General features: G+C 44.2%; 1 protein-coding gene across 2 annotated transcripts; it reads right to left on the reverse strand.

Annotated features, from left to right (window-relative positions):
- Window positions 1-5,614: 5,614 nt before the first annotated feature.
- Window positions 5,615-43,373, reverse strand: LOC141083628 (E3 ubiquitin-protein ligase Mdm2-like). 2 transcript variants are annotated; one of them, XM_073567986.1, is made up of 8 exons: window positions 43,174-43,373; window positions 39,827-39,905; window positions 29,733-29,807; window positions 29,221-29,354; window positions 26,534-26,583; window positions 11,529-11,581; window positions 10,849-11,004; window positions 5,615-6,368 (listed from the first exon to the last, which is right to left on the reverse strand). In XM_073567986.1, exons 1-8 carry the CDS (start codon window positions 43,233-43,235, stop codon window positions 5,847-5,849), a joined length of 1,131 nt encoding a protein of 376 aa, XP_073424087.1. In that variant the 5' UTR covers window positions 43,236-43,373; the 3' UTR covers window positions 5,615-5,846. The 2 variants fall into 2 exon arrangements, with proteins under 2 accessions (XP_073424087.1, XP_073424088.1); XM_073567987.1 differs by lacking the exon at window positions 39,827-39,905 and having other exon boundaries at window positions 43,174-43,221.
- Window positions 43,374-72,089: the final 28,716 nt, after the last annotated feature.

Consider the following 72,089-nt stretch of genomic DNA (forward strand, 5'->3'; position numbering starts at 1 on the left):
GATCTCCGGTATGGACGTTAGGGTAAATCCCTCAGCGTTCTGATTCTCACCCCAGGCTTCTATTAAAGGGATCATTGGTATGCAAGTCAGTGCAAATCCACTCAGCGCTGGTTCTGATGCCAGGCCTCTCTTAAAGGGATCCCCGGTATGGAAGTTAGGGCCATTCCACTCAGAGCTCTGGTTCTGACCCCAGGCTGATGGGATGATGTGAGATATTAGGGGTAGTAGTCCGGTGGCTCTGACGGGATGATGTGGGATATTAGTGGTAGTAGTCCGGTGGCTATGGCTGACGGGATGATGTGGGATATTAGGGGTAGTAGTCCGGTAGCTCTGGCTGATGAGATGATGTGGGATTTTAGGGGTAGTAGTCCGGTGGCTCTGGCTGACGGGATGATGTGGGGTATTAGGGGTAGTAGTCCGGCGGCTGTGACGGGATGATGTGGGATATTAGTGGTAGTTGTCCGGTGCCTCTGGTTGACGGGATGATGTAGGATATTAGGGGTAGTAGTCCGGTGGCTTTGACTGGATGATGTGGGATATTAGTAGTCCGGTGGCTCTGGCTGACGGGATGATGTGGGATATTATAGTGAATGTGGCTATGCAGAGTGGAAGGGGCTATACACTCAGCTTTACATCTATATATATATATATATATATATGTGTGTGTATCACCAATCAATCACAAAGCAGCTTTCATTTCACCAGAACTGTTTAAAAAAAGCTGTGCTGTGATTGGTTGCTATGAGCAACAGTTTTCCTTGCAACCAATCATTAAGCAAAGAAGCTGAGCTGTGATTGGTTTCTATGAGCAATAGTTTTCTCACTCCACGACAACACCTCAGCAGACACTGCCATGGTGGGAGAAATCTAATATCCCTGGGAACATAAGCTCCCAGCCACTGCCTGCCCCCAGAAAGGAGCAGAGAGCACATGACAGAAAAGAATCCCCCCTCCCTGCCCATATCCCCATCACACATCCTCCATCCCATAGGCACATCTTCCCTCTTAAATTGATACCCGCTATGGAAGTTAGGATGTGGGATATTAGGGGTAGTAGTCCGGTGGCTCTGGCTGACGGGTTGATGTGGGATATTAGGGGTAATAGTCTGGTGGCTCTGACTGACGGGTTGATGTGGGATATTAGGGGTAGTAGTCTGGTGGCTCTAGCTGACGGGATGATGTGGGATATTAGGGGTAGTAGTCAGAGATAGATAGATATATATATATTCATTATAATTTGGAACTAACCGTAGTTAGTTACTATTCCCGGGCAGCGCCGGGCTCTTCAGCTAGTAATATATATATATATATATATATATATATGTGTATATATGTAAAATAGTCACAGACTTTTGTTCTATTTTGTTCTATATTACGTATAGATGAGACAATGTTTACATTTGACTTGTGAAACGTGATTTACTGCACATTTCCAGCCTGGGAACTACATATTTTGCCTGGATAAAGATGTAAAAGTTAATTTCTCTTGATCTGACAGTATTCTGCAGTTTTTCTCTTCAGCTTCTTGGAGTGTTAGGATTCGCCCATGGGCTGTGGAAATTAATACTCCATGTGCATATTTAGTAGAGGAATGTTTTATTATTCAGATAGTTGGAACCTGACATTAATTTAATTTAGTATTTAATTCCACTCGGGGACCCATATTGCACAGAAGAGAATGGAGAAAGTGACCTACAATTTTTTTCAAAGCTACCAAAGAAGTAAATAGACAAGGGCTACAAGTAAAAATCAGAATTGACAAAACACTGTCAACAGGGGTTGTGGACAAGGTTCTTCATGCTTTTTACCTAGTAAAGATCATTGTGATTTTTCTCACCTAGACAACTCTGTACAATATTTTTTGGTGCAAGGGCCGCATTGCCATACTGAACCAATTCCAGGGGTCACAAAAAATTGAAAGGGGTACTTAACGGGAATACATCACCAGAACCATTATTGGCACATTATAAATAGTCCAAGAAATGGCACTCTCATATAAACCAAATACATTTTTATTATTTATTCGGGTTTATATGAGAGTGCCGTTTCTTGGACTATTTAGCATATATTTTCTTATGAGTACCTCTATCATCAGAGTGCCGACCTTCTTTTTTCAATTGGTACATTATTACATCACCACAACCAAGTATTCTGTATTTGAGGAGGATTTGGAGAGATTCTGCTCAGTTTCTACTCCAAAAACTAAGTTTGAACATACGCTAACTCACAATGAGTTTTTGGAGCAGAAACTTGCCAAATCCTTATAGTATCAAAACTCTAAGTTTTGAGGAATTTTAAGTTTTAAAATAGCCATGAAGCATATCTTGGATAGCAACATGTGTACAAGATAAGAACCACTGTCGGCACAGAGTCAGAACCAAGATCAGTACATGAATTCAGAGCCAGAACCAGCATCAGTACATGAATAAATCACCAAGCATAGTATAGCAATCAATTGCAAAGTCAGGTCAGCCACATACACAATTGTATTCCATGAACCTACAACTGACAGTAAGTCTTTAACAATAGTAAGGAGATACTGGGAGTTCTTATTACCTGCTATCATGAGACTGTGACCATACACAAACCACAGTACTGATGAAACAAGTTAGTATCACAAATAAAAATTTACACCCAGGTACCATATAGATGACATCTTCTCTGACTGAAGTTGTTACCATGCATTTTGTCTACACGTAGTACAGAGACAATGATGATAGTTCATACCCAATGCTCGTCACTCAAGACTTCCCTCTTTTTCGTCTTCAGCAGCACTTCCTTAAATGATACCCTTAAAAATAAAAGTATTATTATACTGCATCATAAATAAAACTATCTCCCATGTTAAGCCCCAGAATAAATAATTGCTGTGCTTCCTTCCCCTAAAAACACTGTCCTTCTCCATAATATCTCCCTTCCACACACAATGCCAATCTGCAAAATATCTCCCCACACGGCCCCTTTCCAAAATATCCCACCCAGTGATGAGGCATGACCTGCACTCCTCTACCTCTGTCCTGGCACTCAAGTGCTCAAATGTATTGGCATCTTTCAGAATACAAGAAAAAGGGAACCGGCGTCTATCAGACAGCTCTGTGGACCACATACAGTGGGGAAAAAAGTATTTAGTCAGCCACCAATTGTGCAAGTTCTCCCACTTAAAAAGATGAGAGGCCTGTAATTGACATCATAGGTAGACCACAACTATGAGAGTCAAAATGAGAAAACCAATCCAGAAAATCACCTTGTTTGATTTGGCAAGATTTATTTTGCAAATTATGTGTCATGATACCAGTGCTGGTGGACCTGCACTTCTGGGGTTAATGTTTTGATCTCAGTGCAGACTCTTACCTGCACACCTGGGGGCTTATTATGGTGGCCTTTCATTGGTTCTGGGAAAGCTTCTTATAGCCTCAGGACGCTCCCCTCCCCCGTCAGTTATACTTTCGTCCTTGGCATTGTGTGGTGACCCCTGAGTGTGTTTGTGCTGTGTTCTGGTTGCTTGATTCCCTGTGTACGACTCGGTCTGTTCTCTGGATATTGCTTGTTGGATTCTGCTTGGTACCTTCTATGTCTGTTTGGTTTTGACCCCTGCTTGGCCCCAACTATACGTTCTGTCTCATCCCTGGTACTTTACTGCTATCTCTATGTATGACCTCCGTTTTGCCTGACTCTGAGCATTCCTGTAGTTGTGTCCTGCCGATCTCTGGAAGCAGGACGCTAAGCCCCGCCCCTTGCAGTCACATGACCGTAGGTCCTTCACTGCTTGCTAAACTTCAGCGTCCCCAGGTCCTGTTTGTCTGTAGTTTCTGGCCGTACCTGACCCCGGGCCCCCCTACAGTGCGGGTGAGTCCCTGCTCAGCGGAGGCTGCACGCCGGCGCTGACAGGACCCTGACATTATGGTAGAAAATAAGTATTTGGTCACCTAAAAAACATGCACGATTTCTTGTTCTCACAGACCTGCAACTTTTTCTTTAAGAGGCTCCTCTGTCCTCCACTCATTAGAATGGCACCTGATTGAACTTGTTATCAGTATAAAAGACACCTGTCCACAACCTCAAACAGTCACACTCCAAACTCCACTATGAAGACCAAAGAGCTGTCAAAGGACACCAGAAACAAAATTGTAGCCCTGCACCAGGCTGGGAAGACTGAATCTGCAGTAGGCAAGCAGCTTGGTGTGATTAAATCAACTGTGGGAGCAATAATAAGAAATTGGAAGACATACAAGACCACTAATAATCTCCCTCGATCTGGGGCTCCACGCAAGATCTCACCGCACGGGGTCAAAATGATCACAAGAACGGTGAGCAGAAATCCCAGAACCACACAGAGGGACCTAGTGAATGACCTGCATAGAGCTGGGACCACTGTAACACAGGCTACCATCAGTAACACACTACGCCGCCAGGGACTCAGATCCTGCAGTGCCAGAATTGTCCCCCTGCTTAAGCCAGTACATGTCCGGAACCCGTCTGACGTCTGCTAGAGAGCATTTGGATTATCCAGAAGAGTATTGGGAGAATGTCATATGGTCTGATGAAACCAAAGTAGAACTGTTTGGTAGAAACAAAACTCGTCATGTTTGGAGGAGACAGAATGCTGAGTTGCATCCAAAGAACACCATACCTACTGTGAAGCATGGGGGTGACAACATCATGCTTTGGGGCAGTTTCTCTGCAAAGGGACCAGGATGACTTATCCATGTACATGAAAGAATTAATGGGGCCATGTATTGTGAGATTTTGAGTACAAATCTTCCTCCATCAGCAAAGACATTGAAGATGAAACATGGATGGGTCTTTCAGCATGATAATGATTCTAAGCACATCGCCAGGGCAACAAAGGAGTGGGTTCGTAAGAAGCATATGAAGGTCCTGGAGTGGCCTAGCCAGTCTCCAGATCTCAACCCCATAGAAAACCTTTGGAGGGATTTGAAAGTCCTTGTTGCTCAGCGACAGCCTGAAAACATCACTGCTCTAGAGGAGATCTGCATGGAGGAATGGGCCAACATACTGTGTACCAACCTTGTGAAGACTAGTTTGACCTCTGTCATTGCCAACAAAGATATATAACAAAATATTGATGAACTTTTATTAATGACCAAATACTTATTTTCCACCATAATTTGCAAAATAAATCTTACCAAATCAGACAATGTGATTTTCTGGATTTGTTTTCTCATTTTGACTCTCATAGTTGTGGCCTACCTATGATGTCAATTACAGGCCTCTCATCTTTTTAAGTGGGAGAACTTGCACAATTGGTGGCTGACTAAATACTTTTTTTCTCCACTGTATCTCCCGATGGCCGTATGTTGTTCAGGCCTGCAATAAACAAATAGTATTTCTTTCATTAACTATATCTCAACCAATGTGACAGGAACTCACCATTTACACTGATTCTCTAACCCAAGTTGAAAGCAACAGGTCACTGGTAGGGTGTGTCAAGGACCAATATGACAGATTGTAGACTCGGGCTGAATGCACCTAGAACTTTCTATAGTAGTTTTGGGATGTTCTTACTATCTGACTAGTACACAAACCTAAAAACTGACTTCAAGGCTGGTGTAATTGACTCCTAATATCTAAAATGATTTGTCCATTCATTAAGTCAGATACTAATAGTTATAAAGAACTTTTTTTATTTTCAGCCCTATAAAAATATTAAACTTTTAACAAGGACAAGTGCTTGGATAAACTGGTGTAGGACGCAGTTTCAATAACCCATTTTCTATTTTTTCAAGTCAAAAGTTAACTTATATCCAGTCTCTTTATCAATATTTACATATACTTAGAGTTCAAATGTTTTCCACTCGTTGCATTTTCATGACGTATCTATTGAACTAGCTGAAAGAGGTCATCACGACCATCTGAATTGGCTGCCTACATACGGGGCAAGGCTTGTTCCTCTTCTTGAGCTTTTTCGCACATGTAAAACAAGCCATGAGATGCCCTGTTCTACCATGGACAATACATCCACTCTTCGGCCTAGTCTGGCAAATTACACAGGGTTCAACACTCGAAAGTGGAAGACTTTCTTCTGAATTTTCCGCCTGATCTAGTTCATCTTCTCCGTACTCCTCCTGACTATCAGATGTGATGTTAGATGTGGAAGGCTGAGAAAAGTTCTCTGTTTCCTTGGTTTCCGACTTATCGATCTCCTCGTCCTCTATTTTTGTGTTGGCCGAATCTAGCGCCTCAGTGAGTTTTTGTTTTTTGCCATCTGGGTCATCAATGTCTCCATCTTTAAGGGACTCCTCCATTATTTTTCTTTTTATGGGGCAATTCTCCTCCTCAGTTTGGTCTGGAAGACATCTTGGAATCGGAGGATTCATCTCATCATATTGTGGACATTTCCAGTAATCCTGTAATATTTTTTTTTTTTAGGAAAACATGTATTAAAAGAATTCCGCAAAACAGCAATGGAATAAAAAAAAAACAAACTTACTTATTTTAAATGACATTTCGGAAAAGTCATCCTTACAGCTTCAGACATTTTTAATTTTTATTTCTATAACGCCAACATATTCCGCAGCTGTTTTTTGGTATGTACCTATTCAGACTAGGATGTGCTGTCAGTTTTTTCTGTCATTTGTATGTTAGCTTTCTGACTGATCACTCTGCCCTTCATCAAGCTGTGATTTTAATTACATCCAATCACTTTTTGGTTCCTATCGTCCTATATATACAGGCTTTATCTTATTAGCCAGTAGTTCACATGAGGCAGTTAGAATAGGGACCCGTTCAATGAGATCACCTTGACGTTGGTGAATGGGCTCACATCTTTTGGCCAAATTTTGTGCTAAGTATCTCATATGTTTTTTCTAAATTCCAAAAGCCATTATGCTATTCACATTTCATATATTTCATATTTGATATGCCTTAATACAATTGAGTGCAACAATTTCCTTATTTTGATATGTAAGCTGTTTTTTGGTATGCACCTATTCAGACTAGGATGTGCCGTCAGTTTTTTCTGTCAAATCTGTTGGTGATGTCATGAGAAGTGGTGTATAATTGGGTGTGATCATCATAAAGATGATGCTGGAAACCAAATCTACCGATGGTTTGTCCAATATGGGCGGTGCATAGAGCGAAGAGGAGGGGGCCTGGGACTGAACCGTGATAGTAATGGGAAGATTAGAAGCATAAATGCCAGCAAATTATACCGTGAAGGAGCGGACAGAGTGGTAAGAAGAGAGCCAGGTTAGAATGGTGTCCTTGAGGCCGATGGAGAGGAGCATAGTGAGGAGGAGCTGGTGATCCATTGTCAAATACTTCAGAGAGATCCAGGAGAATCAGCAGGAAGTAGTGACCATTAGATTCAGGTATTAGTAGATCATTAGAGACTGAATGCTACAACATTGCTGTATGCAGCACAAGCGATCAGACGATCACAGCTTCAAGTCTCCTAAGGGGACTAATAAATACTATAAACACTAAAATAAAAATAAAAAAAAACAAACCCAAAAGTTCAAATCACCCCCGTTTCACTCTAATAATCCCTTAATGACCAGAGGTTTTTTTGGTTTTGAATTTATTTTTTTGCTCCCCTTCTTCCCAGAGCCATAACTTTTTTATTTTTCGGCATGCTTCAATAGTCTCCATGGGAGATTAAAAGTTGCAGTAACAGATCGCCTGTATGTAGCAGAATTGCTGACTTTCTATGAGCGCCGACCACCCACCTTGCTATGAGCGCCACCCACATCAAAGGGAGGGTGTCCGACATTGGCGTACTATTACGCCTGATGTCGGAAAAGGGTTAACGATATTGAAAAAAAAATCTAAATTACATATGTGGTATCTCCACAGCCTGATCTATCAAAATCTATAAACAATTAACCCTATCTTTCAACACACTGTAAATAAATTAAAAGAATCAAGAACGCCAAAACTACATTTTTTTGGTCGCAGTAATTCCACAAACAGTGCTGTAACGTGAGATCAAAATGTCCCATCTATCCAAAAACTGTATTGTAATCGTTGTCTCTCACCGCAAAAAATAGACCATCGCAGCTCCAAAAATGATACAGGTCTCGGAAAATGGTGACACAACTCCAAAAATGTTCTTTTGCAGTCTTCTGTTTTTTTTCACCACTAAAATAATATAATATCTGGACATGTTTGGTATCGCTATAATCGTACGGATGAGCAGAATCGTGTTCCAAGGACATTTTGACCACAAAAAACATTATTTGAGCATTCCGAAGACACTCGGTTAGTACCTGAGCATCGTTGGATAACATCTTATCTGAGCACTTTCGCTCATCACTATTTGGCAGTCTTTGTTTAATTATGCAAACCAAAATCCTTTCTTCCCAAGTGAACACCACATCATGCCTTTCCCTAGTTACTGACCTATGGATGATGTGATAGTGCGAGATTATATTAACATGGCACTACAGCCTCCATGTTGCCTGCATATGACCAAGGCTTTGACACAGAAAGAGCCATGGACAAAACGAGTAATAGGTCTACATTGGAAACAGAATTTTAGATTTGTGTGTGCAAAAGAATATTTAGGTTCCAGAAACTGTACAGGATTTAAGAAACATGGCTGCTTTCCTTCAGTCATGGTGCCATACATGTCCATAGGTTGTGTTCGGTATTGCCGCACTTCCATATTGTTCCTGTGGCGCTGAGTCACTAGTCATGGAGAAGCCGTGAGACAGGGTAGTCAGAAGGTCCGAGGTCAGATACCAGGAGGGCAGGTAGTATGGAGGGGCAAGTCAAAGGTGTGGTAACGGTAACAGTCCGGGTTCAAATGCCAGGAGGGTACGTCAAGACAAGGGAGTAAGACAAAGGGGTTGTCAGAGAACAAGTCGGGGGTCAGGTACCTGAAGTCAGAAAGCGTCAAAAGCAGAAGGGATAATCCATAGGAATTAGTCACGACAAATCCTTGGTCCGGCGACAAAATCAGAGAAACAGGCACAATGCTAAGCACACACCTGAAACCAAGCTGAGCTACAGCTGACACTGAACTGCTCACAGCGAGCCACCTAAATGGCCAGCAAATCACTAAGGATGAGAGGCACCTGGGGAAACGCCCGCACGCTAGACCAGACTGAGCAGCAGGGCTGTCAGTCAAAGTGCTGACACCCCGGCACGCCCCAGCATCAGACTGGATGACTGAACTGTCACTCACAATACTGACAGTCCTGCACACTCTAAATCCCATAGGCTGGCTGAGCTGTCACTCACAGCATCCCTAGGCCACAATGATGAAACACTTTCCTATTTTGTTTCTAATGAAAGCAGCCATGTTTTTCCTATCTAAAGCAAATTATTTAACGATATCTGATCCAAATATCTGTCCGAATCATCTATGTTACCAATCGCCATCTTTCCTGGTTCCCAGAGTCCGCTTTCAATCATGACCTGAAAATAGACTAGTCGGCTCACACAGGAGTTTGTGTGTGCAGGGGATGTCAGTTCCTCAATGTAAGACTATGGAGCCTTTTTCTGAGTTTGGCAGCCGTGAGACATGCAGGCGTGGGGACATAAACATATTTTTCGAGCACGCAAAAGTCACTAGGTTAGAACCCGAGTGTGCTCGGATAACACCTTATCCCAGCACGTTCACTCATTACTGATGCTTTCATTAGATATTCTTCAACAAATAACATAACTAGTGCTGCAGCTATACCATTTTCCAACCAAGAAGATGTTCCTTATTACTGTACAAGTATCAAAATATTCCAAATGCGTTGAATTGCAAAAAAAATTGCAAGTCCACAATGTTGTTGTTTTTTACCATGTGACCTGACGATATGTTTCTCCAGGTCATTACAATTATGCTGATATCAAACATGTACGGTTTTTCTTTTTATGTAAGTGGCGAAGAGAAAAATTTATTAAAAAAAACAAACATTTTTTGCTTGTGTCTGCATTTTCCGAGACCTCTTAACGCTTTCATTTTTCAGGATATGGGGCTGTTTAAGGGCTTATTGATACCATTTTGGGGTAGATAGAATGTGTTGATTTGCCTCTTATTGCACTTTATTTCAATGTTGCGGTGGTAAAAAAAAAAAAAACAAAAAAAAAACCCTGCAATTCTGGAAAGTTTAATTTTTCTCATTACTCCATTTACACTTTGACAGATTGGACTTTTACGAATTCAGCAAATCCAAATACGTGCAATTTTTTTTAAAAATTTTAACCAATGAAAAGGAATGATTTGAACTTTTGTATTTCTTTCATATTTTTAAAAACTTTTTTCACTTTTTACTGTATTTGTTAGTTCTCTTGGGGGACTTGAACCTGTGATTAGCTGATGATTTGTGCTATACATAGTAGTGCATCAGCACTTCTATGGACCGTGAAAACCACAGTCTCACATGAAGACATGCCGGATTTCACAGGACAATCGTAATGACAGGTAGACTCCCGGCTCTAACGGCAGCCAATCGGCGCCCCGGAATCTTGTCACGGGCGTGTGTTAAATGTTGCTATCAGAGATTGATAGCGGCATTTAACAAGTTAATAGCCACAGGCGGAGCTAAACTTTGCCAATGACTGCTAGAGGCAGATGATGGTTGAATAATTCAGCCATCATCTGCTGGGAAAGATGCGGACTCGGCGTGTGAGCCCGCATCCAAGTCATAGACACAACCTATGATGTAACTGTACATCTTAGATTGTGAAGGGCTTAAGGCTCGAAATACACAACTGGCTTTGAGCCTGTTAGCTTGCACTCACAAAGCAAAGAAATCTGAGTTTTCCTCGGCCATCTGAAATTACAGCTCTTTTTTTGTGAGTGTTGGGAAACAACAACGACAACAAGCACGTACCTAGTACGGTCCAGGCATGAGACATGCTTTTACAAACAATCTGTAACAGTCTTACTTCATCATTGAAATCTTCATCTGTGAGACCTTCTTCATCTCCAATGGGGCTGTAATCGTCAGAATCTTCTGAGTCAACCTCAAACTCAACACTAAACTGATCCGAATCTGCATCCAGCCAATCGGAGTCATCAGGTATTGAGAGGGTCTCTTGGTCCTAAAGGAAATAAGAAAAAAACTTAGAAATATGCCATTAATAATTTCCATACTAGTGTTAATTGAGTGTCAAATATGTTCGAGTCTCCGCTGAGATCTCATCTCCTGAGATCATGGTGCTGAGATCTCCATCTGCGCATGAGCCGCCCCCCCGGCAGCCATTTTCCCGGAGTCCACAGCACAGTAAACCATGTAAGTGCGGGGAGCTCTGGGCTTTCACAAAATGTCGGCAGAGCCCCCGCACCACTGATCACCAGCAGTGGCGCACATCGGAACACCCCCTCATCCCAGCCTACAGCAATGCTCCTCTCTTGCCTCCTCCAGCAGCGACCCTGGGACCCCGCTTCACCGAAGCGACTACTCCCCGGTAAGCAATAAGATGCATGGATTATGAGAAGCATCACCATTTTATTAAAATTTTTTTTTTTTTTCCTATTTGTCTCCTCAAAATTTGGGGTGAGTCTTATAATCCGGTGCGTCTTATAATCCGCAAAATACGGTAATTCGTTATTGTAGCAGATGTACCTGTTTAGAGCTCTCAGTTTGGGAAAAACTACTTGCTTCTTTCAGGCAGCAACCTGCAAGAAGAAACATTATTAATGGTGCAGAAATATCACATTCCAAAAGCAAAGGTAACCCCTTCAACCCCAAGCAAGTTTCCATTTTATCCTCCCCTTCTTCCAAGAGCCGTAACTTTTTTTTATTTTTCTATCCACTTAGCCGTATGAGGCCTTATTTTTTTGCGGGAGGAGTTGTACTTTTGAGTTACATCAATAATTTTACCATACTGGAAAATGGGAAGAAAAAAAATTCAAGTGTGTTAAAATTCTACAAAAGGCTGCAACTCCACAAATGTTTTTGGGGGTTTTCATTTACCATGTTCGCTATATGGTAAAACCGACCCTGCAATATGATTCCCCAGGTCGGTACGAGTACACAGATACCAAACATGTATAGTTTATTTTTTATTTACGTGGTGAAAAAAAACCAAAAAACCCCGAAAATTTGTAAAAATAAGTCTGTTTTTGTCGCCATTTCCAAGTTCCGTAACATTTTAATTAGGGCTGGGTGAGGGCTCATTTTTTTGCCACTTGAGCTGATGTTTTTACAGATACTATTTTGGGGTAGATATGATGTTTTGATCACATGTTATTGCAATGTTATGATGGCCCCCAAAAAATACCCATGTTTTGTTTTTTTCGAATAATTTATTTTATATTTTGATTGGACATTTCTGAACACAGAGATAACAAATATCTATATTTTTTAAAAATTGTTTCAACTTTAAAAGGACAAAAGGGGGTGATTGAACTTGTGTTTTTTTATTTTTTCATATTTTTAAAAACTTTTTATTTTTTTGGTTTACTGTGTATATATATATAGCTGAAATCACGATCTCCCGTGAATGGTGACCATGCGCCGGTGTTCACAGGAGGATCATAATGACAGGCATGAGGGTCATCAGCAGTGGCTGTTAAAGGCACATGATGGCTGATTAAAGCAACCATCATGTGCGTGGAAAGATGCAGGCTCAGAGTACGAGCCTGCATCAAATGAAGGGACGCGAGTGTTGACATACATGTACGTCAAAGATCTAAAAGTTGAAAAATCTCAGCATGGAGCAACGGGGCCCACAGAAAATGTCAAAATGTCCACACATCTGTAAAAGAGTCCCAGCTGATGGATTGTGTATTTATTTAGCATCTATCCGCAGTCGGGTATTGAGAGCTATAACTAAAATAATCCTTAAAACATAGCTGTCACCAGAATTCACATTAATTACATACATTATTAAACAGATCTCTACATTCTGACATGTTTTTCTTTTTTTCAAGCAAGTACATTAGCCTCATCAGGTCTAAGATCTTTTTAGCAATGTTTAGCTTGTATTGTGACGTCTGGTGACAGATCCACTGTAGATAAAATTAAAACACTCGGTGGGCTCAGGCAAAAAAACAAACAAAAAAAACAAAGCTACTTACACAATTCTAACCCTGGGTATATTAAACCCTTCGCGCAGAAGGACAATGATACATCCGAGCTGAAGTCCACATTTGTATAGCAGGCTCGGGAGCTGAGCCTGTTACACATGTGGCAGATACCGGCTGTTTTAACACTGCCAGCATCTGTCTTGAACAGCTGCAGTTAATTTCTGACAGTTGCATTGAAATAGTGCAGGATATCATCAATTGGTTACCGTAGATTTTTTTTTTCCACGTCATATACAGGGCTGTGGAGTTGGTAAGCCAAACCTCCGACTCCTCAATTTCCATGACTCCGACTCCACAGCCCTGGTCTTATATATGGTAAAATAAATGGTGTCATTCAAAACTGCAAATTGTCCAGCAAAAAAAAAAATAACCCTCAATCCTATGTCTTCTTAGGAGAAGGGGAGGAAAAAACAAAAGTGCAAAAGTGAAAACTCAGCCAGTGCTTAACGGGTAAATTAGAGTGTGGACACAAATCCTCAATATCCAGCATTTTAGAACAAACCTTATTAATATATCTGTTTTTATTAATGGGGTGTGTAGGGGAGGTGGACTGACGTACGGACCTGTCTGCAGTGGGAAGGTAAAGTTATAGTGTGCTTTAGGTGGACTGTTGCATTTATAGATGGAAGACAGCTGAAATAGTGGAGAAGGGTGCAATACTACAGTTTGGCCACAAGATGGGAGTAGAGAGAGTTGTGAGAAATGGACTTAACATCAGCTTATGGCTACGAAACCGCACAGTCATGGGGGCGGGGTTACAGGAACTCTGGGAGGAATCCTCAAGGAGGGGGATAAAAGGCAGGTAGAGAGTTCTAGAAGGTCAGTCCAGGGAGAGGAGCTGAGGAGAAGAGTAGACCTGAGGAAGAGAAGTACAGTGGTGAAGCTCCAGAAGGGACTGACGTCTGAGACAGTCAGGGGGGTGGCCTTGACAAGAGAAGCCGCAGACGGAGAGACAAGAGAAGCCGCAGACTGAGGGCGCCTGGGGTACCACAAGACGGACGGACTCGGGCAGGCGAAGCGCTGTAGTGGTAGGCCTAGGGCAGCTGAAGTGAAAGAGCCGCGAGGGCCGTCATACAGAAGTAAGAATGAAGCGAAGGTTCCCGGGCCTGTGTGCGGAGAGTATCTAGCTGCTGCTGTATGTTGCTGCGGTTGTCAAGAGGACGGCCAATAAAAAGGACCTGTTGGACGCACTTCAGTCTCCGTCTCAGTCTGTTCGCGGCGGTAAGAGGACCACCCCCAGCCGGTCACCCCACTACAGGTGTACAAATTACATCTTTTGGATTTCCATGATGTCATGTTCACCTTTCTTTAGAAGGCAAAAAAACCCACCAAACACTGTAACATAGGCGGCGTGGCTGGAACAACGTCTCATTGCAAAAATAATAGAAGGCTCTTTTATTGGACGAAGTGTTTCTCTGCAGCACTGGCGTCTTTTTCCAAAGATGTCCATCGATAATAAATAACTAATTGATAATATTACTTTGCTGAAACATATCGGGATTTTTCTACCACCATCTGAGAGCATCATAATTTGGGGCAGAGATCCTGATTCCAGTGATGTGTCACTGACTGGCCTGCTTAGTGTCATTTTGATACAATCACAGTTTTATCAGCTGTAGATCTAGCAGTTCTCTGAATGCTGTACTAGCAGCTTTCTGCGTTAGGGCTTACACTCACATGCGAGAAACTCAGACGCACATGCGAGAAACTCAGACAATTTTCACGTCAATACCCGGCACTGCCACGGGCACTGGGGAGTGGAGCGTTCAGCTGCATAGAAATACATGCAGCTGAACCCTCCGATCAGAGTGACGGTGGCAGTGCCGGGTATTGACGTGCGAGACTCGTCTGAGTTTCTCGCATGTGCGTCTGAGTTTCTCGCATGTATGAGGCCTTACGGGCGGAAAAATAGCAATCAGGTTTACTTGTCCTGCAGTGATAATCTCCTGCTGATAAAATAGTGTTTATCTCATAACTACTGCAAGCTGCACAGTAAGTGACACATCACTAGAATTAGGGTCTCTGCCTCTACATTATGCTGTACTCAGATGGGGTGGCAAATACATGATTCCCTTTTGCTTAAAGGAATAACTGGAGTTCCATCCCCACCTTTATATCACAATACAGTAAAAGATGGGAAACCTATCTCTGGAACTATGGTGACTAAACTGCGGCAGAGACCAGTCTCTCAAGGTAGGCAGGCGGAGAGAAGTATCTAAAGCCCAGACGGCTTTTAAAGAATGTTTGTCAAACTTACATGGCTGAAATCATACAGCCAGCGTCTGATACTTGCTGCCCGTGTATCTGCTGTCAGGTTCCCTTGAATGTTGAATATTCCCCTCCCCCCCACTACATGGGGACGACGGCAGACGTTATACACATATCACTTGAAGCATGGATTATCATTGATCATCCAGGCTGAACCTTTTCTCCAGGCTGAATAAACCGAAGTTTGATAACCTATCTTGGTTCCAAAAAAAAAAAACAAAAAACATTTGGCATAGTATGTTCACACTATTGGCTTGTACAGGGGCAGGCTCAAATGGAGTCTGTCTTTTGTGCGAAAGGGTTCATCCAACCTTCTGAGCTGGACCAAAGTCCTGTCTTAGGAGACAGCCACGGACATAACAAATCAGTTCAAATTCAGATTAACAAATCAGTTCAAATTCATCCTAGAGAGTGTATTTACTGTGAAAGCAGTGGGACTATGGATTCTTTACTGTGGAGCCCTGAGACTATGGATTCTTTACTGTAAGAGCGCTGAGACTATGGATTCTCCACTGTAAGAGCCCAGGCTGAGACTATGGATTATCCACTGTAGGATCCCTCACACTATGGATTCTCCACTGTAAGAGCCTTGAGACTATGGATTCTCCACTGTAAGAGCCCAGGCTCAGACTATGGGATTCTCCACTGTAAGAGTCCTGAGACTTTGGGATTCTCCACTGTAAGAGCCCTCAGACTATGGATTATCCACTATAAGAGCCCTGAGACTATGGATTATCCACTGTAGGAGCCCTCACACTATGGATTATCCACTGTAAGAGCCCTTAGACTATGGATTCTCCACTGTAAGAGCCTTGAGACTATGGATTCTCCACTTTAAGAGCCCAGGCTGAGACTATGGGATTCTCCACTGTAAGAGTCCTGAGACTTTGGGATTCTCCATTGTAAGAGCCCTCAGACTATGGATTATCCACTATAAGAGCCCTGAGACTATGGATTATCCACTGTAAAAGCTCTCAGACTACGGATTCTCCACTGTAGGAGTCCTGAGACTATGGATTCTCCACTGTAAGAGGCCTGAGACTATGATTTCTATACTGTAAGAGCCTTGAGACTATGGATTCTCCACTGTAAGAGCCTTGAGACTATGGATTCTCCACTGTATGAGCCCTGAGATTTTGGATTCTCCACTGTATGAGCCCTGAGACTATGTATTCTCTACTGTAAGAGCCTTGAGACTATGGATTCTCCACTGTAAGAGCCCTGAGACTTTGGATTCTCCACTGTAAGAGGCCTGAGACTATGGATTCTCTAATGTAAGAGCCCTGACACAATGGATGCTTCACTGTAAGAGAAGTGAGAGCATGGGACTCTGTGCTACAGTACATGAAGCTGTAATGTTGATTCATGACAGAAGTACAAGAATAGTCTGGATGCTTTACTTGATAAATATATTACAGATTATGGTACTAGAATCTGTTAATGGAATGTTAATCAAGGGAACTAGTCCGATTGCCATATGGTAAGTTGGGAAGGATCTTTTCCTTTAAACAAGAGGAAATTTGCATCTACCTCATGCAATTTTTTTATTTTTCTCTTCTCCCTGGATCAGTGGTATGTCATGTTATAGGATAAACTTGATAAATGTTTGTCTTCTTTCAACCATAAACCATGAAAGAGAGTCCCCTCTATAGCAACTAAGGGCCAAGTCTGAATGCTCTTGACTAGATGGAGCATGAACAGTCATTGAACCGAGACTCCTGTTCTGAAACAATGGTACAACATAATACTAGGCAAAATCAAATATAGCTGCAGAATAGGCTAAGCTAAGTGCAAAGATTAAGGAAAAGGAAGATGGATCCGGGTCCAGAGGCACGAGGCCTCTCTAACCAGATCCGAAGCTAGAGGCATAAGGTGTGAAGCACAAGGCAACAGACATGAGGCCGGAGGCACAAGGCAATAGACATAAGGCATGAGATCGGAGGAACAAGGCCTGGAGGCACAAGTCCAGGAGGCATAAGGCCCGGAGGCACGTGGCTAGGACCAGACTCAGACTTATATTTGAGACAGTAATCCAACTGTGACTTCAAGATAAACCTTCTCCTTGAGTGGCGCATCTCACTAATCAGACTAATCCCACCTTAAGGAGCCAATTTATGAGGTGCAGCTTGAGGGCAGTTTTCATGAAGATAATTGTTACACCCGGTCCTTGTCCTGGCGCAGCGCCCAGGTCTGACACTGTTACACCTGGTCCCCGTTCTGGCGCTGCGTCCAGGTCTGCCGCTGCTCCCCCGTTCTGGGCACTCACCTCGTGCCTCGCACGCTATCCTTAGGCAGCAGCCGGACTCCTCTGTGTCTCATGCTGCTGCTCAGCATTCAGGTCTCTTTCCTGCCTCCACCTCCTGGCGTCCTATCGGCAGATCTGTAACTAAAGCTATTAGGGCACGCCCGCGGGCTCTACAGCCTTCTTAAAGGGACAGAGTGCATTTTTCAAAAAGAACAATTAACCAATGGCAGTGCACTGGCTGCTATTTCTGGCCTCTCCTCCATAGGGAGAGCGCCGGAGCAATGAGTATCAATCATTGCTACATCCGGTTCTCTTGCTAACCTGTATGCGCTGCATCTGCAGTCTCTGTGCATTGTCTAATGCTCTCTGTCTCCACTGAGTATCAGTATCCTGATCTTCCTGGTTATATCAGCAACCATCTGGGCCTAAGCCATCCCGTTCCGCCAACAGCCATCCGAGTTTGAGGACTGTGTGAAGGTCACTGGAACCAACTACTTACCAACTACCCGGATCCAGGACCCGTCTCATTACGGACTCTGCTGTAACTTCTGTTAACCCTTTTGGTCCCGCTGGGACAGCTGCCACGTGTCCGGGGTCTAACTGGAGGTACCACCTGAGTCCTCCGGGTATTCCCTTCTGGTCCTGTCTGAGGGGCTTTACTACGGGTACCCGGGGCTCACTAGTCACGCCCCCTTCAGAGCCCCCTGGACCGTGGTCCTGAGGTTCCACTTTAAAAAATTAAAAAACGAATGTGAACTTCACCATCTCTGCCTCTGCTTCCATTCGTTACAATAATGTGCTGTATTAGCACCATATGCTCCCCTACAGATGGAGTAGTTAGACTGATACTGGTATTGAGACAAAAGTGGAAACATCTGAATGAGGAGAAACATGAAGCTTCGCCATAAGTTAAACTCTGAATCCCAATCATGAGGTTCTGGGAAGGCCGGCTACATACAATGTTCTGTTTCCATTGGGACCATTTTAAACTATATAACATTTAATAAATATTTTTCCCCTGACTTTTGTGTGGCAGAATGATAACACAAATTTATGCTTAGGGTCAGTACAATCAGTAATAACACCCTGATATTATCGTGTTTATGTTTTGCACACTAAAAATTTTTTACTTACAGTTAGCTTTTTCATTGCTTTTTATCTGAAGGCTATAGCTGTCCCGATTAATTTTTGGATTTTTTGGCAGCTCTGGTTCCACTATAATTTAAACCTAGCTTTTTTTCCTTTCAGGCCAGCAAGGGTTAAATGTCAGTTTCCTTGCTGGCAGCTGCTGTGTTGCTGGTCAGCTGATGTGGGTGGTGAGCACTCCCACCATCCTTTAAATAGTTACCTGACGCATCAGCTGACTGTTGGTGATAGTTTCTCTGGAGACCAGCTGATGAGTGTGGAGCTCTCTGGTGTCAGCGTGTATCAGCTTCTTGGGGTCCTGGTTCCGTATCCTCTGCTGTGTGGAGTTTGCAGCAGTAGGAAGCTAACTTTTCTTATTCCCTGTCTTTGCCTGTCTCGTGCTTGCTTGTCACTACCCCCTGTGTTTTCATCATCTGCAGTGGTGAGTCTAGCGTCCTTGCTGGCCAGTGCACTAGCCAGGGTATAGTGAGGTGACAGCTAGGGACGAGGTTTGTGATGGTAGTGGGGGGGGAAGGACCCGCATAGGGCGTTAGGGGAGCTTAGGGATAGGCACAGGCTGAGTTAGGAGGTGCCACATCCCTCGTTCCCTTTTGTGAAGGCCTTCCTCCCCCTTTTTCCATCCCCGTTGTTGGTGTTTGTTGTACCGTCCGCTGTACCGACCCTTGTGGTCGTGACAATAGCTTTGTTTTTTTGTTTTTTTTTGTCAAAAGTCCCATATATATATAGTTAGGAAAATAAGTATTTGATACACTGCCTATTTTGCAAGTTTTACCACCTACAAAGAATGGAGAGGTCTGTAATTTTTAGGCACACTTCAACTGTGAGAGACAGAATCTAAAAATAATCCAGAAAATCACATGATTTTTACATGCTTAATTTGCTTTTTATTGCATGAAATAAGTATCTGATCACCTACCAACCAGCAAGAATTCCGGCTCTCACAGACCTGTTAGTTTTTCTCTAAGAAACCCTACTACTCTGCACTCATTACCTTTTACCAATTGAACCTATTTGAACTTGTTACCTGTATAAAAGACACCTATTCACATACTCAAATCACACTCCAACATCTCCACCATGGTGAAGACCAAAGAGCTGGCTAAGGACATCAGGGACAAAATTGTAGACCTGCACAAAGCTGGGATGGGCTAAAGGACAATAGGCAAGCAGCTTGGTGAGAAGGCAACAACTGTTGAGCAATTAGTAGAAAATGGGAGAAAAACAAGATGATTGTCAACCTTCCTTGGTCTGGGGCTCCATGTAAGATCTCGCCTAGTGGGGTAAGGATGATTCTGAGAAAGGTCAGGAATCAGCCCAGAACTACATGGGACGACCTGGTCAATGACCTGAAGAGAGCTGGGACCACAGTCTCAAACATTACCGCTAGTAACACACTGCACCGTCATGGATTACAATCTTGCAAGGTCCTCTTGCTCCCCCAGCACATGTCCAGGCTTATTTGAAGTTCACCAATGACCAGCTGGACAATCCAGAGGAGACATGAGAGAAGGTCATGTGGTCAGATGAGACCAAAATAAAACTTTTTAGTATCAACTCCACTCGCCGTGTTTGGAGGAATAAAAAGGATGAGTACAACTCCAAGAACAAGTCCCAAATGTGAAGCATGGTGGGGGAAACATCATACTTTGGGGGGTGCTTTTCTGCAAAGGGGGCATGACGACTGCACTGTATTGAAGGGATGATGGATGGGGTCGTGTATGGTGAGATTTTGGCCAACGACATGTTTCCCTCAGTAACAGCATTGAAGATGGGTCGTGGCTGGGTCTTCCAGCATGACAATGACCTGAAACACACAGCCAGGGCATCTAAGGATTGGCTCTGTAAGAAGCATTTCAAGGTCCTAGCCAGTCCCTAGACCTGAATCCAAAATCTTTGGAGGGAGCTGAAACTCAATGTTGCCCAGTGACAGTCCCGAAACCTGAAGGATCTGGAGAAGATCTGTATGGAGGAGTGGGCCAAAGTCCCTGCTGCAGTGTGTGCAAACTTGGTCAAGAATGCAGGAGACGTCTGACCTCTGTAATTGCAAATAAAGGTTTCTGGACCAAATATTAACTTCTGTTTTGCTAATATTATTATTATTACACCTACTACATATTGAGATAAGATCTTGGAGACGGGGACACACATTTAAGCCACATCCTGTTGTCCAAAATTGTGCGAAAAGTGTCTAAAACATGTAATAAACGTAGTGGGAGCCAGCTAATGTTTTAGGAAAAACAGCACCACAATTATTTTAAGCATTTAAGAATATCCTGCCAGTGCTATTCTTTTCTGGCACTTATACATGGAGTTTTTACATGAATTTACACTAATATTCTTCAAATGCTATAAAGAAGCATATGAGGCAACCAGGACTGTGGAATCAGGAGTCATAGCAAGCTATTGGGTGGTGTCAGCAGTACTATACCAACTCCAGCTTTAAAAAAAATAAAACAAAAATTATATATATTATTATTATTTATTTATATAGCACCATTGATTCCATGGTGCTGTACAGAAGGGGTTACAAACAAATTACAAATATCACTTACAGTAAACAAATTTACAATGACAGACTGATGCAGAGGGGAGGGGACCCTGCCCTTTCAGGCTTACTTGCTACAGGATGGTGGGGAAGGAGACAGTAGGTTGGGGGGTTGCAGCAGTTCCGGTGTTGGTTGAGGTGATATCTCCATTAGTGGTGAGGAGGTAGCGGGATCATTGCAGGCTGTAGGCTTTCTTGAAGAGGTGGGTTTTTAGGTTCCGTCTGAAGGATCTGAATGTGGTTGATAGTTGGACATGTTGGGGCAAAGAATTCCAGAGGATGGGGGCTATTCAGGAGAAGTCTTGGAGGCATTTGGGTAAGGAGCGAATAAGTGTGGAGGAGGGAAGGAGGTCTTGGGAGGATCTGAGATTACGAGAGGGAAGGTATCGGGAGATTAGTTCAGAGACATATGGAGGAGACAGGTTATAGATGGCCTTGTAGGTCAGTATTAGTAAATTGAACTGGATACGCTGAGGGAATGGAAGCCAGTGAAGAGATTTGCAGAGGGGAGAAGCGGAGGAGTAGCAAGGAGAGAGATGGATTAGTCGGGCATCACACTTAAGGATGGACTGGAGAGGTGCGAGGGTTGTTAGCAGGGAGACCACAGAAAAGGATGTTGCAGTAGTCGAGGCGGGAGATGATGAGGGCGTGCACAAGCATTTTAGTAGATTGAGGGTTGAGGAAAGGACGGATTCTGGAAATATTTTTGAGCTGGAGGCAACAGGAGGTAGAAAGAGCTTGGATGTGTGGTTTGAAGGACAGGGCAGAGTCAAGGGTTACTCCGAGGCAGCGGACTTCCGGTACTGGGTAAAGTGTGATGTCATTAATTGTGATAGGTCAGGTAAGGAAGATCTGTGAGATGGAGGAAAGATGATGAGTTCAGATTTGTCCAAATTGAGCTTGAGGAAGCGAGAGGAGAAGGAGGATATGGATGATAGACGTTCCGGGATTCTGGACAGCACAGAGGTGAAGTCTGGGCCAGAGAGCTAGATCTGAGTGTCGTCAGCATAAAGGTGGTACTGGAATCCATGAGACTTTGAGTTGACCCAGGCCAAGGGTAAAAATTGAGAAGAGTAGGGGTCCTAGAACAGAGCCTTGGGGGACTCCAACAGACAGAGGGTGGGATGAGGAGGTAGTGTGGGAGTGGGAGACGCTGAACGTGCGGTTTGAGAGGTATGAGGAGATCCAGGATAGAGCGAGGTCTTTGATGCCAAAGGAGGAGAGGATCTGTAGTAGGAGGCAGTGGTCAACTGTGTCAAATGCAGAGGACAGGTCTAGAAGCAGGAGTATAGAGTATTGTCCGTTTGCAATTTTGGTCAGGGCTGTCTCAGTGGAGTGATGGGGGCGGAAACCAGATTGTAGATTGTCAAAGAGCAAGTTAGATGAGAGGAGGGAGGAAAGTTCAGCATGGACGTGCAGCTCCAGGAGTTTGGAAGCGAATGGGAGCAGTGATATTGGGCAATAGCTGGACATAGCGGTTGGGTCGTGGGTTGGCTTTTTAAGGATAGGCGTGATTGTGGCATGTTTAAAAGCAGAAGGGAAGGTACCGGACGTTAGCGATAGGTTGAAGAGGTGGGTTAGGGATGGGATAAGTGTGGTGGTGAGGTTGGGGAGGAGATGGGATGGGGTCAAGTGCAGAGGTTGTGAGGTGCGATTTGGAGAAGAGGTGATTAAGCTCCCCTTCAGTGATGTTGGAGAGGGAGGTTATGGGGTTTGGGCATTGGTCTGGTATACAGAGGGGTTGTGGTGGTTGAACAATGAAGACTTGCCTTGTTTGGTTGATCTTATTTTTGAAGTGTGTGGCAAAGTCCTCAGCAGAGATGAGGGAGGTTGGAGGGGGTAGTGGTAGGCGGAGGAGGGAGTTGAAAGTTTTGAATAACTGTTTGGGATTGTAGGATAGGGAAGATAAGAGGGTTGTGAAGTAGGCCTGTTTAGCAGAGGTGAGGGCAGATTTGAAAACGAGTGTTGCCTGTTTGAATGCATTAAAGTCGTCTTGCGAATTTGTTTTTTTCCAACGCCGCTCTGCAACCCTGGACACTTGCCGGAGCTTTTTAGTGGTGTTATTGTGCCAGGGTTGTCTGTTGGTACGTCACATGAACGAGAGGGGCGACCATGTCAATAGCTGATGCGAGAGTGGCATTGTAGAAAGCAGTGGCACTGTCTGTGTCTTGGAGTGAGGATATGGATGCCAGTGGTAGATGAGTGTCAGAGAGCGCATGGGTGTCTAGGTGTGCAAGGTTTCTGCGGGGGTGCGCATGTTGCTGGACATGGGTGCCAGGAGAGGAGGACAGGGATGAGAAAGTGAGTAGATGGTGGTCAGACAGAGGGAGAGGGGAGGAGGTGAAGTTAGAAAGAGAGCAGAGGCGGGTGAAGACCAGGTCTAATGTATGTCCATCTGTGTGGGTGGCTGAGGAGGACCACTGAGTAAGTCCAAAGGATGAAGTAAGGGACAGGAGTTTGGAGGCTGCTGACTGAAGGGTATCAGTGGGAATGTTGAAGTCACCCATGATGACAGTGGGGATGTCAGTTGACAGAAAGTGAAGAAGCCAGGTAGAGAATTGGTCAATGAAGGCAGTGGTAGGGCCTGGAGGTCGGTATATGACGGCCACTTGGAGGTTGGAGGGACAGTAGATGTGGACACAGTGGACTTCAAAAGAGGGGAGGATTAGGGAGGGAAAAGGTGGGATTGGGTTGAAGGTGCAGTTGGAAGAAAGGAGAAGGCCCACTCCTCCACCATGTCTGTTGCCAGGGCGAGGAGTGTGGGTGAAGTGGAGGCCGCCGTAACACAGCACGGCAGGGGAGGCGGTGTTAGAGGGTGTCAGCCAGGTTTCTGTGAGGCCGAGAAAGGCAAGATTGCGAGAGAGAAAGAGGTCATGAATCACATGAAGCTTATTGCAGATGGAGCGGGCATTCCAAAGTGCTCCAGAGACAGGGAGCAGGGGGTTGGGTGTCAATGGCACAGGTTTTAAGTTGGAAAGATTGCGGTAGTTTTTATTAGATAGGGAGCAGTAGGAAGGGGTAGTAATGGGGGTTATGAGTTGTGGGGGTCCAGGATTGGGAGATATGTCGCCAGCAGTGATAAGCAGAGAAAGGGAGAGCAGATGGGAGAAGGAGAGTGGGCAGCTTGTTTTAGGCTTCATTCGGACAGATTTGAGGTTGAGGAGTAATTCAGCAGAGGAGGACAGGTGGGGAGGAAAGAAGGAAGGGGAGATAATTATTTGGTTAGAGGGTGCTGGGGTTTGGGGATAGCGAAGGAGAGTGAGGATTAAAGGCGCAAACACTGTGAGGGCATATGTAAACATGGTGAAGGAGTAGGAGGGTGAACAGAAAAGTTAGATACATATAATAAGAGGTGCTTACTCAGCAGACATACCCAAAAGAGACAGGTACATAGTGGGGTCCTGACTCCTGCCGTGACTAACTGCCGTTGTAATAACTGCATCTTCACGATACTTTTGCTGCAGTGATACTTATGCTGCAGGGAAACACATGCCTGACCCGCACACGTGCCCCCTTAGGAGGCATCTGAATACTGAATACTGTGTACATATACAGTATGTATATATATATATATATATATATATATATATATACACACACAGTATATAAATTATTAATATTGGTTAATTTATTAACTTTCACAAGAATTTTGGCAGGCTTAGGGTATATTCACACTGGGCATTTTTGCGGCGTTTTGTTTTTTCTGCTAATTTTCAGCTGATTTTTCCATTATCAGCAAAGCCTATGAAACTTCAGAAATCTCATTCACACACATTGTTTTTTGTGTCATCAGGATTTTGTGCTTTGCTGCATTTTTTGGACATAGAGCATGTCACTTCTTTCAGCGTTTTTCACCCATTGACTTGAATGGGTGTTGAAAAAAATGCTGCAAATCGCACCAAAAATATCGGTGTCATTATCTGCAGTGTTTTTTCTGCAGAAAAGTAGTGGACATTGGCATGGACAAAGAGACACAAAAAACGTACCAATAAAAAACGCAACAAATCTGCACCAAAAACGCACCTAAACCTGCGTTTTTGCCGCAGCTCCTTTCCTGTCAAGAAGATCAGGTTTTGCTGCAGAAAAAATGGCCAGTGTGAACTTACCCTTAATATTATGATATTTTATGTTCTATCAATCTAAGGCCCCTATGTATCTAAAACAGTGATACCATGAGGTTTACTAAAGTAAATGTTATTATTATATGCCATTTTTGAAGGAGACCGAGTATAGAAAAATACATGAGACAGTCACAACTTCAGCCTTCTGACTCCATAGTCCTGATGATATTTCCGACATGGATTTTCAAAGTTAAAGGGGTATTCCCATCTACAAGATCCTATTCCAATGTATAGTAGGTGTAATAATAATATTAGCAAATACCTCCTATTACAGTGGCATGTAAAAGTTTGGGCACCCTGGTCAAAATTACTGTTACTGTGAACAGTTAAGCAAGGTGAAGATGAAATGATCTCTAAAAGAACTAAAGTTAAAGACGACACATTTCCTTTGTATTTTAGGCAAAAAAAATATTTTCATCTTTTACATTTTAAAGATTGCAAAGAGGAAAATGGGCCGATGCAAAAAGTTTGGACACCCTTGGAGATTTGCGTGCTCAGATAACTTTGACCAAGGTTTCACACCGTAATTTGCCTGTTAGGGTTATGGCAAAGCATTTTCTAGTTGCCCTTTCCTCAGTTCAAAATGTAATTAAGATAAGGCAGTTACCAGGAACAGTGGAGGTCAAGATAAGGTCTGGAAGACAAAGTAAAATTTCAGTGAGAGCTGCTCGTAGGATTGCTAGAGAGGCAAATCAGAAACCCTGCTTGACTGCAAAAGACCTTCAGAAATATTTAGAAGACCCTGGAGTCGTGGTACATTGTTCTACTGTTCAGAGACACCTACACAAATATGGACTTCATGGAAAAGTCATCAAAAGAAAACCTCTCCTGCATCCTCACCATAAAATTCAGCGTCAAAAGTATGCAAAAGCACATCTAAAAAATCCTCTCCCATTTTGGAAACAAGCCCTGTGGATCAATGAGGCTAAAGCAGAACTGTTTGGCTACAATGATCAAAGATATGTGAGGAGAAAAAAGGGGACAAAATTTCAGAAAAAAAACAAACATCTAACCATCCATTAAGCATGGAGGTGGATCAATCATGGATACCTAAGCTACTGCAATGCCCCCCACATGGGGTAAGTGGCAGAGCAAATCAGAAGAACTATACTACATTTCTAATTGTAGGTATTTGCTAACATTAGTATTATTACACCTGCTACATATTGGGATAAGATCTAAGTCTAAAATGACTGATTTCATCAGCATTTTACCTTCTGAGTCTGCAGTTACCAAATTTCTCGAAATCATTGCAAAAAGCCTCCTGAAATAAAGAGATCAGTTCAGCGTAATGTCTGCAACTCTATAAAGTTGTCAACTAGATCACTTTTACTTTGATTTTGCTCAAGTCAGCAGAGAACACCATGGATTTCTGTGCAAGGTTGTGTCACCACTTGCCCAATAATCTATACAGTGATAAAAAATAAAAACCGGCTGCTAGGTGTTGCTAGAAACTGACCAGACCTTTTGAATTTTGTAGTCATGCACATTTTGTATTGGATTTTCCCCCTCTGCATATCATAGAGGGCTAACATTTTTTGCATACAGCCTTACTGACATGGTTAAATTGCATCAGCTTACAAAGCCTACGGGGAAGTGGCCACAGACTTAGCCAAACATACGGTAAGAGTCTGTATAATTGCACTTTGACTACAAGGAAATCTTGTCCCCCTCACTCCACCCCACACCTGAAAATTATAAAAAAAAAAAAAAAAAAAATCATCTTTATAGGTCCCACTGCAATTACCTGAACCAATGCTATTGTTTTTTTTTTTTTAGCTGAACACTATAATATAGCAACCTGAATATGGCCTAAGGTCAGGTCTGGGACTTATCACAAAACTGAAAAAAAATGAACTGGAGTATAGGCTGGTAAACATGCAACACGTAGGAGCATGTTCACACTGGCCATTAAACAGACAAAAAACAAGATAGAGACAAAATGAGCATATACCCTGCAGTAAGTAAAAAGTAATAGGGTACTTAGAAAACACTGTTTTTGATTTAAAAAAAATCATAAAAGCCATCCCACCAGTTTATATCCCAGTTCATACCTTTAGGTTTTTTCAATCTGCTTGCACCATGTGCATATAAAGGTGTGTCCTGCGCTTCCTTGCGCTGAGCATTATATTGATGTAGTCTTGAATGGCTGTGTGCCCATTAGTTGGGTCCAGTACTTCTCAATCCTTATCCACATGCATGTCCCTTGACAAATGGTAAGGTTTTTAATATTAGAGTTAGGACTGTCCCAATTACGGTCACCGTGGAGTGGTGGGATGGCTTTTGCATTTTTTTTTTTTTTTTATTAAAAAATATATTAACTAAGTCCCGTACATTATGTCTATGCACTATGCTATTTATTTACTGCAGGGCATTCAGTCATTATGTTTCTGTCTTTTTTTTTCTTTTCAGTGGCCAGTGTGAAACGTGCGCTCACATGCCGCATGCACACCAGTTTGTATCCCAGTTCATACCTTTGGGTTATTAACAGCATGGGTATATATATAAGCCTAACTTAGGTTTTGTCTCTGTAATGGCACTCAGTGTGGTTAAGAGTGTGTCCTTCCCTTTCTTTGAGCTGGGCATTACGTTTATAGCTTCCCATGGCTGGGTGCCCATAGTCGGACCCCAGTCCTGCTCCACCCTTAATCACATTGAGGTCAGGTTTGACAGATAGTGAGGTTTTAATACTAGAGTTTAGGACCATCCCAATTTGGGTTCACCCTGATGCTGTTGGCATGGCTTTGATGATTTTTTTTAAAATGAAAAACAGTGTTAGGCTGGTTTCACATTAGAGTTTTTTTGCGCAGCGCATCGTGCGCGTCAACGCGCATGCGTCATGCGCACCTATGTTTAACATGGGGGGGGCGCATGGTCTAGCGTTTGCACGCGTTCATATGCATTTTCGTGCGCATGCTTTTTTTAAGGTGTGCGCCTAGGCATGCCAGACGTAACCTGTTGCATTTTTGGGTCTGTCCAACGGCATAAAAAAAACGCATGCGCACATTTGTGCATGGAATGCGACAAAATAACGCATTACCGACTATGGGAACGCAGGCGTGCGCATAAACATGCGCACGCCTGCGTTAAAAAACGCATTCGTTTTAAGAGTTAACATGCCTTGAAACTGGTTAAAACGCTTGCGCCTAAAAAAACGCAAACGCATGCAAAATGCATGATGCGTTTTTTGCATGCGTTTCTATTGCGCACGAAGCGCTGCACTAAAAACGCTAATGTGAAAGTAGCCTTACTAAGTACTCTATGTTATTTATATGCACTAATACTTACTTACAGCAGGGTATATGCTCATTTTGTTTCTATCTTAGGTTTTGGCTGCACATATCACAGTAGCCAGGTATCCAATGTACCCCCTAATTAACTGTTGGCACATAGTCTTTTTGGTTTGTTTGTTTGTTTGTTTATGTCGTAGTTGTAGAAGGAACAAGGCGAAGAGGAAGACCAGCAACCCGCTGGCGAAGAGGAAGACCTGCAACCCGCTGGCGAAGAGGAAGACCTGCAACCCGCTGGCGAAGAGGAAGACCAGCAACACGCTGGTGAAGAGGAAGACCTGCAACCCGCTGGTGAAGAGGAAGACCAGCAACCCGCTAGCGAAGAGGAAGACCTGCAACTCAATGGCTTGAGACTATCAGGATAACGACGGAGAAGACCCTGGAGGACCAATCTAGGCTTGTACAAGATTGATCCTCCTACAAAGCGTTCATCCGTCAAGTCATTAGGGCCTGACATTGGTAAATAAATAGTTGTAGTTTATAGACCGGTTAGTTTAAAAAAAAAAAAAAAAAAAAGCAAAACAAAAAATAAACTCAAAATTGCTTGTCTGGTTGACGTGCACAAGTTGAAATGATATGAGAAAACAGTGTAAGAAGAACATGTCAGTTACCTGGGTTCTTTTATAGAGAAGTTCTCTACACCAAATAGTTCTCCAAGAGGATCATTAGAGCAGTGGACAATGTGCTGCTGTTTCTCGTCATACAAGTGCCTGGCCTTTATGTACTGACCAAGATGGTAAAGAACCTATAGCGCAAGTAGGAAGACATTGTCATGAACTACTCATTAAGATGACCGTGGAAGACACCCTCATTATATAATTATGAGTGATGAGGGAACGTGTTCGGGTGCTAACCGAGTGTCTTCGGCGTGCTCGAAAAATATGTTCTAGTCCCTACGACTGCATGTCTCACAGCCGCAACCCTTGCAGAGATTGTCGTTTTGTTAGGTGATCGCTGCATGGGTTGTGTCTCTCGAACAGCCGTGATACATGCAGCCACGGGGACTCGGAACATTTTTCAAGAACGCCAAAGACACTCGGCTAGCACCTGAGCATGCTCCTATAACACCTTATGCAAGAACAATCGCTCAACACTAATAATAACCAAAGATTTCGGTCACCACCTCTTTCATTGTGTAGGTTTCCTTCTGGCCACCAGCAGATCTCAACAGGTCTAGAAGAAGAGGGTTTGGTTTTACCTTTTAAAGAACAAAACAAAAAATTAAATATGGACACATGTAATTAAAGTGTAGGATCATCTTTGGTGATTCAATTGCTGACAGGAATAGATAAAACGTGAATTCTGTATAACCACACCTGTAAGTGGCAGTATGGCTTCTTAACTCCTTCACAACATATGACGTACATTTACATGATTTAATCAGCCATCATTTGCCCCTAACAGCCATGGCTGGAGCGGAGCTTAACCCGCAGCTGTTAACCTGTTAAATGCCACTGGCCAATTCTGACAACAGTATTTAGGACGCGACCGGCATATGGGCTTATCATTCCACACGCCCATGACGCGATTGCGGGACACTGATAGGTTGCCATTATATCCGAGGGTCAGCCTGTCATCACAATTCTTCTGTGAGATCTAGCCTGTAGCTAGCATTCATCGCAGACCTTGATTTTAACTAAACATATCAGTGCCAATCCACTACTAGATATAGTAGAAGCAATCGGACGACTGCAGCTTAAAAATAAAACAACATTTAATCTATCTACCCCAAAATGATATCAGTAAAAACGGCAGCTCAGGGCACAAAAGATAAGCCCTCACCCAGCCCCATATCCATAAAATTGAAAGCATCGTGGGAAAAGTTGTAAGGCGCTCGTGCTGACATCAGTTAGGTGAAGTGAGTTCACTGGCTGTCAACTCCCAGGACTTTTCTGATGGAACAGCGAGCAGGAGAACTTTCTCACGGTCACAGTGACGTCAGTCAGGTGATAAGAGTTTACCGCGAGATACTGAGCAGCGGTAGTAAACACTGCCCAGTTTCTCTGCTGCATGGTAGGCTGTATGGTCACATCATGCAACAATGCAGCCTGCCATCTACATGTAGCAGAGCTACACCCATCGTGGGACAAATGGATTATTATTGTCTTGGCAGCCAGATGAGGAATATTGTTGTTTATTATTTTAATTCTCTTACAGGGGACAATGGCTTCACTGGAATGGGAGATTATGTGAGTATGGTTTCATTATGATTGAATAAAGGAGTAATTATTTCAAGTAAGGACTTAATTCTGGGTGTGTGTTTTTATACACTCCCTGACAGAAGTTATGTCGCTTATCCATGTTATGTAAATAAAAGCTTATAACCTGACGTTAAATTCTTCCATTGGTTGTATAAATTATTCTTTTGAAAGCTGAAACCCTCCGAAATGTGGTTTAGGTTAAGAAAATAAATTGGCATCAATGCAGAAATATTGATCATTTAATGGACAAAGAATGGTCAGATTTTGGCAAGACAAAAGTTTTGTCGCCTGGTCATATAATGCACCAAATCCTAGTTTACATCCTCACCTGTGCTCAGGAAAGGATCGGTTAATTAGTGGGTGTGTATAAAAATAAACCCAGCACCCCAGACCTTCACTTGAGCTGCAACTTGAGCTCTGACAACATGCCAAAAATCCACCCTGCAACCAAAGCCTGGATTATCAAGAGGCTGAAGACCAGATCCACTGCAGAGGTGGCTGGCACCTTTAATGTGTCTCAGCGTCAAGTACAAAGAATTAAAAAAAAGATTTGAAGAGACTGGAGATGTGTTTGACAAGCCCAGGTGCGGCAGACCCCGCAAGACATCTCCTCAGGAGGAACGTTTGCTGGTTAGAAAATCCAAAGCAAGACCCTCTTCCACTCCAGCAGAGCTCCAACAGACCTGGTCATCTCAAGTCCCTGTGTCAACTAGAACAGTTTGTAGGATTCTGTCTCGAAATGGCTTCCATGGTCGAATCATTGCCCAGAAGCCAGCACTAAACAAAAGGCATATATAAAACCGTGTGGCATTTGCAAAATCTCACAGCCTGCTAAACAGATGGACGCTGGGAAAGTGGCAGAAGGTGGATTTCTCTGATGAAGCTTCAGTAGAATTACACCACAGCCACCGCAAATACTGCAGGAGACCTACTGGAGCCCGTATGGATCCAAAACACACCAATAAAACAGTTAAATTTGGTGGTGGAAAGATCATGGTCTGCGGTTACATTCAGTATGGGGGTGTGCGAAACATTTGGAAGGTGGAAGGCAATATCAATAGCCTAAAATATCATGAAGTATTAGCTACCTCATAAAAGGGGACAAATTCTGCAGCAGGATGGTGCTCCAAATCATATATCCATCTCTAAAACAAAGTTCCTCCAGGCAAAAAAGATCAAGGTGCTCAAGGACTGGCCAGCCCAGTAACCAGACGTGTTTGGGGTAGGATGAAAGAGGAAGCTTGGAAGACAAAACGAAAGAATCTAGATGAACTCTGGGAGGCATGTAAGACTGCATTCTTTGCTAATCCTGATGACTTCATTAATAAATTGTATGAATCATTGTTGAACCGCATGGATGCAGTCCTTCAAGCTCATGGAAGTCACAGAAAATATTAAATATAACTCTAATAGCACCACAACTTCATTCATCAATGTTATGTAACATATATTTGTATTTTAAGTTAATTATTTGCTTGAATATCACATTACTTTCTGTGGTCGACAACTTTTGTCTTGCCAAAATCTGACCATTCTGTGTCCATTAAATGATCAATATTTCTGCATTGATGCCAATTTATTTTTTTAAGGAGGGTTTCAGCTTTCAAAAGAATAATTTATACAACCAGTGGATGAATTTAACGTCAGGTTATAAGCTTGTATTTACATAACATGGATAAGCGACATAACTTCTGTCAGGGAGTGTACAATATGACTATGGGGTTATTAATGGGTGCCTCTCCATTACTAACCTCTGGACTTGATATCACCTGAAAATACAAAGGTGACATCAACCCCTCCCCCACAACTATCACCACACTTGCCACCGCATAAAGGCAAATGGGAAGAAGAGCAAGGCTAAGTGCTAGAATTGGCACATCTTATAGATGCGCCTTTTCTGGGACGACTGAGAGCTGATGCTTTTAGCCTGGGGAAGGACAATATCCATAGCACCTTCCTAGGCTATTAATATCAGCCTGCAGCTGTCTGCCTAGCCTTTATTGGTTATTATTTAAAGGGGGCCCTGTGTCATTTTTTTTCCTGGGTCCCCCAATTTAATAACCAGTAAAGGCCAAGTATACAGCTGTGAGCTGATATTATTATACACTTAGAGCGCAACTGATCGCGGCCGGGTGTCAGCTGATTATCACAGCTGACACCCAGCACAATGTGTCAGGGGCGGACACGGACCGCCCCCAACACGTTAACCCCTGGCACACCGCGATCAAACATGATCGCGGTGTACCGGGGGTTAAAGGAAGCATCGGCAGGGAGGGGGCTCCCTCCGTCCCCCACAGCAGCGCGATGTGCAGCGCCGCTGCAGGGGTCGCCTTCCCTGCAGGTCCCCGGATCCAATATGGCGACGGGGACCTTCGGGGGCCTGCAGGGAGCTGGCATCCTCACTGCCCGCAGAGCGCAGGCATGAGGAAGCCTGCAGCACTGCCTGTGACAGATCGCTGATCTGTCACAGCAATTTGTGATGTGACAGATCACAAATAAAATAGAAAAAAAAAAAGTGTAAAAATAATTTAAAAAAAAAAAAAAAAATCCCTAATAAATTCATTTTTTGAAAATAAAAAAACAAAAAAAAAATAAAAGTAAACATATTTGGCATCGCTGCGTCCGTAATGACCCACCCTATAAAACTGTCCCATTAGTTAACCCCTTTAGCGAACCCCTTAAAAAATGATAAAAAACGGAGCAAAAAATAATGATTTATTATCATACCGCCGAACAAAAAGTGCAATAACGCACGATCAAAAAGACGCATATAAATATCCATGGTACCGCTGAAAACGTCATCTTGTCCCGCAAAAAACAAGCCACCATACAGCATCAACAGCGAAAAAATTAAAAAGTTACAGCTCGCAGAATAAAGCGATGCAAAAATAATTATTTTTTATATAAAATTGTTTTCATTGCATAAAACCGCCAAAACATAAAAAAATGACATAAATGAGGTATCGCTGTAACCGTACTGACCCGTACTGACCCGAATAAAACCGCTTTATCAATTTTACCGCACGCGGAACGGTGTAAACGCACCCCCCAAGAGAAATTCATGAAACGCTGATTTTTGTTCATTCTGCGTCCCAAAAATCAGAATAAAAAGCGATCAAAAAATGTCACGTGCCCGAAAATGGTACCAATAAAAACGTCAACTCGTCCCACAAAAAATAAGACCTCACATGACTCGGTGGGTCAAAATATGAAAAAATTATAGCACTCAAAATGTGGTGATGCAAAAACTATTTTTACAATAAAAAGCGTCTTTTAGCGTATGACAGCTGCCAAACATAAAAACCGCCATAAATAGTAAATCAAACCCCCCGTTATCACCCCCTTAGTTAGGGAAAATAATAAAATTAAAAAAAAGGAATTAATTTCTATTTTCCCATTAGGGTTAGGGTTGGAGTTAGAAATGGGGGGTTTCCACTGTTTTGGTACATCAGGGGCTTTCCAAACGCGACATGGCGTCCGATCTCAATTCCAGCCAAAAAAGTCAAATGGCGCTGCTTCCCTTCAGAGCTCTGCCATGCGCCCAAATAGTGGTTTACCCCCACATATGGGGTATCAGCGTACTCAGGACAAATTGCACAATAACTTTTAGGGTCCTGTTACTCTTGGGAAAATAAAAATTGGGGGTGAAAAGATCATTTTTGTGGAAAAAATATGATTTTTTTTACTTGTACGGCTGTACGTTATAAACTTCTGTGAAGCCCTTGGGGGTTCAAAGTGCTCACCACATATCTAGATAAGTTCCGTGGGGGGGTTTCCACTGTTTAGGCACCTCAGGGGCTCTCCAAACGTGCCATGGCATCCAATCTGAATTCCAGCCAATTTTGCAGTGAAAAAGTCAAACGGCGCTCCTTCCCTTCCGAGCTCTGCCATGCGCCCAAACAGTGGTTCCCCCCCCCCCCCACATATCAGGTATCGGCGTACTCAGGACAAATTGCACAATAACTTTTGCTGTCCAATTTCTCCTGTTACCCTTGGTAAAATAAAAAAATTGAACCTGAAGTAATTTTTTTTGTGAAAAAAGTTAAATGTTCATTTTTTTTTTAAACATTCAAAAAATTCCTGTGAAGCACCTGAAGGGTTAATAAACTTCTTGAATGTGGTTTTGAGCACCTTGAGGGGTGCAGTTTTTATAATGGTGTCACTTTTGGGTATTTTCTATCATATAGACCCCTCAAAGTGGCTTCAAATGTGATGTGGTCCGTAAAAATAAAATGGTGTTGTAAAAATGAGAAATCGCTGGTCAACTTTTAACCCTTATAACTTCCTTAAAAAAAAATGTTCCAAAACTTCCAAAAAAAATGTTGGTTCCCAAATTGTGCTGATGTAAAGTAAACATGTGGGAAATGTTATTTATTAAGTTTTTTGAGTGCCATATCTCTGTGATTTAAGAGCATAAAAATTCAAAGTTGGAAAATTGCGAAATTTTCAAAATTTTCGCCAAATTTCCGTTTTTTTCACAAATCCAAGTTATATGAATGAAATTTTACCGGGATCCATGGAAGCGTTTCAGAGTTATTACCTCATAAGGGACAGTGGTCAGAATTGTAAAAATTGGCCCGGGAGTTAACGTGCAAACCAACCTTGGTAGTGAAGGGGTTAACACCCTTTAGCACCACAAGAAAGGCACTAAATGGTGCAAGTTTATTTTATGTAGGGGGCTTGTAAAATTATTTATCTACAGGATATCTATCTATTATATATATACACTGTATAACATAGTAACATAGTTATTAAGGTTGAAGGGAGACTTTAAGTCCATCTAGTTCAACCCATATCCTATCCTAACTTGCCCTAACATGTTGATCCAGAGGAAGGCAAAAAAACCCATGTGGCAAACAGTAAGCTTCACACTGGGGAAAAAAATTCCTTCCCGACTCCACATACGGCAATCTGACTAGCTCCATGGATCAACGCAATATTAAGGAAACTAGTGTATATACCCTGTAATATTCTACTTTCCAAGAAAGGCATCCAGTCCCCTCTTAAATTTTAGTAGGGAATCACTCATTACAACATCATATGGCAGAGAGTTCCATAGTCTCACTGCTCTTACATTAAAGAATCCGCGTCTGTGAGTATGCTTAAACCTTCTTTCCTCCAGATGTAGAGGATGCCCCCTTGTCCCCGTCACAGGTCTAAGAGTAAAAAGATCATTAGAAAGGTCTTTGCACTGTCCCCGCATATATTTATACATTGTAATAAGATCACCCCTAAGCCTTCGATTCTCCAAACTAAATAACCCCAAGTGTAATAACCTGTCTTGGTATTGCAGACCCCCCAGTTCCCTAATAACCCTGGTCGCTCTTCTCTGCACCCGCTCCAGTTCAGCTATGTCTTTCTTATACACCGGAGACCAGAACTGTACACAGTATTCTAAGTGTGGTCGCACTAGTGACTTATATAGAGGTAAAATTATGTTCTCCTCCTGAGCATCTATGCCCCTTTTAATGAATCCCATTATTTTATTTGCCTTTGCAGCAGCTGCCTGACACTGGCCACTAAATGTGAGTTTGTCGTCCACCCATACACCCAGGTCTTTTTCAGTGACTGTTTTGCCCAGTGTTTTACAATTAAGCACATAATTATACATCTTGTTTGTTCTACCCAAGTGCATGACCTTACATTTATCCCCATTAAAGCTCATTTGCCATTTATCAGCCCAAGCTTCTAGTTTACATAAATCCTCCCGTAATATAAAATTGTCCTCCTCTGTATTGATTACCCTGCAGAGTTTAGTGTCATCTGCAAATATTGAAATTCTACTCTCTATGCCCCTTACAAGGTCATTAATAAATATGTTAAAAAGAAGCGGGCCCAAAACTGACCCCTGTGGTACCCCACTGCTAACTGTGACCCAGTCCGAGTGTGCTCCATTAATAACCACCCTTTGTTTCCTATCCCTGAGCCAGCTCTTAACCCACCTACACATATTTTCCCCTATCCCCATTGTTCTCATTTTATGTATCAACCTTTTGTGTGGCACCGTATCAAAAGCTTTTGAAAAGTCCATGTACACCACGTCCACTGCATTCCCTTGGTCCAGTCCGGAACTTACCTCTTCATAAAAGCTTATCAGATTAGTCTGACAGGAACGGTCCCTTGTAAAGGAAAAAGAAAAAAGGTCCAGCTTTGCAAATTAAAGTCCAATTTATTGTTAAAAACAAGTCCAAAACAGAGCAAAAAATGGTGTGTTCACATGAGTAACAAGTAGTAGATTACGCGTTTCGAACAATAGCTTGTTCTTTCTCAGTTTTGAGAAAGAACAAGCTATTGTTCGAAACGCGTAATCTACTACTTGTTACTCATGTGAACACACCATTTTTTGCTCTGTTTTGGACTTGTTTTTAACAATAAATTGGACTTGAATTTGCAAAGCTGGACCTTTTTTCTTTTTCCTTGGTTACTGCGTGAAGACTGCACGTGGTCCGGGCTATCCACTACACATGCCTTCAGGTGAGCTGGCTTTTTTTTTTCTCTTTTTGAAGGTCCCTTGTAAACCCATGTTGATATTGGGTCATGAGGTTATTCTTCTCCAGATACTCCAGTATAGTATCTCTTAGAAAACCCTCCAGGATTTTACCCACAGTTGAAGTTAAACTCACTGGCCTATAATTTCCAAGTTCAGTTTTTGTCCCCTTTTTGAATATTGGCACCACATTTGCTATACGCCAGTCCTGTGGTACAGACCCTGTTATTATGGAATCTTTAAAGATTAAAAATAATGGTCTATCTATGACTGTGCTTAATTCCTGCAGTACTCGGGGGTGTATCCCATCCGGGCCCGGGGATTTGTCAATTTTAGTGATTTTTAGACGCCGCCGTACTTCCTACTGGGTTAAGCAGGTGACATTTAATGGACAATTTTTATCCCTGATCATGTTATCCGTCATGGGATTTTCTTGTGTAAACACTGTCGAAAAAAAGTCATTTAGCATATTGGCTTTTTCCTCATCCTCCTCCATTTCACCCAGACTATTTTTAAGGGGGCCAACATTATCATGTTTTAGCTTCTTACTATTTATGTAGTTATTTTGGGATTATTTTTACTTTCTCTGGCAATGAGTCTCTCTGTCTCAATCTTTGCTGTTTTGATTTGCTTTTTACAGAATTTATTTAATCTTCTGTATTTAGTTAATGCCTGATCACTACCTACTTGCTTAAATTCTTTAAATGCTTTATTTTTATCTCTTATTGCACCCCTTACAGCTCTATTTAGCCATAGTGGTTTCCTCCTATTTCTCGCATGTTTATTCCCATACGGTATATATTGTGCACAGGTCCTATTCAGGATGCTAATAAACGTCTCCCATTTTCTTTGTGTGTTTTTATGTCTCAGGATATCGTCCCAGTTAATTGCACCAAGATCATCTCTCATCCGTTGGAAATTTGCTTTCCTGAAGTTTAGTGTCCTTGTAACCCCTCTACTACACATCTTATTAAAGGATACATGAAAACTTATTAATTTGTGATCACTATTACCCAAGTGACCCCCAACCCTTACATTTGATATGCGGTCTGGCCTGTTGGTTAATATTAGGTCTAGCAGCGCCCCCCCCTCTTGTTGGGTCCTGAACCAGTTGTGAAAGGTAATTGTCTCTCATAGTTGTCAAAAACCTATTACCTTTGCTGGAACTGCAGGTTTCGGTTCCCCAATGTATTTCAGGGTAGTTGAAGTCCCCCATAATAATGACTTCTCCTTGAGTCGCAGCTTCATCTATTTGCTTTATAAGGATATTCTCTGTTGCTTCCATTATTTTTGGAGACTTATAACAAACCCCTATAGAAAGATTATATATATATATATATATATATATATATTCTATTTGTTTATATAAGCTTGCTTTATTATTTATGACAACTAGATTTAATTTACATATAGTATTATAGTATGTAAAAAATTATTTTAAAAACACATAGCATACAGATGGCAGACGCATGACATATGGATGCAAGGCGGGAGAAAAAACGCACACTCGCATAGCAGTTGCATGACATACGGCATGCTCAAAAGTTTACATACCCCAGCAGATCCGTTGATGATTCTTTTGCTTTCCCCATGCCTCACAATACAGAAACATCAGTGGTTGGATGAAAGATGCAAGAGTCTGTCTGGATCCCAGAAACTCACTCGGCTTTTATGTACACACACTGATTACAAGCAAACAGGTCACAGGTGATGATGTTACCTTTAGTAGCCATTCAAACCCATTTGTGTCAACTTCTGTGCATGTTATCACGCCAAAATCACCAGGGTATGTAAACTTTTGATCAGGGTCATTTGGATGTTTTGGGTTGTCCTTATGATTTAAAAAGAGAAAATACGGTATGACAATAAATGGCGTCACCCAACCACTAACCATGAGTGGAGAAAAAGGTTTGGTGTTATCATTCATATTCTCTGAAATAAGGCCAAGAAAGCAAAAATTGTGTAAACTTTTGAGCACCACTGTACGCATGACATTCGCCAACTTTTCTGGCTGAGAATCTGAGCGATTTTACATACGCTGATGTGAGCAAACCCTCAGAGTTAGAATTTGTCTCTGGTGTTTTGGCGCGGCAGGCACTGGAGGAAACCTAGATTTCAGAAGTCTTGCTGCCACTTACAGGAAAATGGATACAGATCATAAAACATAGAAGCGAACATCCACTCTGACAGAATATTGATGAGCTGCAGCCAATCGGCGGCTGCTGATTAGCTGCAGTGGTCACGTGACTTGCCGGGAATTGCAGCGCTTTGGAGGAACTGACTATGTACTGTTTTTATTGGGCCCATTAGTGGACAACCCTTTTTAAAGCTCTGACACCTGCCGACAGTCTGCACACATGCTAAAGGGAATTAAACCTACTTAGCACGCTACACCCCCTAATATACAATTCAAATGTTACCTCAAACTCCCTAAAAGTTGCCCCCTTCTTTATTATGGGACAGCCCCAGGTTCCCTTTCAATTATTTTTCTTATTTTCTATAATAAACTAAATATGACATTTCACTCACCATTCTCTCTCTATCTGTGCTCATGACGGCAGAATGCTCCAGACAATCTGTATGTGAAGATATATTCCTACTACCTTGCCTGGAAATCCAAAAAATAGATTTAATTCCTGTTCCAACTCTATGGACCACACATCCAAAAATCACACGCTGATCTAATGACACTAGGCAAAATTTAAAAAAACTGAACATGAGGTTCTTAGTTTCACAAGATTTTTGGCTGTCTGGTCCATGTCTTTTTTCACAGCATTGGCACTTTGCATGGTCTGGAGGTATGGGGACTCAGCCTTGCAGCATGGACCCTATGAGGCACCGGGTTGCTCGCCCCTCTGGTGCATTGCGTAAGCGATGGTGATTGGTACACAGCGCTGCACCTTCAAGACTATAAAAAGTTAGGGACCCACTGAGAGGTACGCCATGACTGGGCAGGGGGTTTCATACAGTCTTTTAAGAATGGTAAAAAAGCTGTCCAAAACTTGGACTTCTCATACCCCTCGCTTGTCCCCCATAAAATAATAAAGCTTACACTCAATTCCTGTGCCGGCGTCGTTCCCCCAGTGTCGGCACTCCATCTCCTGTGCTGTTGTTGTGACGTGATGTCCACGCCCAATCAGCGCTGGCATTACCGTCATCACGTCCTGTCGAATTGAGCATGAAGAGGAAGTCAGAGATCAGCTCCAGCCCGGACTTCCTCTTCATGTTCGATTTGTCCAAAGGCTGAGACAGTGACGCCAGTGCTGATTAGGAGCCGGCATCACAACAGCAGCACTGTAGCCCTAACGTGACGCCACACAGGGGGGAAGGACAAGTCTAGGGCGATAGGGAGGAAAGGTTTCAGGGTAAGGTGAGTGTTGAGGGGTCACTAGCTTCTCCCTATCCCTAAGGCTTTCCTTTACCACCTTCCTCACCCCCTCCCGTTGCATCACACACTGGACATCTCCCTACTATGGCATCACACAGACTGGGACTGAAATTCAGCTCTAGCATTTGAAAGCACACAGGCCCATGCTCTCAAGCCCCAGATGGAAATATCTATTACTAATATTACCCTGCCTGGAGGAAACCAAGATCTGTTACACCACCAATATTTCTAATAATACCAATAATTACACTGTATAAGATTGGATACACAGTATGATAGATCCCCCACAAACTATAAAGATCCCTCATATAGTATGATAGTCCTCCCAACAGCCCCTATAGAGTATGATGGTCCCCTAACAGCCCCCATATAGTATGATGGTTCCCAACAACAGCCCCCATATAGTATGATCCCAACAGCCCCCATATAGTATGATGGTTCCCAACAACAGCCCCTATAGAGTATTATGGTCCCCCCAACAGCCCCCATATAGTATGATGGTCCCCCAGCAGCCCCCATATAGTATGATGGCACAGTGGGTACGGAAAGTATTCAGACCACTTTAAATTTTTCACTCTTTATTTCATCGCAGCCATTTGATAAATTCAAAAAAGTTCATTTTTTCTCATTAATGTACACTCTGCACCCCATCTTGACTAAACAAAAACAGAAATGGAGAATTTTTTTCAAGTTTATTAAAAAAGAAAAACTGATATATCACATGGTCATAAGTATTCAGACCCTATGCTCAGACACTCATATTTAAGTCACATTTCCTTGTAATCCTCCTTGAGATGGTTCTACGCCTTCATTGGAGTCCTGCTGTGTTTAATTAAACTAATAGGTCTTGATTTGTAAAGGCACACACCTGTCTATATAAGACCTCGCAATGAGAATCATGAGGTCAAAGGAACTGGCCAATGGGCATAGAGACAGAATTGTGGCAAGGCACAGATCTGGCAAGGTTACAAAAGAATTTCTGCAGTACTCAATGTTCCTAAGGACACAGTGGCCTCCATAATCCTTAAATGGAAGAAGTTTGGGACCACCAGAAGTCTTCCTAGACCTGGCCGTCCAGCCAAACTGAGCTATCGTGGGAGATGAGCCTTGGTGAGAGAGGTAAAGAAGAACGCAAGATCACTGTGGCTGAGCTCCAGAGATGCAGTAGGGAGATGGGAGAAAGTTCCACAAAGTCAACTATCACTGCGGCCCTCCACCAGTCGGGCCTTTATGGCAAAGTGGCCCAATGGAAGCCTCACCTCAGCGCAAGACATATGAGAGCCCGCATAGTTTGCTAAAAAACACATGAAGGACTCCCAGACTGTGAGAAATAAGATTCTCTGGTCTGATGAGATGAAGATAAAACTTTTTGGTGATAATTCTAAGGGGTATGGGTGGAGAAAACCAGGTACTGCTCATCACCTGCCCAATACAATCCCAACAGTGAAACATGGCGGTGGCAGCATCATGCTATGGGGGTGTTTTTCAGCTGCAGGGACAGGACAACTGGTTGCCATTGAAGGAAACATGAATGCGGCCAAGTACAGAGATATCCTGGATGAAAACCTCTTCCAGAGTGCTCTGGACCTCAGACTTGGCCGAAAGTTCACCTTCCAACAAGACAATGACCCTAAGCCAGGGTTCCCAAACTCCAGTCCTCAAGGCCCACCAACAGATCATGTTTTCAGGATTTCCTTAGTATTGCTCAGGTGATAATTGCATCACCTGTGCAATACAAAGGAAATCCTGAAAACATGATCTGTTGGTGGGCCTTGAGGACTGGAGTTTGGGAACCCTACCCTATGCAAACAGCTAAAATAACAAAGGAGTGGCTTCAGAACAATGTGACCATTCTTGACTGGCCCAGCCAGAGCCCTGACCTAAACCCAATTGATCTCTGGAGAGACCTGAAAATGGCTGTCCACCAACGTTCACCATCCAACCCGACGGAACTGGAGAGAATCTGCAAGGAAGAATGGCAGAAGATCCCCAAATCCAGGTGTGAAAACTTGTTGCATGATTCACAAGAAGACTCATGGCTGTACTAGCTCAAAAAAGGTGCTTCTACTCAATACTGAGCAAAGGGTCTGAGTACTTTCCGAACCCACTGCAGTATGATGGTAGCCCCCATATAGTATGATGGTCCACCTCACAGCTCCTCAGTTTGATGGACTCCCAACAGCCCCCTTTACGGCGTGACTGTCCGCCTGTCAGCTCCCTACACAGTGTGACGCTCCACTCTCGGTTGTTAAATGCATTTGTTGGCTCATTAAATCAGCCATTAAGCTCCGGGAAAGATGTGGCTCAGCCCCCCCCACTCCAAAACATCCCACAGACTGTCCCTTTTCATAATCCCCCCCCACACAGCCCCTCTATACTGTGCCTCCATTCACAATCCCCCACAGCCTCACACTGCCCTCTCCTCTAGCAGAGACTCTAGTCCTCCCTCATGTGATAATGATATCACGGTTCATGGTCAGGCCCTTACCCGTGCTCCTCAGAGGCGCCCGCAGCAGCAGTGTGATGACGTCGGCAGCGTACTGACGTCATGGCTCCACTGCACGTGGGGGCGGGGCCTGTCAGGCGCTCCTCTGCCCCGTGACGGCCGGCCGCAGGTGGTGCAGGCCCGGTGTAACGGAGCTGCTTGAAGAAGCCTCTTCCGCTCCTTGCACTGCAGTTGTGTCTGCGCCCGGTGGGAGGCCTGTGCAATGGCTGCCTGTGTGAGGAATAGCTGCAGGCCGTGTGTAGCCAAGGGGAGTCACCTGAAGCCCCCCATCCACAGTCATGGCCTCCTCTCCATTTGTAATCTGAATCCCATCACCATATGGTGAGACCCCCCCTTTGAGATGGGATAGAATGGGTTGTTGCTCATAAGGTTCCATGGAGCTTTGAGTGGACTGTCAGTGTGTTCCTCTGGCTCCTCCATAGAACCTTCTAAGCACCAACTGTCACCTCCGAGCTCAGTAATGGGAAATCTCTCTTCACCCAATAAAAGATCAGTCTAGCAGGTGAAGAAACAAGCAGACTAGGCTGATGAGTTATTATTACGCTGCTTATTTCATGCGTGTTATTAGGGTACGTGCAGACGATCGATAAACTCTGCGGGTTGGACGCTGCGTGCTTGTGCAGCGACCAACCCGCAGCGGCCATAAGATACAGCACAGCGGATGGGATTTCAGGAAATGTCATGCCCATTGTGCGCGCACCGGTGCCCGCGGATCGCCTGCGGAGACGGACGTGTGGCACGTCCTTCCAGACCACAGCATGTCTATTTCTCCTGTGTAGACGCGAGCCTCCGCACATACCCTTCATTTATTAAATGACAAAACCATGGCAACACAATATAACCCCTGTAATTTCTGTTTTTCCTCCCCAGACCCATAACTCTTATCTTTCTGTCCACATAGATGTATGTTTTTTTGCTGTGGGACTAGTTGTGCTATTGATTGATGCCATTCATCTTGGTAGCCCCCTTAGGGGACTTGACGCTGCAGTCATCCGATCGCTTGTGCTGTAGCGTCGCTGCTTGTAGCAGGAATCACGGTCTCCTCTGAAGGCCGATCACAGGCAGGATTTTAAAGTAGCTCAATAATGACAAGCTCGGAGGTCTGCAACAGACCCCGACTGTCATAGCAACCCATCGGTGGCCTGCGATAACAAATGTGTCGGCGCCTCCCATCTTCTTGTGATGCTGCCCTCCTTCTTGCTTCATGGCTCCTCAGCATTGCACTCCTGCGCAGGCGTACTTATCTGCCGTGTTGAGGGCAGAGCAAAGTACTGCAGTGCGCAGGCGCTGGGAAGTGTCAAAGAGGCCCTGCGCACTGCAGTACTGCGACACCCATCGGACCGCCCCCGGGTGAGTATAATAAAATGTTTTTTTCTTGTCTTGCAGGTTGGATCGGTGGATTATCTACAGCATTATAGAATGCTGTAGATAAGCCCTGAAAGGTGACCGCGTCTTATAGCGGCCAAAACAGCTGACAGGTTCGCTTTAAATGCCACTGTCAAGAGTATGACAGCAGCATTTAACAGGTTAACAATCATGGGCTTCGCTCTGCTCCACCCTCAATTGTTTGGCGCTGGTCCTGGCTATAACACGCAGCCATCATGTGCCTCTAATAGCTGCCAGTAGAGCGTCGCTCCACCCATTACTGTTAACTTATGCTGACAGTGGCTTTCATCTTAACCTCGCAGGGGGGCACATTATATGATTCTCCCATTGGCTCACCCATGACGTGATCGCGGGAGGCCGATGGGATGCCATAACAGCCGAAGACCCGTCTGCCATTCCGATCCTCCTCTTGCAAAAAAAAGGGGGGAGACAAAAAGCGCAATAGGGTCTTATCCACGTTACAAAGGATAGAGTATATCATGAAATTTGCTCACCTGGTTAGGATGAGATAAGAGCATGTAGGTAGCGGCTGCTGCAGATCCACAGGTCCTCATTGACCAGAAGAAATGATATATCCAAAGGGAATTCGTAGTTATATTCCGCGCGGCCACTGAGACAAATTCCAGGAGAATGCTGTACGATTGCAGTGGTTTTATTCAGTGCGTTTCAGGGGTCTCATGCCCCCTTCATCAGGAGTTTTCCCCTGATGAAGGGGGCATGAGACCCCTGAAACGCGTTGAATAAAACCACTGCAATCGTACAGCATTCTCCTAGAATTTGTCTCAGCGGCAGCGCGGAATATAACTACGAATTCCCTTTGGATATATCATTCCGATCTTCCTATGACAGCTATCGTTTAGCTGGCATAAGCGACCGTGATTTCTGCTATACATAGCAGTGCTGATGCGCTACTGCGTAATGCACAAGCAATCAGATGATCTCAGCTTCAAGTCCCCTAAGGGGACTATTAAATATGGTAAAAAGTTTTTAAATATGTGAAAAAAAACAAAAGTTCAAATCACCTCCCTTTTGCTCCGTTACAAATAAAACAATGAAAAAAAGACACAGATTTGCTATCGCTGCGTTCGTAAAGGTCCGATCTATCAAAATATAAAAGAAATTAATCAGATCAGTAAATGGCGTAGCGAGAAAAAAATCAAAATAACAGAGTTAATTTTTTTTTGGCCTTCCCAACATGAAAAGGTGATCAAAATATCATATCTATCTCCAAATGGTATCAGTAAGAATGTCAGCTCCAGCCGCAAAAAATAAGCCCTCACCCAGCCCCAGATCCCGAAAAATGTGAACGTTACAGGTCTCGGAAAATGTCATCAAGAGCGAAATAAATTTTCCTTACAAATTTCGAAATTTTTTTCACCACTTAAATAAAAAAAAAAAATAACTATACATGTTTGGTATCCGCGTACTCGTACTGACCTGGGGAATCATATTGCCGGGTCAGTTTTTCCATATAGTGAACATGGTAAATAAAAAAAACAAAAACAATTGTTTAATTGTACTTTTTTTTGCATTTTCACTGCGCTTGTACATTTTTTTCAAATTTTTCAGTACACTTTTTGGTAAAATGAATGGTCTCATTCAAAAGTACAACTCGTCCTGCAAAAAAAAAAATTGGAACAACTGCCTTGGGGTGAAGGGGCTAAAAGTAACCGAACAGTTAAGCTCATTACAATGATGGACGTTTTTGTTTTATTCTTGAAGAAACTGGAACAATAAAAGAGATGAAATAGCCATAGGTTTACAAAGTGCTATCTTTAGATCTCTGCGAGTTTGTATAAGAGAAACTGCAATAGAAAGGTTATTGGACAAGAAGAAAAGAAATTGGAGTCAAGTCGAGAGCGAAAGATCTGCAATCACCGAGTCGTAGGAGGGAGAGGAAAATGGCATCAATTATCAGAATGCGTTTCTGAATGAGTTGAGCTTTAGTTCTGGAAGGGTTAACTCCGAAAGGCTCCGAGACGGTATGTGGCTGCAGGGGACAAACAAAGAGGCACGTCCTGCATTCCTGATGGAAAGGGAAGGGGACCGCAGAACTAAAAGCAGATTATAAACCCATCCATTCCCCCCCACCTTCCTCTATATCCTGAGTCATCAGAAAAGGAATTTAAATCCCAACTATATCTGACTGATCCTATATGAAAGGCCTCATTTTTTTGGTTAATCATGAAAAAAAACGTGCCGGTAAGAACTTGTTTTTTGGATATAGAGTTCCTGTCTTAGATGGAGGCTGCAGATGTGGTTCTCGAGGAGGGCAGGTGTGTTTACCTTTCTCCCATGATGGGGCTTGGTAGGGAATAAACAGGAAGATCAGGTGATCGGAGCCTCATGTTCAACCCCGGTCAAAGTCGAAGAAGAAGGTAGAATGGGCGCCTTGTTTCGCGAACCCACCTTGCCGGGATGTTAAATATGCCTCTGTTGTCTAATTCTGACTCGAGAACAACCTGACCCCAGAGAGAAGGCTCAGGGAAAGGGAGGTGGGCTGCGATATTTAACTTGTTCTACACATAAACCTGTTCCTGGAAGAGGTCTACGAGTCGTGGTTAAAACATTCAATGGCAAAAGTTTGGAAAGTTTCATCACCCAGCTCGTGCCAACACAGCGTGACCCATGCTACTGTGCCAACCACTACTGAGAGAAACCACTGCTGCCAGGTAGAGAAAGTATATATTTTAGGTTTATTTAATAAAATTCTGCATAATTGATGCGTTATTTTTGTAGACTAAACATTTAATGGGAAAAAGTTTATAATATAGTTTTACTTTTTATACCTTGAGGTCGATGAGTAATGGATCGAAAAAACTGATGTAAGAAATTCGCCTTAAAGTAGCACTCCAGGTACATTTTTTTTGGGGTGCCTATATAGTGTAACAGGCTATTATTACAGAGAACTTTGTCTATGCCTTGTGAGCACTTGGTTTAGTTTATGATGAGTCAGGTCTCGGTTGTCTGTCATATTGATTCCTTCTCCCTATGGTTCCTCTAGATCAGTGGAAACATGTTCTGTCGAGTGACCGATCATGCTTCTCTATCTGGCGTCTGATGGACACGTCTAAGTTTGGTGAATGCCAGGAGAACATCTGCCCGACAATCCAAGGGCTTGTTTTCCAAGGGTTGGCCTAAGCCATATGTTTCAGTTGTGAGGCAGTGACTGGTGTTACATGTGAGTGTCATTGTATTTTCCCCCAGGATGCGAACAGAGGCGTATTGATGCTATGAGAGGGCATTGCAGTCACAGGCCTAGCTGTGGTTGCAATGCAGACTAAAGTGTGTATAGGTCTTGGACATGCTGGTTGTCCAAGGCAGATTTAGGGAAAACCTGCTCTGGGTTTTGGTGTTCTGAAACAGACTGCAGATGGTAGTGTTGCAGTCCATTTCATTCCTGGCCCGGGTCTTCCATGTGGCTGAAGGCCACAGGTTCCTAGTTAAAAACCCTGCAGTATAGGGTTTGGGTGTGTCAGGGTCAGAGTCAGTTGGTGTTTGTTAGAGTGCAGAGCAGTCAGCTTTGTAGCGCTCCACCTGTGTGAGGCAACACAGGTCGGCGGAGCCAAACAGCTAAGGTAGCTGAAGAGCCTGGCACCCACAGTGTACACAGCGGTGCAGTTGCCAACAGCAACTGGTCTCGGAGGTGGACTATCTTGTACCCGGTGGTGAACTGTCCTGTGCCAGAAGGAGGACTGGCATGTTTAGTGACTGTAAACTGAAGGATATGGTTCCCAGCTGCGAGCTGGAGGATATTGTGTGCTGTGTAATGCTGTGAGTAGAACAGTAACACAGTGGTGCAGTCGTTCACTGCGGTAGATATAGTATATCTTGACTTCAGCAAAGCATTTGACAAAGTATCTCACACAATCCTTATTGAAAAAATGACTAGGTATGGAATGGACAAGGCAACTATTAGGTGGATTCATAACTGGCTTAGTGATTGGACCCAAAGAGTGGTCGTAAATGGCTGCACATCCAGTTGGAAGAATGTCTCAAGTGGGGTACCACAGGGTTCTGTCCTGGGCCCTGTATTGTTCAACGTCTTTATCAATGATTTAGATGAAGAGATTGAGGGTAAACTGATTAAATTTGCTGATGACACAAAGCTAGGAGGGATAGCTAATACTAGAGAAGAGAGAGAGAGGATTCAAAAAGATATAAATAAACTGGAGCAGTGGGCAGCAACTAACAATGGTTTTTAACAGGGAAAAGTGCAAAGTACTACATCTGGGCAATAAAAATGAAAAAAGCATATACAGAATGGGAGGAATTGGGCTAAGCAACAGCACATGTGAAAAAGACTTGGGTATACTAATAGATCACAGACTGAATATGAGTCAACAGTGTGATGCAGCAGCAAAAAAGGCAAATGCAATTCTAGGATGTATTAACAGAAGCATACAGTCTAGATCACGTGAAGTCATTATTGCCCTCTACTTCTCTTTGGTCAGACCTCATCTGGAATACTGTGTCCAGTTTTGGGCACCACATTTTAAAAAAGACATCAACAAACTGGAGCAAGTTCAGAAAAGAGCGACCAGAATGGTGACCGGTCTGCAAACCCTGTCTTATGAGGAAAGATTGCAGGATTTGGGAATGTTTAGTTTGCAAAAGAGAAGACTGAGAGGAGACTTAATAGCTGTCTACAAATATCTAAAGGGCTGTCACATTGTAGAAGGATCATCTTTATTCTCATTTGCACAAGGAAAGACTAGAAGCAATGGGATGAAACTGAATGGGAGGAGACACAGATTAGATATTAGAAAAAACTTTTTGACAGAGTGATCAGTGAGTGGAACAGGCTGCCACGAGAGGTGGTGAGTTCTCCTTCAGTAGAAGTCTTCAAACAGAGGCTGGACAGACATCTGACTGGGATGATTTAGCGAATCCTGCTTTGAGCAGGGGGTTGGACCAGATAGCCCAGGAGGTCTCTTCCAACTCTACGATTCTATGATTCTATGAACTAGTCTCGAGAAGGACTGGCGTGTTTAGTGACTGTAAGCTGAAGGATATCGTGTACTGTGTAAGGCTGTATCATTAACATGGCGGTGCAGTCGCCCACGGTAACCAGTCAGAGGAGGACTGGTGTTTTTAGGAACTGTAATCCAGAGGATATATTTCCCGGCTGCGATCCAGAGGATATCATGTGCTGTGTTTTGCTGAGTTGAACATTAAAGAGATGTTTTGCTTTGAACTTTGCTGGGTCACTGCCTCATCACTGCATAAGTGTGCTACCGCTGCTCTACACAGTGCAGGGAAATCTTTGTAGTGGTCCAAAACAAAAGGTGAATTTCGTAGTAAATGTCTATTTCATTTAAGAATTTAATCACTTTTTTAATATTCTTCAATTAAAATATTCCCTACCACTCCCTTTCTGCTCTACTTGTCTGATTTTTTATTTTTTTTTTACTTCCGATGACCATTTGTTTGAGAATCCCTAGTGCATGCCGGGATACTCAAGAACATGGCGTCATCAGGGGCCTGTAATCACTGTCGTAGGTGCTTTCTCCACCCTCATCTGTGACATCCGTTTCAGGCACTGGGCTAGTCCCTGCTCTGCTGTACATGCGCAGGTTGTCAAGTCCAACTCAGTACGAGCGCCCTACTCACTGTGCTTGACTCCTTTGATGCGCACTGACACTGCGCTCCTTCGCCAGATCTAAAAAGAAAGGCTGAGCACACTGTCAGTACACTTTGAAGAGGAGAGAATGTGGCAAGCAGGGAGAACAGATTACAGTCTAGTCCTCCCTATACTGAAGTCAAGGATGACGTCATATTTCATGGTATTGATATCTGTTTTGGGAGCTGGACTTGTCTCTGTTCTTCCTGCTTACCGCATTCTCTCCTCTTCAGTTCTCACTGACAGTGCGCTCTTTCTGCTTTATCACTTCTCTTTAGATTCGGTGAGGGAGCGCAATGTCAGCATTCAAAGGATTATAGAACTGGGAGCGCATACTGATCATGCGTCTTAATTAACAACCTACACATGCTTAGTAGAGCAGGGTCTAGCTCAGCCCCTGAAACGTACGTCACTGATAACGTTTCACTTCAGGGTGGGTGCAAAAGCTGCAGCCCCAACCACATGTTGTCCAGTACAGATGGAGCGAGAGAGAATTTTTAACTTAAGTATATTAGTGATTATATTATTACATTAAATACATAGATATTTAGTATGAAATTTACCTTTGCTTTCGGACCACCGCTTTAATGATTCAGCCTACAAGACAATTTGGACAATTGCATGCTGTCAAGTTTGGAAAGACCTTTTCTGTTTCCCGTGACTGCCCAGTGCACAAAGCAAGGTCCATAAAGACATGGTTGAGGTAGCTTGGTGTGGCCGGCCGCATCTCAGCCCCAATCAACACTTTTGTGATGATCTAGACCAACATCAGTGTCTGACCTCACAAATTCTCTTCTGGATGAATGTGAAAATTCTCAGATGCCTCTCAAACCTTGTAGAAACCTTTCCAGAAGAGTGGAAAGTGTAATAGCTGGACAGGGACCGAATCCATATTAATGTCTATGATTTTACCATGGGAGGTAAGGAAAGCTCATGTAGGTGTAATGTGGAGGGATCTCAGTACTTTTGTCCATATAGTGTATGTATCACTGGATGACTTTGAGAGTTGGCAAGGCTCAAAGGATCATAGCGTGCAGTAGGAAACTAACGCTGACCGTTCTGTCCTGGGTGACAAAGCCCAACACCAAATTGGGGAGACAATTTTGATTTTATGAGTTCCCCAATCTATGCATGATACTGTACCTAGGGTACGTTTTCTGTTTTACCATAATTATAGTTGACTAGTTGTGAAAAGTTCTCCAGCAAAACCACTCTCCTTCTTTACTCATGAAGTCACAAGTAAGCCAAATGAAAAAAATACAGGGCATGTAGAGTGCACCTGCATAATCCTGAGCACATGAAATGAGAGCAAATATTTGTCATTTCATTTGATAGACAGTACTGCAGAAATAACATTTATTAAAACAATAAATCCAACTAGCAGGTCTGGACAAGTTTGCCAAATTGGAAGAAGAAATTCAGATCGGTCCCAAACTACATACATGGAAGGTTGGATTAAAAAGAAAGTATTTTCTTAAAGCACCACTCCAGCAGTTTTTTTATTGCACCTCTGGAGTGGTGCTTTAAATTTAAGTGCCCTGCCCCCTATTTCATACTCACCTGCCGCCGCCTTCATCCGTTTCAAGCGTCGCTCCGGTCGGTCTCCAGCAAAAAGTGACCTGATCGCAGCTCCAATGTTTCATGGAGCGGTGCGGAGGTCCATGAGGTTCAGATGGTGTCCATCTGAAAAAAAATCACAAACGGTGTCCATTTAAGTTTTATCTCGTACTATCTTGCATGTCAGGAACACATCTGAATCCAATATTTTAGGTATTCAGACAAAACATCTGATGGAAGGGGCAAAACGTAATGAGTGTAGATGTTCCACACCTGCCCAGGTCTTGACTCTGCTCTCTTCACACTGGTTCGCTGAACCCTGTTGTGCTCCATGTTGGGCTTTGCACGTGGCCCAGTGTGTTCCTATGTGATCATCTGTCTTGGTCTATATAAGGCCTACAAAGACGAACACCTGTTTCTTGGTATTAAGGCTCTTAGCTTTCCTGTGACCTGTCTGCCGGTAGCCTCCACTGCTTCTAATTCCTGCTCCATACCTGCTTTCCGATGTCTGTCTGCAGCCTCTATAGCTTCTATTCCTTGTTTCCCGTGTGCCTTACGTGCCTACTGAAGTGATGTCCATGGCCCGTGTGCCCTTCTGGACCTAGGTCTTGGAGGATGCAGCTCACCAGGTATGTGGCTAACCTGCAGAGTGACCCCTTATCTTCTGCTTAACAGTGTTATTCCTGGTGACAGGTTCCCTTTAATACTCATTTATTTTATCATCTACAAGATGTGATAAGTTGAATATTTGGCGATGATCAGATATACACCACTTTATCTGTACTCAGCTATCTCCATCGGTCCCGTAGACAATGAGTGGGGCACATGCATGATCATAGATCCATTATGCAAGAAGCCTCTTTATAGACACAGAGGTCAGGAACTCTAGCACCACTTATTGGATGTAACAATCCTAAAAGTCAAGATCGATCCTTTACTGAACCTTAGCATGTGACCTCATATAAAAAGCTAAACAGAACCTCCATTTGTAGGTCATGTTTCGGATGTTTGCCCCTCATCAGTGTAAATTGGATAGCTGGTTTGGATGGATGAGAGGCCTCTGGGAGCCTAAGGAGTAAAGTTTCTTCTTGTACAGAGTTTCGAACTGTCATAGGGAGACTTATAGGCCATGTAATACTCCTGGGAATGTAATTATAAAAGTAGCCTCTCAGAGAGAAAGACGACATGAACTCTAGTGCCACGTCTTGGATGTAGTATTTCTAATAATCAAATTCGACCCTTTGAAGGGCCTTGCCACATGACTTAGGGTAATAAACCAAACCAGAAATACTATTTTGTAGACATATTTTTTGTGTGTTTCACTACTATCAATGTAAAGCAGGATAAGCTGGCTTGGCTGGGTGAGAGGCCACTGTCTGGGAATTTAATGGATACATTTTCTGTTGCGGAGGGCGCCAGGTTGGTGAAGGGAATCTTATGGGCTATGCAATGATCCTCTGGGAATTTAAATATACAACTAGCCTCTTCAGAGGGGAAGGGGACTTGAACACTAGTGCCATCGATTGGAAGTAGCAATCCTAATAGTCAATATCGACCCTTTGAAAGAGTCTTTCCACATGAATTAGGATATAAGTCAAACCAGAAACTCCATTAAGGCTGGTTTCACATTAGCGCTTTTTAAGCGCATGCACGGCCGGGGGTAGCTCCGCCCCCGAGCCGGCTCTCTGCCCAGCGTGCCCGCCCCTTGCTTGTAGCGCCGCCTCCTAGCGGACAGCGGCGCCTGTGATCGGCGCACCCTATCTTTAGCATAGGGTGCGCAGATCGTGCGCAGGCCGTGCGCTAGTTGCGCTTTGACCTGCGCTGCGCACTTTTGACGGTGCGCCGTGCGCGCCAAAATCGAACTTTTCGGATTTTGGCGCGCACGGCGCACCGTCAAAAGTGCGCAGCGCAGGTCAAAGCACAACTAGCGCGCGGCCTGCGCACGATCTGCGCACCCTATGCTAAAGATAGGGTGCGCCGATCGCAGGCGCCGCTGTCCGCTAGGAGGCGGCGCTACAAGCAAGGGGCGGGCACGCCGGGCAGAGAGCCGGCTCGGGGGCGGAGCTACCCCCGGCCGTGCGTGCGCTTAAAAAGCGCTAATGTGAAACCAGCCTTACAGACACGTGTTTAGGGGTATTTGCCTTATATCAACGCAAAGCATGAGATCTCATTTATTTCGGGGTAAGAGGCCTATGGCTGATAGTCTAAGGGATAAAGTTTCCCCTTGTGGAGAGTGCTAGTGCAAAACAAGAACTGGTTTGGCTGGGCCTATAACCCCATAGCTGTATTAAAGATGGGGACTCCAAAATCCCATTCTTAGGAGCATGGGATGCCAAGCGATCAGCAAAGTATCACATACTCTATGGATTGGTGAAAAGCTGTGTGGTGTTAGGATATACAGGATATAAACTAAACAGGGACTGAGGGTGGAACACCCAATCTTCTCCCTGGTCCACATAGGCAAGAGAAGACCACCCCTTTACCTGGTAAGCGTTCGGGACGGCGGAACGCACTAAATATAAAAATAACGTAAAGTGTGTTCACCGCCCAGGGTCCACCGTGCAGAAGGTGTTAACTGCTAGCTAATGGCGGGCGTACAATATGGCGGTATTACGCACGCAGGTTGAACGCCACTCAGGTGCGCTGAGCGATCTCTGTTTATTCACAGAGATGCCTTAAGTGAAAACACAAAAAGGCCGAGCCTGTTAGCGTCACAGGTTTCAGAGAAGTGCTCACACGGTATATGGTCACAGGAGCTGGGCCCTAGGCAGAGGGTCTGCGTCCGTCTAGACCTACCGTGCGTACGGCGTCGCAACTGCGGACGCCAAGAAGAGCTGCAGACTGCAGCACAGCGACAGACACTGCCACTAGTTGACAATGCCCGGAAGCAGGTGCACTGTCGGACGCTAGCACTGTGGAGGATGCTGTAGTGGCTTGTAGCTTGCCACTGGCTGGCGCTGACTCTAACACTAGTTCCCTATACACACTCGTAATATCAGAGGGAGGGGATCTTAATGTGTCATTCGCAGGTTCATGCATCCATCACCATTCACACAGTAGCAACTAGAGACTATACTAGCGCATGTCCGAGCGGCCATGTGAACCTTTTATAGCCAGGACCTTCTGAAAGCCTCCAGATCCCTGAGATGGACCAATCAGATCTGGAGAAGGACCTTGACATGTGGCTCCCAATCTCCAATGGGAGATCATCTCGTGAGCATGCTCAGTGGGGCGACAGAAGGACTTAGTCTCTGGAGCGATTTGCTGCTGAGCAGCCTGCATTGCCATTGCTGACCCAAAGGTGGCAGCAATAGCCATCCCCACAGAGCAGGTCTGGGCAGAGCGTCTGGGAAGCCGGAATTGCTGAGCAATCTCCTCTGCGGTTGAAAGACAATGGGAGACCGCAGAATGTGAGGCTCTGGATTCATGCTGAACCACTGCAGGAACCCAACGCTTAACAGTAAGCCTTATATACTGGCACAGGAGGTGAAGTGACTCCTCACCAACTGATACATGAAAACTCTTTCACCACTGAAACCACAGTATGCCTGGACCTGTGTTTAACCCATTGCCTACAAGCTACACTGCCTTACAGTCAAGTTGTGTCCACTTATACAATTTGCCCCAATGGGTCTTCTAGTTAGTGCCTATGTATGGCACCCTATGAAATACTAGTGATGTGACATTTCATCACATCCATCACAATTTTGTGTCTGGTTCTGTCTGTTTTCATTCTCAAGAATAGACTTCTACAGAGCTGTAATAGGAAGAGAAAATTGAAAATGATAGTCGCGCTGGATCGATGCCAGGACAGACAGTAATTGCACCTGACTATGTTAGAGTCCATCTGGTTTGCACTATCATGTCTGTCATTTTATTTGAAAAATAATGATGCATACATCCTAACGGAACGTCCAGTACGGACGTAGGTGATCCGAGTAGAGTGGGTTACTACTGGCGATTAACCAAAAACATTCCTCCCCATACACTAAAGTGGTACTCAAGAAGGTGTATACAAAAAGATCAATATCCAATATGAAGAAGAAGAATTAATATGCAAAAATCACCCGTGTAGAAAAAAAACAACAAAAAAACCGTTCCCATACTTTATTTCAAACTGCCGTTTCGCTCCAGGCAGGTGCTTCTTCCTGGTTCTAAGCATTGGGACCAGGAAGAAGCCCCTGCTCGGTGCGAAACAACTGTTGTTTGTGAAATGTAGTGTTCCACATTCTACCGTGTTCAACTTGTTTGGAATAAAGACTGCTGAACTTTTTTACATGGATGAACGCCACAAATTCATTCTTCCTCATTAGAGAATTTACTGACACTAAGCTCCAGGGGTCGAATACGACCAAGGACAACATCTGAATGGACTTTATATGTTTATTTGGGTTTACTTGGGGCACTGTATTATTCTTCCATGATCCAGAAAACGCAATAACCTGGGCAACAAAATGTTTGACAACTTCACTCAACACAACCATGTTTATCATTGTACTCACTGGTTATAAACTCTCAGTCTCAGCGTCCACAGAATTTTTGTGTAATTTTTCTTTTTTTTTTTTAAAGGATGAAGAAAGATGTCTCAAGAGCCAACATGACTCTGCAAGTCGTCTGCCTTCCATCCTGGGAGTGAAGCGTGATCCGTGTTTTTCTTTACACTGAATACTAAATGAAAGTCAACATTCCTGGTCAGGTACAAGCGCCAGTATTTGCACAGTGTAATCCTGTACTGTTGATCATTAAGTTTTAAAGCACGGGGACAGTAATTATTCTAAAGGCCAGCGGATGTGGCCAGCTTCAGGGAGGGGACCTACCAAATTGCTGCAAAGTCCTGGCCAAACAGATTGCACATTTTGACTGTAAGAGCTGCAGGATTATTGCTGTTCTCCAATGTTCCTATTAAATCAAATTCGGAATGACATTGAAGGTTTGGTTGGGTTATTAAACTGAAAATGATTTTTTTTTACTGATGAAATACGTATTAAGTGATCAGAGCTGGCCTGAAGTAATGACAGGGGAGGGAGATGGCTCAGGCATATCTGTCTACCTTGTATAGAAAAGGGAATGAGGACCGCGTAGCCACCAGAAACGTAATTGGCACTAATGCTGATAATTTCTTTTACAGATTCTTCTTTTTCATGAAAGCAGCTTTTATATGACAGCTGTTCTGTTTATTCCCGTAACCATTTCATCTCTATTACAGAACAATATGGGGTTGTGCTGAATTTAAGTGCTAGGGGCTTCTCATCAAAAGCTTTGGTGCTGCACCTAACTGGGTATTAGATCAATGGACAGGAGTAACTTGGGCCCTTGAATACCAGTGACTGGGACGTAAAACGCCCTGACACCAGTACCGACTACTGGAGAACAAGGACTGCTAATCACTAGACCAAAAAAAATGGCCACAGGGTACTGGAGCTCAAAATGAGGGGACACCAGGGACTGGGGCTCAGGATGAATGAATGCTAGAGATTGGGGCTCAAAATGACTGAAGACTAGAGACTAGGGCTCAAGATGACTGGATACTGTGGATTAGGACTCAAAACCATAAGGCATCAAGCAATCGGGTATACATGGACATATGTGACTTCGGTCCTTGGTTACCAGTGATTAGGACATAAAAACTACTGGACTTCAGGATCCAGGACACAAAACCATCAGGGAACATAAGGATTGGGGCAGTATATTAATGGACACCGATGACTATGGGTCGCCCTCCCAGGGCTGTGGGGTACTCGGTACCGGGCCGGTCTCTCAGAGGGGAATGTCACAGCAGCGGTGACCCGGTCCGTGGCCCTGGGCGCCCATGTAAAAGGGATTAAGTGATGGAATAAAGTTTGTGAGTGGATGAGTCGTGACGCCACCTGTGGTGTTCGGCAAGGAAGGTGTTAAGCCGACGCTGCAAACAGATCCTCTGGGACAGATGGTGTGGTGCAGCAATGATGTTGTAGCCCTCCGCAGGCAGGGCTGTAGTCCCAGGGCAGTGTAGATAGGTGTTGGGGAAGAGGGTGCAGGGTTAGGCACCAGGATGTATCAGTGCTGAAGATGTTGCAGGAAGGAGGCAAGGACACAACAGGGTGCAGTTTCTTTACCTTTACTTTGCTTGGTAAATGCAGTCCAGGGTTCAGGTTATAGATGGTACAGGAGCTGGTTAGCCTGGAAGCAGCTCAGGAATCTCTCTGTGCAGATGGGTTGTGTAGTCTCCTTCCTAGCGCTTACTTGAGGTACATGCAGTACTGTGTTACACTGAAGTTCCTCCTTCTTGTTTCCTTTTAGATCTACCTCGTATGGCAGACAGCTGTAGCCTTCTATCTCTTCTTTTGGCTCACCCGTCGCTGTTGTTCCTCCAAGTCTTATGTGGGAATAGAGCATTTACAGCTTCCTATTCCTCTGGTTTCTGTTGCAGGAATGTCAGTATTCATACAACCTTGGAGACCAGGCTCCAGATCATGCGCTATCACTAGGAGTGAGCTCTCTATTCTCCTCTCAACCTACAGCTTCTCTCTCCACGTCTACACATGTTGCCCTCCTCACACTAACTCCTCATTTCCCTTCCTGGCCCTCAGAGAGCACTCCTCCCAGAATTTTGGTTCAGAGCTCCCTCTGCTGGCTCAGAGTGGGAACTGTGTTATGTGTTCATTTTCCCCTTCACCATTGAGGTCTGATGAACTCCCTCTTCTGGTGAAGGAAGGTAGTGAGGCTGATTACCAAACACCTGAGCTGGTAGAGGCTGATTACCAAACACCTGAGCTGGTAGAGGATGACTGGGAGACTGGAATTGCTGACTGGATATAAGGCAGCCGACGCCCTTCTGCCTCGCTGGTGATTTCTCTGAGGGATTCTAGGAGACCAGTCTGATTCCTGCTCCTCAAATGCTAAGTTTTCTGCCTTGCTTTTTGCATTTGTGTTTTGGTTTTATTTTACCTTGCTTTTCTGGATTCTGCCATTCCCTGCTGGGGTGAGCTGACTTCCTTTGTGTCTTTTTGCTCTGTCTTCAGAAGATACCTGAGTACTGACATAGTCTTTTTGAAGCCTAGCGTCTTCAGGGCCTTTTTCTCTGTCAGTCTGTTGGCTCTTGTTTTGATAGGGTTTTTGGCGGATTGCAGACAGCAGCTTTTCTTTCCTGTCCTATCTAGTTAGCTTGGGCCCCATCTTTTGCTCAGTCTATCTTTCTATCTGTGTTAGTGTTTTTTCTTCTTGCTTCACCGTCATTATATGTTGGGGGCTGCCTATTGCTTTGGGGTCTGCTCTGGGGCAATTTAGATTTCCCTTTCTGTCTTTAGGCTATGTAGTTCTCCGGCTGTGATCGAGGGGTCTAGGGCACTGTAGGAACCCCCACGGCTACTGCTAGTTGTTGTTGATAGGTTCAGGGGTGTGCAATCCGATAGCTGCCAACTTCTCTGGTTTTCTGGACTTAGCTAGCATTTCTGTTTTTGCCTCCTACGGTGACTCATTCATAACAGAACTGTGTTGTATGTTATGGTTAACTGCTAGAGAGACCCTTCATTGTTTCCAAGCCTGACATCACCCTCCCTGGAGGAAGGCAATGCCACTGTGGCGACCATACTCCTGGGGGTGCCACATTCCCCCCAAGTGCAATTCAGTACTCCTGGACTGATAAAAAAAAACATATGAACATATAAACAAATGTACAATTATAAATGTACAAGATTTAGAAAAAAATGAAAAATTACAAAAACCAAAAGCTCCAAAAATAGTCCTGTGACCATTAGTCCATGCGTCAATGTCCATGGTCCATTCCTGGGCAAATGGTGAACTATGTACAAAAGAAGTTTTTGACCACACCTAGTCCTGTGGCCCAATTGTCCATCAAAACAAACTGGAAAATTCAAAAAGGGGATTTCTTACAGCGTCTCTGTAGGCACAAAGCTTAAACGTTACATATACATACAATTTAACATTTACATGAACTAATTTATACACGGTATCTGAGGGGTGGAATACCTTGGGTACTACGGACAGACCTACGTAGCACTGGTGTTGATGGGGATCTCACTGGTTGTCTGGTGCTAACCACTGGGGTAGTGTGTACTGTACTGGCTACAATACTGGTGGTTCTGCGTAGCTCAGAGATACTAGATTTCCTAGGACCACTTCTACTCACTGAGGGTAAACTGGGTAGTAGCTGTCTGCAAACTCTTAGACTCACCATGGGCATGACAGATTCACTACTGGCAAGGCGAGGATTCTCTGGCTCCACTGCTGGTGTGGCATCTGCTACCTGAACTTCCCCTGAGAGGGGAATCTCTCCACAGATTTATACTGTAAACCAACGGATACCAACAGTCTTCTACACTACTCGAGTTGTCACCCGAAGGCCACCAAGAATAGTCTTCCACGCTCACAATTTAATAGGGTGGCACGTATCGTTTCTGATCATAACATTCGTAATGAGAAACTTGATATTATGACAAAAAAATTTAAAGATAGATGTTATCCAGCAAAACTACTTGAGGTTGAAAAACAACGGGTATTAACCCCTTCATCTCCTCTACCGAGGACGTGTGCAAAAGAAAGAATCCCATTTGTACATACTTTCCATCCACTAATGCCCAGAGTCTATTCTATTATCAAAAAACACTGGCCCCTCCTCTCTAAGGCTTACCCTGACGTCGGCTCTTTTGAAGCACCAGTTTTAATCTGCACTAAACGCCCTACTAATATTCGCGATAAAGTGGTTAGGGCTGACATAGGCAGTAAACTTCCTACAACTACGCAGAGGCTACTTGCCCCTCGCCGTTGCGGCACATTCCCTTGTCTGAGTTGCGCAGCCTGTTCGAATGTGATTAGGTCAGACAATATTACTCATCCAAGGACAGGTAAATCCTTCCCTATACGTGGCTACTATACATGCGATTCGAACTTTGTGGTTTACCTGGTAAAATGCCTCCTCTACATAGGGGAAACAACCCAGCATGTTAAGGACCGCATTGCCAGCCACAAATCAACAATTAGGTGTCAAAAAAACTGGTTACCTTTACCTGAACATTTCACTAAATATCGACATTCAGTGGCACAATTAAAATTTCAGGTAATCGAGCATGTACCACGCCCCAGGAGAGGGGGCGACCATGTTAAATTATTAAGAGAGAGAGAAACCTATTGGATACACAAGTTAGATACTCTAGCCCCTAAGGGGCTTAATAGGGAGATAGACTGGCTCCTATAACTGCTAATAACCTTTTCCCTGCTTCTCCTGTTATTTTTCAGACTCGCTAACATGCTATTACCCTAGGTGAGTTTTGCTCCGCCCACTGGACTTTTATTTTGAATTTTTTATTTTTATTTTTTAATTTTCATTTTGTAGTCATTTATCTTTTATTTTTTACTTTTCTTTATAACCCTATATACAATGCATGCATATTTAACTAGTTGCGCATGGTCAGCAACTTTGTTGGTTTTTTATCTTTATTTTTTTATTTTTTTATTTTTATTTTTATTTTTTATTTTTTATTCTTTATTTTGTTTTTTCATTTTTTCATTCCCTATTTTTATATTTATTTTTATTTTTATTTTCATTTTTATTCTCTTATTCTTTATTTACCATCTTTGTTATTTTCCTTTTTTGCTTTTTTCCCCTTTTTTTCCTTTTATTTTTTCCTTTTGCATATTTCATTTTCTTTTCATAGTTTATTGTTTTCCATATGCCTGCTTCTATATTAACTTTTCTTATTATTCTTTTGCAATACTATGATGCTGTCCACATGTCATACAATTATAGCCTCTATGTACTTCACACACACTATTTGGCGCTATCAGAAAAATTACAGGGACGCTGATCTGCTGATCACCCTGACAACCATCACAGACATGCGCAGTGTCTATATTAAGACAGCGCGACGTCACTTCCGGTTCAGGGGTTTCACTTCCGGCCGGATGCGGCCGCCTGGGCTCCCATATAAATACAGCCACATACTGAGGGCTATAGCATGACGCCATTGCAGCCGGGCGCGGGAGCGCCGCTTTACAGCACTATAAGCACAGGTATCTCTCCCTCCAAATGACATCTAATTAGAGCGCTATTATATAGTGAATTTACTGATTTTTTACATATTATGCGCAACACACATAGTAATGTGAGACGTCCTGCATTTTACTAAGAGCGTTGTTTAGCATGGCCATCTTGTGTGGATTTATTAATCTCATTATACTATTCTGTGGGCTAATACTTTTTGATGACATTACCATATACTTAAGTCTTCTCATCACAAGGATGGTAATTATGCTTTTCTCTACCATATTGCCGATGCACTATACACCACACACAGGTAACTAAACTAGAATAACTACGGTTACAACTTTATTTATTTTTCTATTTTTTTCTTTTTATCTATTTTTACTAACCATGATGTTGACGAATTCCTTTCAGCTGCTTTACTTGGGCTATTTTCTTGGGAGTTCTCTTACAATCTATTCAAAAGATTTGAAAACGGATTCAGGTAATCCTTTTCTTTCCCCCTATTCCCCTTGTTCTATTGAATATGGTACTAGTTCTCTGGGCTTTTGCTCCAGCTTCGTACATTCATGTTCTCTGTGGAAGCAGTATAATATCTATGTGTATATGTATATATGTATTCTTATCACTGTATTATATTTGGATAATGTGATGTTTATTTGGTGTTGTATATTCTCTTTTCTGTTTTTTCTGCAATTGTTTTTTGGTCTCTGTATATATTTTGATGAAATTTTCTCTATTTTGCAGCGATAAACTGATAAAGGCTCGGGCTGAGCCGAAACGTCGTTATATATATCGCTTCTATCTAGTGCTTTATATTCTCTTTTGGCTCCCACATGTTTTTGTACATAATAAATTGAACACTTGTTGACATTATATTTCTCAGAGTGTGCGGTGATTCTATATTATTATTGGTAATAGGACCTACAGGTCCGTTACACCTGCACCTCAATTATAAGACTTGAGTGCACGCTATTTCTCTTGATTACCACTGCTGGTGTGGCATCTGCTACCTGAACTTCCTGATTTTCAGAGTTCTCTTGAGTCACTTCTTCTTGTACTACCAGTTGGGGAAAGGTCAAAACTGGCACCACTATGGCATTATTTGCTCGAGTCCAATTTGCAGGGAATTCTCCAAGTACAGTGCTGACCTTTTCTTCTTCCTCTATGGGTTGGATGTTGTTTTCCTCTTCCATTCTTTCTTTAAACTGGTCAGGGCACAATTTCAAATGATCCCTTGATACTGCTGCTGAGGTTTCTCCCCCATCCTTACTGATAAGGCACACCTTGGTGTTATCGAAGTTTGATGGTAAGATGGTGTAGGGTTCAGCTTCCCATTGGTCATCTAATTTATGCATCCTCCTCTTCTTTTTTAGGACTTGTTCTCCTGGTGACAAGGGAACTGCAGGTGCATGGTGATTGTAGTGCCTTTCTTGTTTTTGTCTTGCCTGAGCTAGACTCTTTTCTATACACTCTTGTACTCTTCGATACTGTTGCTGCCTCTCTGTGTCCCAGTCAGCATCTGGTGACGTCACCTCAGGTGTAAGGACTCCCATATCCAAATCAATAGGCAGCTTACCAGGCCTTGCTCTCATTAGGTAGGCTGGAGTGCAGTTGGTGGAATTCACAGGAATGTGGTTGTAGAGGTCTACCAGATCTGGCAACTTTTCTGGCCACAGATTCCTCTCCTCCAAAGGCAAGGTCTTCAGTAGGTCGAACACCACCTGGTTCATCTCTTCACACATTCCATTGGTCTGTGGATGGTACGGTGTTGTCCTGATCTTCTTGCAACTGTACAAGTTACAGATTTCCTGGAACACTTCTGCCTCAAAGGCTGGACCTTGATCTGAAAGCACTCGCTCGGGGTATCCGTGTGGTCGACAAAAGTGCTGTTGGAAGGCTCTGGCTGCTGTCCTGGCTGTTTGATCCCTGACCGGCACAACTACCAAGAATCTTGAGTATCGGTCAACGATGGTAAGAGCATAAATGTAGCCTGAACGGCTTGGGACCAGCTTCACATGGTCCAGGGCGACCAACTCGAATGGCTGTTTGGTTACTATTGGCTGCAAAGGAGCTCGCTGGTTGTTACGGTCCCTTCTGTGCAGGCTACATTGTCCACACTCCCGGCACCAATTTTCAATGGCTTTCCTCATACTAGCCCAGTAGAATCTCTCTCGGAGCAAGGCCTCCAACTTCTTCCATCCGAAGTGTCCAGCTCCACTGTGGTATGCTTCCAAGACCATTGATGCTTCCCTCTTTGGGACTACCACTTGCCAAACCAACTCATGAGTGCGGGCATTGATACTCCTCCGACACAGCTTTCCTTCATAGATGAACAGCCGGCCTCTTTCCTTCCACAACTGCTGGGCTTCTTCAGGAGCATCCGACTCTGGGCGTGAGTCAGCTTGTGACAGTAGCTCCTTCACCAGGCGGACTGCTGGGTCGCTATCCTGCGTTTCTGCCCAGTCATGATGAGGCAATGGATTTAGGGTGGCCTCTTTCGAGCCAGACAGTCTGTTTCTCACTCCTTGGGCACGTTGGGCCGCAATTGGCCGGTGGAAGGCAGGTAACTCGATTTCTTCAAGTGCCTCAAGGTCTTCTCCTGCATCTGGCAGATTAGGCATTTTGGACAGTGCATCAGCATTGGCATTCTTGTGCCCTGCTTGGTACTTGATGGTGAATTCATAGTTAGACAGCCGAGCCATCCATCGCTGCTCCAGTGCACCTAGCTTGGCAGTTTCCAAGTGAGTCAACGGGTTGTTGTCCGTGAAGATGGTAAACTTGGCTGAAGCTAGGTAATGCTTGAATCGTTCAGTCACAGCCCAGACTATGGCGAGGAACTCCAGCTGGAAGGAACTGTAGTTGTCAGGGTTCCTTTCAGTGGGACGAAGCTTCCTACTGGCGTAGGAGATCACTCTTTCTTTGCCATTCTGTACCTGTGACAGTACTGCTTCAAGTCCCACGTTGCTGGCATCAGTATACAACACAAAGGGTTGGTCATAATCTGGGTAGGCCAGAACTTCATCTCCTGTGATAGCCATCTTCAGTCGAGTGAAGGACCTCTCCAGCTCCTCATTCCATTCGAATGTAGGACTCTGCTTTCTGGCCTTCTTGGGCTGACCCACCAGAACATTTTGCATAGGAATGGCTATCTCAGTGAAGCCTTTGATGAACCTTTGGTAGTAGCCTACCAGCCCGAGGAATTGACATACTTCTTGGAGGTTGCTGGGCTTCTGCCAGTCCCGGATGACTGTGACTTTGTCAGGATCCGGTGCCACACCTTCTGCACTCACTACATGACCGAGGTACTGAACTTTGGGCTTCAGGAGGTGGCATTTGGAAGGCTTCACCTTCAGGCCAAAGTTGGACAAGGCTTCAAACCCCTCAGCCAGGTGCTTCAGATGGTCTTCATAAGTCTTGGAGAAAATATTGACATCATCAAGGTACAACAGGACTGTCTCAAAGTTTTTTGCCCAAGACAGCATTCCATTAGCCGTTGGAATGTCCCTGGAGCGGTGCAGAGCCCGAATGGCATGTAGTTAAACTCACACAGACCCATTGGGGTGGTAAGCGCTGTTTTCTCCTTGTCTGCCTCTGCCACGGGAACCTGCCAATACACACTAGTGAGATCTAAGTTGGAAAAATAGTTAGCAGTTTTAAGTGCAGGTAATGACTCCTCAATTCTGGGTAATGGGTAGGCATCTTTATGTGTAATGCTGTTAAGTTTTCTGTAATCAACACACATTCTCATGGTACCATCCTTTTTTACAAAGACTATTGGGGATGCCCACGGGCTACAACTGTCTCTGATCACCCCAGCCTCCTTCATTTCCCGCAACATACCTTTGGCACACTGGTATTGTGTTGGGGGTATAGGCCGGTACCTTTCTTTTATGGGTGGATGATCTCCAGTGGGGATATGGTGTTGAACCCCTTTTGCCTTCCCAAAATCTAGAGGGTGTTTACTGAATACCCGCTCATACTCCTGAGTCACTCGGTAAACCCCATTCTTTTTGTATGAAGGGGTGGAGTCAGTCCCCACCTGCAGTTGCTGGCACCATTCCTCCAGCTACTTTACAGAGCCATTGTCCTCCACCTGGTCGGATGAGACCAAGAGCTCTGCTGCCTGCATTGCATTGTTACTGACAGTAAGCAGCTTAGCAACTATGGCATACCGAGGTATTGAGAGGACCTCCCCACAATTCAAGAGGCGTACAGGTACCCTCCCTTTACGGACATCAACTACCCCTCTGGCTGTCAGGACAGTGGGCCTGCTATCAGAGTACACTGGTTCTACCATTGCCTGGTAATCTTTTCCTCTGAGGCCTATGGCTGCCCGACACCAAATCAACATTTCACATCTGGGGGGTATCGCAATTGGGAAAGAATCACTCACTCTGACGCTGCCAATTTCTCCGCCAGAGAGTTCTCCTTCTGCAGGACTCGTTGTTCACTGGAACCAGCAGTCTCAGCCACCTGTTGCAACAAGACAATAACCTCGGAAAGACAATTTTCAATCACATTGGTACCAGGAGTCATCATTGGGTTACATTCTCGTCGATCAATATCCACAACTATCAGACCTTGAGATTTTAACTCTACTCGACCCACTTTAACAGTAATTTCTTTACATCCCACTTGCGGTAAAAACTGACCATTACTGGCAACTACTGTGAGTTCATCACTTGGGCCGCGAGTAAGTTCAGAATCAACCCAATACCGCTTGTAAAGGATATCGGGCATAGTTGTCACCTGGGAGCCAGTGTCCAGCAAAGCGTTCATGGGGATACCGTCAATCACCACTGGGAGGACTGGTCTCCCTCCAACATACTTGGCTTGCCAGTTCTTTGGGCCTTGTGGTCCTGCTCCTGGGGGTTGGCCCTCTGCCCAGGGGTTGCTCATTTAAATAGCAGAATCTTGCGATGTGGCCTGCCTTGTGGCAATGACGACAGATGGGACGTCCGTCCTGGTCATAGCGATCGTTGTTCCTTCCTCGGAGTGGCGGGATCCTCTTCTTCTTTAGCCACGGGACATCCTCTGGACTGGAGGCGAGCTGGATCTTCTCCTTGGAGGATACCTGCAGGGACTGCACAGTTTTAGCAAGTGCAGCCATACCCTTGTTCAACTCCTGGACCTGAAGACGCAGTTCTGCAGATGGATCTTTGTCCAGAGTCTGTGCATCAGCCTCCACAGGGATGGAAGGGAAAGATGTTGCTTCCTGGTGGTATGTAATCGCTGGGTGCCTAGGGGGCGCTGGACGGCTGACATTTGGTTCATGCAGCACCCGGATAGCCCTGTCTTTGAAATCAGCAAAGTCTAGGTCAGGGTTTTGTAGGGCTATGATGCGCAGCTGTGCTCTGTGGGTACTGGATAGGAGTCCCTCAATGAATTGCTCCTTTAACAGTCCGTCTCCGTCTTTCACACTGTCTGGGTCAATCTGCTTCACGGCTCGCAGCGCCTCCTGCAGGTTAAGAGCATAGTCCCGTATACTGTCCTGTGCTTTCTGCTTACACCCAAAGAATCTCATCTTGATTTCAGCGGCAGTGCGGGTGTCAAAGGTGCTTCTTAGCTTAGCCAGGATCTTTTTAATAGTCTCTTTATCAGTGTCCTGCCAGGCTTTTACTTCTCTCTGTGCTGCACCTGTTAGCTGCCCAATAAGGATGCTCACCTTCTGGCTTTCAGACAGAGGATACACTTCAAACAAACTGCACAGTCTCTCTTTGAAGTCACTCAGGGTATGTGAGTCCCCTGAATACTGCGGTAGCCATGCTGCTCCCGGTATGTAAGGCATAGACAGCGGCATTATGGGGACCACTGTGGTGGGTGCTATTGGAGTCACAGCCGCGTTGGGCCCTGCATCTTGCGGCGCTGAGGGGTTGGCGGGGGCGTCCGCCGCTGCATCGGTGCGTGCCTCCGACATTCTCTTCCCCCCCTAGTTAACGTTAGCCTGGCCCCGGGGTTGAGCAGGCTTACCGGCTGCAGCAATGCAGGCTGGATTATCGGGGCTGCAGGCCTCCGCTTCCCACTTCTCGCGCGCTATCACTTCCCGCGCGGGACTTCACCTGTGTGTACTCTTCAGCTGGCTCTGCCCACGACGGCCCGCCTCTTTGGTTTCCCGCGTGCGCCAAGCAGTGGGGTAATGGCGGCACTTTCACAAACAGTCTATAGCACACAACACAGTCTCTGGCACACAGGACCCGGGGACACCGGGCTCCGTAAATCCTGTTCGTGACGCCAAAATGGGTCGCCCTCCCAGGGCTGTGGGGTACTCGGTACCGGGCCGATCTCTCAGAGGGGAATGTCACAGCAGCGGTGACCCGGTCCGTGGCCCTGGGCGCCCACGTAAAAGGGATTAAGTGATGGAATAATGTTTGTGAGTGGATGATTCGTGACGCCACCTGTGGTGTTCGGCAAGGAAGGTGTTAAGCCGACGCTGCAAACAGATCCTCTGGGACAGATGGTGTGATGCAGCAATGATGTTGTAGTCCTCCACAGGCAGGGCTGTAGTCCCAGGGCAGTGTAGATAGGTGTTGGGGAAGAGGGTGTAGGGTTAGGCACCAGGATGTAGCAGTGCTGAAGATGTTGCAGGAAGGAGGCAAGGACACAACAGGGTGCAGTTTCTTTACCTTTACTTTGCTTGGTAAATGCAGTCCAGGGTCCAGATTACAGATGGTACAGGAGCTGGTTAGCCTGGAAGCAACTCAGGAATCTCTCTGTGCAGATGGGTTGTGTAGTCTCCTTCCTAGCGCTTACTTGAGGGACATGCAGTACTGTGTTACACTGAAGTTTCTCCTTATTGTTTTTACTTTTAGATCTCCCTCATATGGCAGACAGCTGTAGCCTTCTAGCTCTTCTTTTGGCTCACCCGTCGCTGTTGTGCCTCCGAGTCTTATGTGGGAATAGAGCATTTACAGCTTCCTATTCCTCTGGTTTCTGTTGCAGGAACGTCAGTATTCATACAACCTTGGAGACCAGGCTCCAGATCATGCGCTATCACTAGGAGTGAGCTCTCTATTCTCCTCTCAACCTCCAGCTTCTCTCTGCACGTCTACACACGTTGCCCTCCTCCCACTAACTCCTCATTTCCCTTCCTGGCCCTCAGAGAGCACTCCTCCCCCAATTCTGGTTCAGAGCTCCCTCTGCTGGCCCGGAGTGGGAACTGTGTTGCATGTTATGGTTAACTGCTAGAGAGACCCTTCATTGCTTCCAAGCCTGACTTCACCCTCCCTGGAGGAAGGCAATGCCACTGTGGCGACCATACTCCTGGGGGCGCCACAACTATGTTAGGGGCTCACCTGGTAGGTCAGGTTTGGCAGAAAGTACCAGAGGTGATGGTGCAGCAGAGCAGGTCTCCACAGACTCCACAAGGACCAGTGAAGAAAAGGCTAGCTCAGTATGCTGGACAACAGACAGACAAGCAGTGCAGGAAGCATCAGATAAAGCAGAGCCTGGAATGCAGATAAACACAGTAACAGTAGATCTGTAGACAATCCGGATATTATAGCAGGTAAATGTTTAATAGCAGAGATGTATGAAATTAGTAACTTGCAGCTGAGATGCAGTATCTTTATAGTAGAACTGTAAGTGTGAACAACTGTAGATGCCTGAGTGAGCTTGGAAAAAATGCTCGAAACAGAATGGACGTAAGGAGTATTGAGAAAATAATTAGAGACCTGAGTGCAGCTGAGCTAACTCTGGGCAAATTCGTGGTAGGGGTTCTTTCACATTGTGTTGTGTGTCACCGTCGGGAGATATGTCCAAAATCTCCCGCAAAGTGGGGTCCAAATGTATGCGCCGACGGGGCCATAGACTGCAATGATAGCAGAGCAAACGTGCTCTCAGCCGTGCACTTTTTTTGGGAGTTTATGCCTACTGGAGGCGGACACTCAGACATAGTTGTAGGAGATCGTAGTAGATCTCAGAATCCTTACCATGGATAAGAAAAATCAGTTCACAACATCCAACCAAGTGAAGAACACTCTCCACTAAGTATCGTATTTTTGGATTATGAGACTAACTCTCCCCCCCCCCCAAAAAAAAATGAATGTAGCTTTCCAGCTGCGATGGAGCAGGGTCCCAGGGTCATTGCGGGAAGCTAGAGGTGGCAGGAGAGGGACAATGCTTCCGATCCCAGGGTGGTAAGAAAGGGTGTTGGAAGATGCAGGGGCTCAGCCGACATTTTGTGAAAGCTCGAGTGCCGAGATCTCAATCTGTGCATTTTCCCGAAGTTCACCGTATTGAAAACAATGCAAAGTGTGGGGGCAACGGGCTTTCACAAAATGTCAGTGGAGTCCCCACATCGCCTAACACCTACCTACCAGCCTGGGAGCGGCAGTATTGCCTTGCATTATGGCACCTCCTAAAACCCCCTCCTCCCAGCCCGAGACCCGCAGCGTCGCCCCACTACTGAAGCTGCCAGCTTCCTGCAGCAGCAACCCTGCCTCCTGGGACCCCGTTCCAATGCAGCCAAAACCTCCGGTAAGCTACCGTAAAAGTAGACTATAAGACGCATTACCATTTTATTAAAACATTTTTTTCCTATTTTCCATCCCAAAATATGGGGTTTGTTTTATAATCTGGTGCGTCTTATAATCCGCAAAATACGGTACTTTGCACTATTTCAGTATCTAAATCTACCATAAAGAGAAGACTTCATGAGAGCAAATACAGAGGGTTCACAGCAAGGTGCAAACCATTAATGAGTCTAAAAAATAGAAAGGCCAGATTAGACTTTGTCAAAAAATATCTAAAGTTTTGAAAGGTATTCTTTGGACAGATGAAACTAAGATCAACCTGTAGCAGAATGATGAGAAGAAGAAAGAATGGAGAAGGCTCACAACAGCTCATGATCCAAAGCATACCACATCCTGGTTGGAGGCAGTGTGATGGCAAAAAGTATTATAAAGGAGGAAACCCAGCGTTTGTCGGTGTCCATGGCTTCCAGACTTCAGGTTGTCATTGCCTCATAAGGATTGTCCTCTATTAAAATTATACATTTTATTTATGGTAAAGTTAATTTGTCCAATTACTTCTGAGCCCCTGAAATGAGGCGGCTTTACAAAAAAATGCCAGCCATCGTATGCACCAGCTTCAGTACAAGTGGTTGAGGTTTCTGTGTTCAAACACCAGGTTAGTCCACAAAGATGGTTTATCTAATCCTATCTTTACAAGTAAAAATGTTAAAAAAAAAGTTGCCAGTTTATGTTGAAATTTTGCAGATCCAAATTTTGCCCAGAAAATTGGCCGATGAGGCAGGGCCATGCTGACCACAGGGTCATGGCCTTACAATAAGGCACATCTATTAGGTCTATAACCACTTGCAGCTGCTTCAGGCATTTAGAGAACAGCATGTTCTGTTTAATAAATCTAATTTAAGGTAGAAATGTCTGTTTTTATATAGACCCCTAGTGCCAAACTGGTAGTCCATTCCAACACAAAATACTTGGAATTGCAAAAGAGTTGCAGAGGAATTTTCATCCTGAGGGTTGAGAGATAATAAAAAACGCATTGCCATTTATCTGCTTAAAGAAGACATGTCATCAAGTCAGAATTGGAAAGTTTTTCCTCTTATTTTATGTCTGATGTTCCTCTGCGTATTCTGTTTTTTATGGGTTTATAATCCACCATATGGTTCTAGAGATAGAAGGCCTTTTATTAGGAGACTATTATTGCGGTCTTCACTGAGGAGGTGTGGCTCACAGAATCCTCTGGGGTTGTGACTCACAGGGTTCTCTGGAGTCGTGACTCACAGGGTTCTCTGGGGTCGTGACTCACAGGGTTCTCTGGGGTCGTGACTCACAGGATCCTCTGGGATCGTGACTCACAGGATCCTCTGGGGTAGTAACTCACAGGGTCCTCTGGGGTTGTGACTCACAGGGTTCTCTGGAGTCGTGACTCACAGGGTTCTCTGGGGTCGTGACTCACAGGGTTCTCTGGGGTCGTGACTCACAGGGTTCTCTGGGGTCGTGACTCACAGGATCCTCTGGGATCGTGACTCACAGGATCCTCTGGGGTAGTAACTCACAGGGTCCTCTGGGGTCGTGACTCACAGGGTTCTCTGGGGTCGTGACTCACAGGATTCTCTGGGGGTGTGACTCACAGGGTTCTCTGGGGTCGTGACTCACTGGGTTCTCTGGAGGCATGGCTCACAGGGTTCTCTGGGAGCATGACTCACAGGATCCTCTGGGGGCGCAACTCACAGGATCCTCTGGGGCATGTCTTTAGGCTGCTCTGTCTTAGTACCGATTGAGCAATGCTCCCTTGGTACAAATTATGTAATATAGCACTAAATAAAAAGGCCAATATCTTTGGAACGGTGATGAGGATTTTAAAAAAATTCAAAAAAAGTAATAC

This window comes from Dendrobates tinctorius, unplaced genomic scaffold (assembly GCF_039654945.1).
Source record: "Dendrobates tinctorius isolate UK_male_01 unplaced genomic scaffold, ASM3965494v1 ptg000020l, whole genome shotgun sequence".
NCBI lineage: Eukaryota > Metazoa > Chordata > Amphibia > Anura > Dendrobatidae > Dendrobates > Dendrobates tinctorius.

What these genes read in the sequence shown, in the direction of transcription:
- LOC141083628 (XM_073567986.1), bottom strand. Translation starts at nt 43,235, where the DNA reads ATGACGTCAGTACGCTGCCGACGTCATCACACTGCTGCTGCGGGCGCC. An exon ending in GGCGCCTCTGAGGAGCACGG is followed by an intron (nt 39,906 to 43,173) that starts GTAAGGGCCTGA and finishes TTGGATTTCCAG; the next exon opens with GCAAGGTAGTAGGAATATAT. An exon ending in GCACAGATAGAGAGAGAATG is followed by an intron (nt 29,808 to 39,826) that starts GTGAGTGAAATG and finishes GTTCTTTAAAAG; the next exon opens with GTAAAACCAAACCCTCTTCT.